The 58,415-nt window shown below is 37.7% G+C and overlaps 1 protein-coding gene across 1 annotated transcript; it reads left to right on the top strand.

Moving 5' to 3' along the window:
* The first annotated feature begins 20,768 nt into the window (after window positions 1-20,768).
* LOC134372936 (zinc finger protein 160-like) lies at window positions 20,769-53,306 on the top strand. The gene is made up of 5 exons (XM_063090278.1): window positions 20,769-20,819; window positions 22,011-22,090; window positions 41,181-41,307; window positions 41,785-41,913; window positions 50,410-53,306. Exons 2-5 carry the CDS (start codon window positions 22,076-22,078, stop codon window positions 51,507-51,509), a joined length of 1,371 nt encoding a protein of 456 aa, XP_062946348.1. The 5' UTR covers window positions 20,769-20,819; window positions 22,011-22,075; the 3' UTR covers window positions 51,510-53,306.
* Window positions 53,307-58,415: the final 5,109 nt, after the last annotated feature.

Here is a 58,415-nt window from a genome sequence, read left to right as displayed (position 1 = left end):
ACTCCCCAATACAATGATCTTTCTCTTACATCAACACAAACTTAGAACTTGGCTCCTCTATTAAGTATCCTTAAACGAAAGAACTTTCACCAAAAGCCCCAACAAGCAGTGTGGCCTTCATTAAAAAACACTAAGGTGACACACAGAGAGTTATGCAAACATATCCAATGGCAGACAATTTGATAACTTCCTCATATATTTTTTTCTTCTAAGTTCTTTCTGCATAGCGATGCCTGTGAGCGCTCTTGGCTCTTCCTTCTCCACCTATAGTGTGGTCCTCAGATCTCTCCTAGGCCCCCCCCAGTGACCCAACATTTTCTGTTTCTCCCGTATTTTCCAATTTTTTTATTGTCATAAAAAAACACATAACATAAGTTTACCATTTTGAAGTGTACAATTCACTGGCATTAAGTACATTCATATTGTTGTACAACCATCACTGCCATCCATTTCTAAAACTCTTTTTATCTTGCAAAACTGAAACTCTGTGACCGTTAAACAATAATTTCCCATTCCTAACATTTCCCAGCTCCTGGCAACCACCATTCTTCTTTCTGACTCTGATTTTGAATATTCTAAGTACCTGATATAAGTGGAATCATACAGTATTTGCCATTTTCATTGGAGAGTTTAATTTGTTTACATTTAAAGCAATTTCTGATAAGGAGGGACTTCTACCTTTTGTCATTGAGTGTTTTATCATAAAAGGGTGTCAAATTTTATCAAATGCTTTTTGGCATCAGCTGAGATAATCAAGAGTTTTTTCTTCATTCTGTTAATGTGGTGCATTACATTGACAGATTTTCATATATTGAAAATCAATTTCAATTCATTATTTAAATTGATTATTGCATTCCAGGAATAAATCTCATTTGCTCATGATGTGTTATCCTTTTAATATGTTGCTAAATTCAGTTTGCTAGTATTTTGTGCAGGGTGTTTGCATCAGTGTTCATAAGGGACATTGGTAGTTTTCTTTACTCGTGGTGTTTTTATTTGGCTTTCACATCATGGCAAGGCTGGACTCATAAAATGAGTAAGAAAGTGTTCCCTCCTTTTCAAGCTTGACAAGGATTGATGCTAGTTTTTCTTTAAAAATTTGGTAGAATTTATGAGTGAAGCCAGGATTTTTCTTTGTCAGGACATTTTTTTTTATTACTGATCCAATCTCCTTACCAAGTATGTCTTTTCAGGTTTTCTATTTCATCATCATTAAGTTTTGGTAGGTTTTGTGTTCCTAGGAATTTGTTCATTACATCTAGGTTATACCATGCGTTGATGTATAATTATGCATAGTACTCTCACATTAATTTCTCTAGCATTGGTAGTAGTGTCTCTACTTTCAATTCTGATTTAGGGATTGAAACTTTTTTATTATTTTAAAAATTTATATGTATATATATATGTGTGTGTGTGAGCGTGTATATATATGTGCGTGTGTGTATATATATTTCTTGCTGATCAGTACAGGGATCGAACCCTGGACCTTGGTGTCATCAGCACCATACTCTAACCAGCTGACCTAACTGGCCAGCTTCTTGTAGACACTTTTGATTTAAAGTCCATTTTGTCTTATATTAGTATGGCCATCTTTGTTCTCTTTTGAGAGTATCTTTTGTTCTCTTGTGGAGTATCTTTTTATACCCATTCACCTTCAACCTATTTAATTCTTTGGATGTAAAGTAAGTCTCCTGTGGACAGTATATAGTTGATCAAGTTTTTATCCATCTTCCATTCTCTTTTGATTGGAGAATTTAATCCATATACATTTATGGTAATTACTGATAAGGTGGGACTTACTTTGGCCATTTTCCTACTTGTTTTCTTGTATACCTTATATCTTTTTGGCTCTCATTTCTTGCATTGTAGTCTTCTTTTGTGTTTGGTTTTTTTGCAATGAAACACTTTAATCCCTTTCTCATTTCCTTTTGTGTATATTCTGCAGTTATTTTCTCTGTGGTTACCATGGTGATTACATTTAATATCTTATAACACTCAAATTGAATTTATACAGTAGTCCCCCCTTATCTGTGGGGGATATGTTCTGAGACCCCCAGTGGATGCCTGAAACCTCAAATAGTACCAAAACCTATATATACTATGTTTTTTTCCTACATATACATACCGATAATAACACACATACCTATAATTCAACTTATAAATTAGGTACAGTAACAGATTAAAAATAATAACTAATGATAAAATAGAACAATTATAACAACATACTGTAATTAAAGTTATTCAAATGTCATCTCTCTCTCTATCTCTATCTCTCTCTCTCACAGATTTCCATTTACTATTTTTGGATGCAGTTGACTGCAAGTAACTGAAACTATGAAAAGCAAAACTGCAGGTAAGAGGGGGGGTTACCGTACCAGCTTAACTTCAATAACATGTAAGAATTCTGCTCCCATATAGCTTTGTCCCCATCCCCTTTTAGTTATTATTGTCACAAAATTGTATCTCCATACACTATCCAAAAATATAAACTAATACTTTTTCATGCATTGCTCTCTTAAATTTTGTAGAAAACAAAATGTGGAGTTACAAACCAAAGTTACTATCATGCTAGATTTTAGATTCATCATTGTTTTTTAAAATGTGTTAGTTTCTTAAATAATGTACAAGACAAAAAGTGGAGTTACAAACCAAAGTTACAGTAATACTAAATTTTAAAGATACCTGTGTATTTACATTTCCTGAGATTTTTATTTATGCATACAGCTTGAAATTACTGTCTAGCGTCCATCCATTTCAACCTGTAAGACTCCTTTCAGCATTTCTTGCAAGGAAAGTCTAGTAGAAAAACATCCCTTCTATTTTTATTAATCTGGGAAAGCCTTAATTTCTCTCTCACCTTTGAAGGACTGTTTTGCTGGATGTAGAATTCTTGCTTGACAGTTTCTTTCTTTCTTTTTTTCAGTGCGCTGAATAAGCCAGTGTCTTCTGGCCACCAACGTGTCTGGTGAGAAATCTGTGGATCATCTTATGAAGGATACCCCTGTATGTGAAAAGTCACTTCTCTCATTCTGCTTTCAAGATTCTCTCTTTATATTTGACTTTCAACAGTTTGATTGTAATGTGTATCAATGTGGGTCTCTCTGAGTTCATATTATTTGGAGTTCATTGATGTTTTTGGATGTTTATAGTCATTTTTTTAAATCAAATTTAAGTTTTCTGTCACTATTTTTTTCAAGTAATCTCTCTGCCACTTTCTCTTTCTCTTCTTCTTTCAGGACTCCCACAGTGTGTATGTTGGTCTGCTATACCTCAAGGAGCTAGAAAAGGAAGAACAATCTAAGCCCAATGTTACCAGAAGGAGGAAAATAATAAAGCTCAGAGCAGAAATAAATAAAATAGGGAATAACAAACTAAATTATCTTTTTGAAAAGAAAAACAATATTGGCCAATCCTTGGCTAGTATAAATAAGAAAAAAAGATAGAAGACACAAATAAAAAAATCAGAAATAAAAGAAGAGGTATTACAACAGATGTCACAGAAGTGAAAAAGATCATAAGGGACAATTATAAACAATTATATACCAACAAACTCAACAACTTAGAAAAAAATGGATAAATTTCTAGAAACATACAACCTATCAAGGCTGAATTATAAAAAATTAGAAAGCCTGAACCAATGAATACCAAATAGTTAGACTAAATCAATAATCAAAACCTCTCCAAAAAAGAAAAGTCCATGACCAGATGGCTTCACATGTAAATTTTACCAAATATTTACAGAAGAATTAACACTGATTCCTAAAGACTTTCAAAAATATAACAGGGAACACTTCTTTTTTTTTTTTTTTTTTTTTTTTTTGTCTTTTTCGTGACCGGCACTCAGCCAGTGAGTGCACCGGCCATTCCCATATAGGATCTGAACCCACGGCGGGAGCGTCGCCGCGCTCCCAGCGCTGCACTCTCCCGAGTGCGCCTCAGGCTCGGCCCAACAGGGAACACTTCTAAACTCATTTTATGAGGACAGCAACACTCTAATACCAAAGCCAAGAAAAGAAAAGAAAACTACAGGTCAGTACTCCTTATGAACTTGGATGCAAACATCTTCAACAAAATATTAGCAAATTGAGTTCAACAGCACCTTAAAAGGAGCATACACCTGGATAAATGAGATTTACCCCAAGGATGCAAGGAAGGTTCAACATATGTGATGGAGTTTGGATGTGTTGTCCCCTCCAAAACTCATGTGGAAATTTGATCCCCAATGTGACTGTTGGAAACTGATTGAGTCATCAGGGTGAATCCCTCATGAATGGATTAATGCTCTCCCTGGTGGAGGGGGAATAAATGAGTGAGTTCTTGCTCTATTAGTTCCCGCAAGAGCTTGTTGTTTTAAAGACCCTGGCACCTCCTCTCTCTCTCTTTCTTCCTCTCTTGCCGTGTGATCTGTTTGTACCCGCTGGCTGCCTGCCACTTTTCACCACGAGTAGAAGCAGCCTGAGGCCCGTGCCAGATGCAACTGTCACAGAATCATAAGCCAAATAAAACTCTGTTCTTTATAAATTACCCAGTCTCAGGTATTTCTGTTATAGCAACACAAAACGGACTAAAACTATATGCAAATCAAGCAATGCAATATGCCACGTTAACGGAATGATGAACAAAAAAACATGATCATCTCAATGGACGCAGGAAAAGCATTTGACAAAACTCAACACCTTGGGACTGGCTGGTTAGCTCAGTTGGTTAGAGCATCAAGCTGATAACACCGAGGTCCAGGGTTCGATCCCTGTATCTGCCAACTTCCAAAAAATCCCAAAAACCAAAAAACAAGGAAAACAAAAAGCTCAACACCTTTTCATGATAAAAGCTGTCAACAAATTAAGTATAGAGAAAAATTAACTCAGCACAATAATGGCCATATATGAAAAGCCTACAGGTAACATGATACTCAATGGTAAAAAACTAAAAGCTTTTCCTCTAAGATCAGGAACAAGACAGGGATGCTCACTTTCATCACTCCCATTCAACATAGCACTGCAAGTTCTAGCCACAGCAATTGGGAAAGAAAAAGATATGAAAGGCATTCAAATTGGAAGAGAAATTTAAATTATCTCTGTTTATAGATGACATGATTTTATATGTAGAAAACCTTTTAAAAACATCACACAAGGAAACCGTTAGAACCAATAAATGAATTCACTAAAGTTGCAGGATACAAAATCGACATACAAAGATCAGTTTTGTTTCTAAACACCAACAACAAACTACCTGAAAAGGAAATTAAGAAAACAATCACATTTACTGTAGCACCAATGAGAATACTTAGTAATAAACCTGAAAAAGGAGATAAAATATTTGTATACTAAAAGCTATAAAACATTGATTAAAGAAATCAAAGCAGATACAAATATGTGGAAATACATCCTCTGTCTGTGGATTGAAAGGATTGATAATGTTGAAATGTCCATACTACTGAAAGAGATCTACGGATTTTATGCAATCCCTATAAAATATCCAAAAACATTTTTACAGTATAAAAAAAATCCTATAATAAATACAGAACCATAAAAGACCCTCAATAGCCAAAGAAACCTTGAGAAAGAAGGACAAAGCTGGAGGCATCAACTTCCTGATTTCTAAATACATTTCAAAGCTACAGTACTCATAACAGTTTGGTACTGGCATGAAAACAGACACATTTGGGCAAACAAAACAGAGGCCTTGAAATAAACTCACACATATATACTCAACTGATTTTCAACAGGGTGTGAATAATACACAGTGGGGAAAAAAGAATCTCTTCAGTAAATAGTGTTGGGAAATGGGTATCTGAATGCAGAGGAATGAATTTGGACCTTTTTCTCACACCATATACAAAAATCAATTCAAAAATAAATAAAGGCTTAAAAGACCTGAAATTGTAAAACTACTAATAGAAATCATACTGAAAAAGTTTCTTGACATTAAAATTGGCAATGATATTTTGGGTATAACACCAAAAGCAAAGGCAATAAAAGTGAAAACAAGCAAATAGGATGGCATTAAACTAAAAAGCTTCTGCACAACAAAGGAAACAACCAACAGTGTGAAAAGGCAACTGATAGAATGGGAGAAAATATTTGCAAACCATATATCTGACAAGGGGCTAATATATAAGCAACTCCTAAAACTCAATAGCAAAGAAAACAAAGAATCTAATTGAAAAATGGGTAAAGGACTTTAACAGACATTTCTCCAAAGAAGACATACAAATAGCCAACATGTACGTGAAAAGTTGCTCAATGTCGCTAATCATCAAGGAAGTACAAATGAAAACCACGATGAGATATCATCCTACACATGTTAGGATGGCTATTATTTTTTTAAAACCCAAAAGATGGGCCAGCCCGTGGCTCACTTGGGAGAGTGTGGTGCTGATAACACCAAGTCAAGGATTAAGATCCCCTTACTGGTCATCTTTTAAAAAAATTAAAAAATAAATAAAAATAAAAACCCAAAAGATAACAAGTGTTGGCAAAGGTGTGGAGAAAAGGGAACCTTGTACACTGTTGGTGGGAATATAAACTGGAGAAGCTGCTATAAAAAACAGTATGGAGGTTCCTCAAAATTTTAAAATATAACTACCATATGATCCACCAATCCCACTTCTGGGTATATATTCCCCAAAATTGAAATCAGAATCTCAGATAGATATCTGCACTCTCATTTGCAGCATTTTTCACATTTACCAAGACATGGAAACAACCCAAATGTCCATTGACAGAGGAATGAACAGAGAAAATGTGATGTATACATACAATGGAATATTATTCAGCATTTAAAAAAAGAAGAAATCCTGCCATTTGCAACAACATGGATGAACTTGGAAGGTATTTTGCTAAGGGAAATAAGTTAGTCACAGAAAGACAAATATTACATGATTCCTCTTGTATGAGGAATCTAAAACAGTCAAAGGTACAGAAGTAGACAATAGAATTATGGTTACCAGGGGATGAGGGAAGGTAGGTATGGGGAGTTGATGTTCAGTGAGAGTAAAGTTATAGGTATACAAGATGAGCAAGTTTCAGAGTTCTGCTGTACAACATATTGCCCGTAAACAATAAGGTATTATATACTCAATAATTTGTTAAAAGAATCGATCTCATTTTCAGTGTTCTTACCACAAAACAACAGTAGCAACAATAACAAAGAGACACGAGGAAACTTTTGGAAGTGATGGGTATGTTTATTATCTGGATTGTGTTGATAGTAATATAAGTACATACATATGTCCACAATCACCAAGTTGTACATATTAATTATGTGCACTTATCTGTATCAATTATATCTCAATAAAGCTGGGAGATAAACAGTATGATACTGGCATAAAAACAGACATAAATACCAATGGAACGAAAAAGAGAACCCAGAAATAAACCGATGCTTATATGGTCAACTAATCTTTGACAAGGGTGCCAAGAATACACAATGGGGAAATGATAGTCTCCTCCACAAATGGTGTTGGGGAAAACTGGATAACCACACGCAAAAGAATGAAATTGGACCCTTCCACAATGCACAAAAAATCAACTGAAGGTGGATTAAAGACTTAAATGTAAGGCCTGGAATTGTAAAACTTCTAGAAGAAAACATAGGGGGAAAACTTCTTGACATTGGCCTTAGCGATGGTTTCTTGGATACAACACCCAAAGCACAGGTAACAAGAGCAGAAATAGAAACATGGGATCACATCAGAAGAGTTATTTTACAGCCTTTGTCTATTGGATCCAGCATTTGGTCTTTCTCAAGGATGTTTTGTATTGGTTTCTTTTTTTCCTTTGAACTTGCCATACTTCTTTGTTTCTTTATGTACCTTGTGATTTTTTGTTGTTGTTGCTCAAAATGGGACATTTGAATACAGTAATGTGGTAACTCTATGAATATGATTCTCTGCTTTCTCCAGTTTGCTGATTTTCTGAGCCTGCACCTTTCCCTGGGTATGCATGGTGATTTTCTAAATTTTCTCATATATGTGATTATTTTTGAATGTTCTAGATTTAAAATTTTTAGCTCCCAAAAGGGGAAAAAGAAAAAAATTAAATGGAGGGAGGAGAAAACATTAAACGGTGCTGCCCTTTAAGTCCCAGATAGGAAGGGAGAGTGGTTTTCAATAGTTGGGGTAGAGGTGCAGCAATGCAGGAAGAGTCTGTCTCTGTGTCTGCTCCCCCAGATTAGGAACAGCACTCAGCAATCAGACACAGATCTCTGATATTTGGAGAAGGGAGTTTTTATTGCAAACCCTGGCTTCTGTGAGATGCTTGCAAGATGCTCCAGGAACCCGGCCAGGCTTCCTCCTACAGGTCTTGGGAGTGAAGGATAGGTAGCTGCTACAGTGTTAAGAGATAAAATTGACTGAAATTAATTGAAATGACCCAACCAAGTTTGCCTTTGAACTTGCAAGCCTTCCGTGTACATCAGTGATCCAAAATAGTTACACCAATAGAATCTATCAGTGCAATTGTTGCATAGGTAGGGAGAAGGATTCCTGGTGCTTCCTACTCTGCCAACTTCCCAGAATCCCCTCCTACTGAAGATTTTTGACACCAGTACTAATCTTGACTGTGTGGTGCAGTGGAGATGGAAAGATTGAAAAAGGCAGGAAGAAATAGAATAAACAAGAGACTAGACAGAAAAGTCAGCTCCAAGGGTGAGGTGAGGTTAACCTGGGTGAGGCAATGACAGGTAGCAGCAAATAAAAAGAAAGCCAAATGTAACATTTTCAGAATAAATTGAAATTTATTAGTATGATAAAAAGGTGTAAATCACTGCACATAATTATAACAAATTGATTTTGAATGAATTGCTTGCGTACATTTTAAAGGTAAGAAAATGATGTTTTTTAGAAGAAAGCAAAGGAAGACATCTCTGAGATCTTACAATAGAAAAAGACTTTTTTTTTCTTCTGGACTATAAGTTGGGAAGGAAAAGACTTTTTAACAGAGCAAAAAGTATTAACTATTAAGGTGAACATGACAACTGATTTTGTGTTAAAATTAAGAGCTGCTTCTGGGAGTGAAATTCATAAAAATGTTGAAAAACTGTTTGGTAGTATCTTCTAAAGCCAAGTAGATATAAACCTATGACCCAATAAGTCCACTACTACATATATATGGAACAGAAATTCATACATGTATCACCAAAACACATTGTAGAATTTTTATATCAGCGCTATCAAACTATCAGACCCCAAACTGAAAACCACTGGCAGAGCTCCCAAGAGACTCACAAGGCAAAATGCAAAGATATGCAAAGGCAGTTACCAATTTCTGGAGGGAAGTTATCCCCACCCAGGGACAGTGGTTCCCTGCGGTTCTTCAACATCTCATCTCTGTAAAAGTCCCACTGAGCAGGGTCCAGGCATTCCAACTCTTCCTGAGAGAATTCTATGGACACATCCCTGAATGCTAACAGTCCCTGAAATGAAAACACATTTCACCCAGTCGACATGAGGAGAGTTCTTATTTTCACACAAATGAGAGAAGGAGAGAATGTAAGGACTGACGTGGCAGAAGTGAATGTTCAGATTGATCCATGTAAGATAATTTTGAGCAATTTATAGATTCCTACTTTTGTTTTTTACAAAGTGAAGTGAAATTCCCATAACATAAAATTAGCCATTCTGAAGTGTACCTTCACAAAATTGGACAAATATCATCTCTATGCAGTTCAAAAACATTTTTATCATCCCCAAAGGAAACTCTGTACCCATTAAACGGTCACTCCCTGTTCCCCCTTCTTCCCAGTTCCTGGAAACTACTAATCTGCATTCTATCTCTATGGGTTTACCTATTTGAGATATTTCATACAAATGAAATCATATGAAATATTTGACCTTTTGTGTCTGGCTTCTTTCACTTAGAATAATGTTTTCAAGGTTTAGCCAAGATGTAACAAGTATCAGTACTACATTCCTTTTAGTGGCTGAATAATATTCCATTGCATGAGTCATATATTATTTCTTTATTCATCCATTGATGGACATTTGAGTTATTTCCACCTTTTAGTTATTTTAAATAGGGCTACTAGAAACATTTGTGCATAAGCATGAGCATCTGTTGGAATAACTTTTCAATTATTTGGAGTATACACATAGGAGAGGAATTAATGGGTCATATAGATAAACTTTTTGAGGATCTGCCAAACTGTTTTTCACAGTGGCTGTACCATTTCACCAGAAATTTATATCAAGATTCTGATTTCTCCATATCTATACCAATACTTGTTATTTTTTATTTTATTTTATTTTATTTTATTTTATTTTGTCTTTTTCGTGACCGGCACTCAGCCAGTGAGTGCACTGGCCAGTCCTATATATGGGATCCGAACCCGCGGCGGGAGCGTCGCTGCGCTCCCAAGCGCTGCACTCTCCTGAGTGCGCCACGGGCCCGGCCCAATACTTGTTATTTTTTAATTTTATCATAGCCATCCTAGTGGGTGTGAAGTGTTATCTCCTTATGGTTTGGTTTTGCATTTCTCTAATGACAAAATTTGTTGAACATCTTTTCATTTACTTTTTGGCCATTAGTATATCTTTTATGAAGAAATGTCTATTAAAGTCCTTTGGCCACTTTTTAATTGGGTTATTTGTATTTTGGTTGGGTTGTAGAAGTTCATATATTCTGAATAGTGGACCCTTACAAGATATGTGATTTGCGAATATTTTCTCCCATTTGGTAGATTATGTTTTCACTTATGTGATAGTTTTCTTCTGTGCACCAAAGTTTTTCATTTTGATGAAGAGCAATCTATCTATTATGTCTTTGTCTCTTTTGATTTGGGGGTTGTATCTAAAAATCCATTGCTAAATTCCGGGTTGAAGATTTACTCCTATGTTTTCACCAAAGACTGTTATAGTTTTAGCTGTTAAATTTAGGCTTCTGATCCATTTTGAATTAATTTATTTATCTGGTGGGAGGTAGAGATCTAATTTCATTCTCTTAAATACGGATATCCATTTGTTTAAGAGACTCTTCATTTCCCACTGACTGTTGTATTAGTTTGTTTCTGTAACCAATAACAAAATGCCTGGAACTGGGTGATTTATAAAGAAACAAAATTTATTGCTTCCAGTTTCAGAGGTTGGGAAGTCCAAAGTTCAGGGAACATGTCTGGTGAGGGTCTTATTGGAGGTGGCTTTATGGCAATGCAGAGGTCTCACATGGCTGAGCAGAGAGAGAGAGAGGAGAGAGAGAGAGAGAGAGACAGAGAGAGAGAGACAGAGAGAGAGAGAGAGAGAGAGAGAGAGAGAGAGAGAGAGAGAGAGAGAGAGAGAGAGAGATAAGTCCTCATGCCCTCTCCTTTTAAAGCCCTCAGAACCACACCCACAATCACCATTAAACCATTAACTTAATCACCTCTTCCAGGCCCACCTTTCAATTATCATAATAGGGTTTCCCACCCTCAACAGTTACAGCAGGGATTAAGCTTCAATCGGTTTGGGGGGAACATTCAATCCACTGCAACTAATTTTGGCACACTTGCAGAAAATGAATTGACCATATATATATGGGTTTATTTGTGGATTCTCAGTTCTATATTTCTATTCTTGTGCTATAGCCACAGTTTTGATTGCTCTAGGTTTGTAGTAAGTTTTGACATCAAGAATTGTAAGTCCTCCAATTTTGTTCTTCATTTTTTAGATTATTTTGGTTACTTGGGGTCCTCACCAATTCAATATAATTTTAGGATCAACTTTGCCATTTGTGCAAAAGCACTTTTTAAAAAAGGCTGTTAGGATTTTGATAGGGATTTTATTTAATCTTTATACTGCTTTGGGGTGTACTGCCATCTTAGCAATACGAAGTCTTCTAATCCACAAACGTAGGATGTCTTGACATTTAATTAGACTTTCTTTAATTCCTTTCAGCAATGCACTGTAGTTTTCAGTGTATAAGTCTTCCATTTCCTTGCATAAATTTATTCCTATTTTATTCTTTTCAGTGCTATTGTAAAGGGAATTGTTTACATAATTTCCCTTTTAATTTCTTGATTGCTTGTGTCCAGAAATACAACTGATTTTTGAGCGTCAATATTATATTCTGCAACTTATTGCACTTGTTTATTAGTTCTAATAATTTTTATGAGATTCTTTATGTACTTCTATACATGATTATATGTTCTGTAAACACTAGAGATAGCTATACTTCTTTTCCTATTTGGACACCTTTCATTTCTCTTTCTTGTCTAACTTTTCTGGCTAGAACTTCAGTATAATGTTGAAAAGTAGTGACAAAAGGGATCACTTTTGTCTTCTTCCTGATATTAGCATAAAGTTTGCAGTCCTTCACCAATGATTATGATGTTAGCTGAATTTTTAATAAATGCCATTTTTAGGATTGAGAAAGTTGCTTTCTATTCATAGCTCTGAGTGTGTTACCATGAATGAGTGTTGGAGTTTCTCAAATGCTTTTTCTGCATCAATTGAGAAGATAATGTGTTTTTGTTCCTTCACCGTATATATGTGGTGTATTTCAGAAATTGATTTTCCTATGTTGAACCAACTTTTCTTATCCAGGATAAATCCCACTTGGCAATGGTGTATAATCCATACAATATTTTGTAAATTTCAGTTTTCTAGTATTTTTTTTGAAGATTTTTGCAACTATATTTAAAAGACATATTGTAGTGTTCTTTACTTGTATCTTTGTCTGGCTTTATTATCAGAGTTATACTGTCCTTATAGAATGAGTTAGGGAGTATCACACCTCTTCTATTTTCTGGAATAGTTTGAGAAGAATTGGTGTTAATTCTTCATTAAATGTTTCATAGAATTTACCAGTGAAGCCATCTGGTCCTGGGCTTTTCATTGTTGGGAGTTTTAAAATTACTGACTTAATTTCTTTATTTGTTCTAAGTCTGTTCAGATTTTCCTTTTATTCTTGAGACAATTTTCGTAGTACATGTTTGAAGGAAATTGTTCGTTTCATCTGGGATATCCAATATCTCGTTTGTTGGTGTAGTCCCTTGTAATAATTTTTATTTTTGCAAGGTTACAAGTAAAATCCTAACTTTCATTTGTGATTTTAATAATTTGAGTATTCTCTGTTTTTTATTTTTTGTTAGTGTAAAGGATTTTTCTAATATGTGGATCTTTTCTAAGAACAAAGTTTTGGTTTCACAGATTTAATCTATTTTTTAAATTTTTACTTTAATTTACCACTGCTCTTATCTTTCTCATCTCCTTCCCTGCTAGCTTTTGGTTTAGTTTACTCTACTTTTTCTAGTTCCTTATTGATATAAAATCTTTTTTTTTCTGTCAGCTTTAGTGAGATGTAATCGTATATAATCAAGGTGTATCACGTTATGTTTTGATATAAGTACACACTGTGAAATGATTACAATCAAGTTAATTAATATATCCATCACGTCACATGGTTACCTTTTTTTTTTTTTTTTTTTGGTGTGCTGAGAATACTTAAGATCTACTTAGAAAATTTCAAGTATACAATATATAACTATCTACTATAGTCACCATGCCGTACATTTGGTCTCCAGAACTTAATCATCTTATTATCGCAAGTGTGTACTCTTTGACCAAAACCTCCTCATTTCCCACCCCTACCCTGGTCACCAACATCTGCTCTCTATTCCCATGAGCTCGACTTTTTTAGACTGCACGTATCAGCGAGATCGTGCAGTATTTGTCTTTCTGTGGTAAGAGAATCTTATTTCGCTTGGCATAATGTCTTCCAGGTTCCCGGATCCAACCAGTGCCCTGCATGGGTCCCCACCGAGATTCCAGTTCCCTGACTGCTGTGGAGCTTCAGCCTCACTGGCAAGACTGGAGTCCATTAGGCTTGCAAAAAGAGTTTTCAATCTACATCGTTTCAACTTAAGAAGGAAACGTCTTAGTTTCCAATAAAAGTGGACCACAGCTTTAAGCTTCCCTTAAATCTTTCTTCTTTTTTCTAAAGGAAAAAGATTTAATATGAAGAAACATTAATTTAAAATAGGTAGGGAGCAACGGAAACAGACACAAAGCTTACGAAACGCGGAAAACAAAGGCGCCCTGGGCGAGAAGCGCAGTGAGAAACCGGCCCCAGCCCCGGCCCCGCCCCGCCCCGCCCCGCCCCGCCCCGCCCCGCCCCGCCCCGCCCCGCCCCGCCCCGCCCCGCCCCGCCCCGCCCCGCCCCGCCCCGCCCCGCCCCGCCCCGCGCTCCCGAAGCCCCGCCCAGGCACCGCCCCCAGGCCTCCCAGTCTCTTCCCTCCGCGCGCGCAGTTTCGCGCAGACCCGGAAGCGGACCTGACGGAGGGAAGGTTTCACGGCTGCGCGTGAGTTCCCGTCTATCTAGATTAAACCTGTGTTTCGTGGTCCTTCACCCGAAGTAAATTCAGACTTCACCCTGTGAAGGATTGCTTCCCTTTCGCTTTAAAATTGCTCTGTGGCCTGTACCCGTGTCCCCTGTCTTTCTGCCTTAGTACCATGGACACCGCCTTTCGGGTCGTTTTTCCTGCTTAAACCCCTTTATGACTGACTGACCACTCCGCATCTTGTGAAGCCCTCACCCGCGGAGTGGATTCAGGCCATTTGGGCCCCCCACGCCTCGCCCTTATTTACCCCTGGAGGGCAATACCCGCCCTGCTCCGGGAAGATCCTTCCTCTCCCCGGTCCGGGGATTCTGCAGACCCGCACTCCGCTGAGAAACCGCACCCCAGCACCTCGTGTCCTCCTCAGGCCTCCGCTTCACCAGTCACCGCTCTCCTAACCCCGTGTTGGGGGAGGTGACCTGGGCTTGTGACATTCAGCGTCCTTCCATCCCAAATTCCACCCCACTGAAAAATGCGCTCTTCCGGGAGCCGGCCATCTTACTCCATCCCCCTCCTTCTGAATGTGTGGGGGAGAGGGATCGTGAGAGAGACAGCGACGGAGAGAAATTAAAAAATTAGGAGAAAAGAGGAATGAGGGAGAATCTCAAACAGATGGCAAAGTGGAGGATGATTTAGGGATTTACATGCAGACACCAAGATGAGAGAGGACACGCCGGGAAAGAAGCAGGGGGAGGAAAGCAAATAGAGGAATTTAGAGAAAAGGGGCGTCTCCAGGGAGATGAAGGGGAGCAAAATAGGGAGAGGGGCCCTTGATCAGCAGTAGGAGAGAGGGTAATAAAGGGCACTGGAGACAGAGTGAGCAAGAAGATAGAAGAATTGGAGCCAAGAGTTGGAGCCATGGCAGACAGAGCACCTTGGTGCTGGGACTGAAGGAGGGAGCAGTTGATGGGGGAGAATCAGCATGGAGTTAGCATAGGGATCTGAGGGTGCCAGGGAGAGGGGACAAAGGAGGTGTAACATGGAAAGAGGAAATGTAACAGGGCGAGCACCCTGGAGTAGAGGTGGGAGAAGAAAGAGGCAGAAATACGTAGAGATTTAGGACAATCAGAAAAATTGGGGAGAAAGAGCAACAAGAGGTGAAATAAGTAGCAAGAATGGGGCAGAACAAGTAGAAGAGAAGGAATAGAGAGAAGAAGGGGAGAAACAGGAGAGGAGAGGGGCACAAAGTGAGCGGAAACCGAGAAGGAAAACAGGAAAGCAAAAAAAGATAGGATAGATTTACAGAATGAGAGAGGGAAACACATAGTAGTGAAGAGAAGACCCGGATCCAGAGTGGTGAGTTGATTGGATATGAATGATAAAGTTATAATATATTGTCTTGTGGCTTTATAATCTAATTTAAAATTTGATTTTTTAGATTGTACAGATGAGGATGAGAATTACCAAACTTCTCTCTATAAGGCGGTGTATTTTGTATTTATTTGTATCAGAAGATTACTTCCATTTGTATTCCCTATGCAGTCAGAGGGCTGTGACTTGATTCAGTCAGTTGTGGGTCACCCTCTTTCCTGGGATGGGGTAGGGGTTGTGGGGAGGAGAGAAATGGAGCAAGAAATGACTGATTCTTTCACTACAAGATATGTCTTTAAAGGACCATTAAAAGTCTTCTTAACTTTTTGTAATGGATTTACTTTTTTCTTTGTAGTTCTTTTACATTTAACTCATTGTTCTTTTTGAAGCTTGAGATAAATTTTATTTTGTTCAATTTATACTTTTCTATTAAAAATTATTACCTTCTGAAGTAAGAATTAATGGCATCCTATAATCAGCTCGTGTTATTCATTTCTAAATACTAGATATTGTCATTTTGTTTAACTTTGATTTACATTTGTTTTCGATTTTTAGAAAAATCTAATCATTAGATTTTTCAAAAACTTTCCACAATGCTTTATGGTTTTTCCAGCTTTATTGGGGTATTATTGACAAATAGGAATTGTATATATTTAAGGTGTACAATCTGATGATTTAATATATATATATACATTGTGAAATGATTACCACAGTCAAGTTAATTAATGCATCACGTAGTTATAGTGTGTGTGCGGTGAGAACATTTAAGATCTACTCTCAGCAAATTTCTAGAATACAATACAGTATTATTAACCATGGTCACCAAGATGTACTTTAGATTCCACAGAACTTCATTTTATAATTGAAACTTTGTATTCTTTGACCAACTTCTCTCCATTTCCCGCCCCCACCATCCCCTGACAACCACCGTTCTACTAGGAGTTGGACATTTTTAGATTCTACACATAAATGAGATCATACAGTATTTTGTCTTTCTGTGTCTGCCTTATTGGCATAACATTCTCTAGGTTCATTTATGTTGTCACAAATAATAGGATTTTCTTCTTTTTTCTCTCTCTCTCTTTTTGGTGGCTGGCTGGTGCAGGGATCTGAACCCTTGATTCTTGTGTTATCAGCACCACACTCTCCCAAGTGAGCTAACCGGTCAGCCCTGAGATTTTTTTCTTTTTATGGTTGAATAATATCCCATTATATGTATACGTATGAATACATATATACACACGCACACTCAAGGAGTCTTCAAAAAGTACATGGAAGTATTTGCGTTATCTTTTAATTCCATTTTTCCATGAATTTTTTGAAGTACCCTTGAATACACCACATTTTAAAAATACTTTCATTCATTGACAGGCACTTAAGTTGTTTCCACATCTTGGCTATAGTGAATAATGCTGCAGTTATCATGAGGGTGCAGATATCACTTCAAGACAATGAATTCATTTCCTTTGGATATATACCCAGATATGGGATTGCTGAATTGTATGATTGTTCTATGTTTAATATTTCAAAAACTTTCCACACTGTTTTCCATAATGTCTGTGCTGATTAACACTCCCACCAAGAGTGTACTAGAGTTCACTTTTCTCTACACTCTAACACTTATCTCTTGTCTTTTTGATAATAGCCTTAAGAGGTATGAGGTGATAACTTATGGTGGTTTTGGTTTTCATTTCCCCGATGATTAACGATCTTTTCATAAACCTGTTGGCCATTTGTGTGCTTTTGGAAAATATCTATTCAGGTTCTTTGCCCAATTTCAATCATGTTATCAGATATATGAGGGTACTTCAAAAATTTCATGGAAAAATGGAACTAAAAGATAATATGAATCTTTCCATGGACTTTTTGAAGACCCTTAAGGGTTTATTTCTGGGCTCTCTATTGTGCCCTATTAGTCTATGTGTTTTTATGCCAGTACCATACTGTTATATATTATTATAGATTTAAAATATAGTTTCAGTCAGGAAATGTGATGCCTTCAGCTGTGTTCTTTCTCAAGATTGCTTTGGCTATATTGGGTCTTTAGTGGTTCTATACAAATTTCAGGATTTTTTTTTTTATTTCTGTGAAAAAATGGCATTGGAATTTTGATAGGGATTATACTGAATCTATAGATTTTGAAAGTATGGACATTTTATTTATATATATATGTTTGGGGCAGCTGGCCGATATGGGGCTTTGAACCTTTGACCTTGGTGTTATAACACTGTGCTCTAACTAGCTGAGCTAACTAGCTAGCCAGTATTGACATTTTAATAATTTTAACAACATTCTTTCAATCCATGAGCATGGATACCTTTTTATTTATTTGTGTGTTCTTCGTTTTCTTTCATGTGTATCTTTCAGTGTACAGATCTTTCACTTCATTGGTTAAATCTATTCCTAGGTGTTTTATCCCTTTCAATTTTTTTTTTTTATTGAGTCATAGTTGATTATACATATTTTTGGGATTCAGTGTTGACATATGTTGATCAAATCAATATTACTAGTATGTATATTGTTACAAATTGTACTTATTCTTTATGCCCCTTGTCCAATCTCTCCCTATCCCTCTTCCCCCCCACCTCCCACCACTGATAACACTAGATTTCTTCTCTCCCTCTGAAAGAGTAATGGTTACTGTTGATTTGTTGCCTAGATGATTTGTCCAATGCTGAAAGATATGTTCAGGTCCCCCAATATTATCATAGAACAGATGCCTCTTCTGTCACTGTGGAATGGGCTTTGTGGAGAGAGGCATCCTATTCTTTTCTTTGGTCTCTGCTGGTGACTCTCCCTGCGTCAGTGCACTCCAGTGGCTGGCGGACCATCTGTGTAGTGGTTGTGATATCTAGCCACTTTTGCGGCAGCCATGGTGGCTGTGATGGCTGTGATGGGCCACCCCCATGGAAGTGATGTTTTTGGCATGCTCCTTGGCGATGGTGGTGTGCCTGGTTGTGGGCAGGAGGTCTGGTCTCCAGCTCCACGCCTCAGGTTTCTGGGCGGCCCGAGGCGCTGGTGGTGTGTGTGGGCCAGAACTAATTTTTTGCCCTTTGCTTACTTCTAAAATGGGGGAACTTCCTGTGGGAACTGTACTTGAGCTGTGTTGTTGAGCTAAATTTCAGCGCTATTTTAAATGGGACTTTTTCTTAAATTTCTTTTTTCAGATAGTTTGTTTTTTGTGTATAGAAATATCTGGAGCCTGTCTTTCTCTATGAAGTCCTCGCTGAGCTCAATCCAGCCAACCCCCAACTGCCTTTAAACCAGACTCCATGTTGTCCCCAGTTGCTGGCAAGTTTTCCCAACAGGGCCAACTTCATGGTCTCCATGCTGAAGACCAACGGTCCTTCAGTTTGCAGTTTGTGTTCATTACTACTGTGTTGCATGTGCCCATAGGTCCCAGTAACTTTTAGCTCAGTTTGTTTATGCATGTATGGAAGAGAGGTAGGAAACTGGGGAAAAGTGGAGAGGAGCCCTTAGAGTTCTCCAGGAGGGGTGAAGAAGCAAGAGTGGGCCTCTGGATGAGCCCAGTGAATGGTATGTGCACCTGTCCCAAGTGCAGTTGTGGGATCAAGGACTGTGTGGGACTCCTAAAAGGAAAGTCTTAGGTCTGGCTGGAACACCTGGAAGTGGGTTTATGTGTGGTTGTGGACCTGCATCAATGGTTTTGGAATGCCATAGTGTCTTTGCTCAGGTTCTCTGGGACTCAGATGCTGAGACTGAGATTTACATGTAGGGATTTACTGAGAAATTCATGATCATATATGAAGAGTACTGAAGGCAGTGGAATTAGGCAGAGAGAAACATTATCCTGCAGTGTAGTTAGAACTAAGGCCTAAGTAGAAAACCAACAGGAAGCTAGGGCAGGAGGAGGATGGGCATCTTGGTCCTGAGGGGTGGATCCCAGAGGTGCACCACAGCATCTACTCTGTATGGTGGTTTCTATGTCTTTTGGGAGTGTGAGAATCACCATACAAGCCACAGAAGAATTGTGGGCAAAATTTCAGAGATAATTTTTGGTTATACCTTTGCTATTTTGATATATTTTGGGTTGTAAATCAGGAAGATTTCACATGGATTTTGGAAAATACAGATGACAGTTTGGAGTGTTTCCATGGAAGATGTTGGGGTCTCTTTGGGGCAGGTACATCACTGGAGACATCTCTTTTTTATTAGTAGATGTTGGTGGTGCCAGTGTTTGGGTGTGGGGTCATTATGAATGAACTATGGCATCTTGGGTCATTGAATCCTTGGGTATCTTTATATGTATTATTCCATAATGAATTTATGAGTTATTGGGGAGCATATGGGATTTCATAGCAGGAAGAGGGGATCATTATGGAGTATCTGGGAAGTGTGTAGGATCCCTGGGAGTTTCTAAGAGTGTCTCCGTCCAGAAGGGGAACAATGGGGCCTAAGATTCGGTTGACAGATGGTTTTCATTAGGGATGGTTTGCTGTGGGTGGGTCTATGGGAAGGTCATGATTTAGGGAAAGATTTTTCCAACAATCAGCGCAAGCAATGCCACAGTGATTTGCAGTACAAAGACTTAAATATGTACTGTCCTTGGGAAGATGCAGCTGCTGCTTCCTTGTTCCCAGATCCCTGGTGTTTACTTTCTACTTCTCTGTGTCTCCTCCAACACACACAGTCATAATGTAGCTGGGGAGCTGAGGGACACTTTTTTTCCTGGTGTCTCCTGAACCCTGCTCTGTGAATGTTTGAGTGACCCACAGTTAAGTCCTTGAAACTCTTCTTGTTTCCTTGTTTCCTTGTTTCTGTTCACACCCACTGCTTTTCCTTGACATTTGTTCTCATGGCTTTGAACACCACCTACGTGTTTCCATTTCCCCTGCAAACTTCTCTTCTAAACTCTAGAATCCTGTGTCCAGTTGTCTCCTCAACTCTCTGCTGGGACATTTAAGACACATCTTCACCTTCATATGTCCAAAAGTGACTCCGTGAGCTCCCCCAAAGGTGTTCTCCTGCAGTCCTGTACATCTCAGGTAAGGGTGACCCTCTGTTTCCTGGAGCTTAACTGAAGATCTAAGGATATACCTGCAATGCAGATAATATTACATTTTTAAAAAGTGGTTTGTTTGTTTTACAGCTGGCCAGTACGGGAATTGAACCCAGGACCTTGGTGTACTTAGAAGTATTTTAAGTATTTATAAAGAAAAGATTATATTTGCTTAAAACAGGTGAGGAAATACATCATTGTCAAAATCTATTGAAGGGTGGGAGAGAAATGTTTGGAGACCCCAGCCCTGCCTGACCTGCTTCCCCCAGTACCTCTGACCTCATCTCCTGCTTGTGTCCTCCTCTCTCACTCTGCTCCAACCTCATAAGCCTCTGTCTTTTTCCTGGGGCTAAAGTTGCTCCTGCCTCAGGATCTTCACTTGGGCTGTCCCTCTGCCTAGAATTCTCTGGCTCTTCAGCTACAGGTGGCAAACACCTTTCCTTCCTCAGGTTGTTGTTCTGATATCACCTCAGTGGAGACTTCTGTGACACACACACTCCCACACTAACATTTGAGCCACACCCTCACCTCCACTTATGGTCTATATTGCCTGCTCCGCATGTTTATTTCTGCTCGTTCACCTCCCACTGTCTGGATGCTGGTGAATATCAAGGCCCCAGGCGGACAGCAGAGCCGGAAGGTGGGAGGTGTGCTGGGCTTGCCCCTCAGTGGTTCTGGTCCCCGGCTTCACAGTAGAGTGATGAGGCTTTTTTTTTTTTTTTTTTTTTTTTTAAAGATGACTGGTGAGGGGATCTTAACCCTTGACTTGTCAGCATCATGTAAGCGAACCGGCCATCCCTATATGGGATCCAAACCCATGGCCTTGGTGTTATCAGCACCACACTCTCCCGAGTGAGCCATGGGCTGGTCCAGAGTACTGAGGCATTTTTGCAAATATTCTCTTGTGTTCCTTTACCAGAGATTCTCATTCACATGGTCAGTTTGGGTACCTGTCTTAATAATATTTAGAGTTGACCTTAATCTGTATCCAGCATTGAGCCCAAGACTCGGTGAACTTTTTTTCTGATGGCTGAGATTAGCCTGTGATACATGGAGGGATAAGTGAGTCTGTGCTTTGCATCAGGTTTGGTCAGGGCTGGGTTTGTGCCCTGAAGGGGAGCTCAGTTCAGCCCAGCTACCCTCTGCTGCAGCATGTGTGGGGGCTTCACCAGGCAGGGGACAAGATCTGCAGAAAGGGGTCAAAACTCATTTGTTGGCTTTCCTGTAGGAATTTATTGTCCCTGCATCCCCTCTGGTGCAGTGGGCAGCAGAGGACCATCTTTCTACATGGTTAAGTCTTCCCTGTGTGTGTAGTTGTGGTACAGGAAGAGGGTGTGTTTGTAAGCATTCAGCTGCTTATCTTGACATTCAGGATTTGTCGCATTACCTGAGGAAGAAGCCCGGAAGACTAAGAAGAGGAATGAAAAGGAGTCAGGAATGGCTCTTACTCAGGTAAAGTGATATTCTCAGTTGATTGTTCTGTGTGATTCCTTTCTGACATGTGGGCATTGGAGTTGCTAATCTCTGACTCTGAAGTGTCCTGCCTGACATGTTTGCTCTCACTCATCCATGTCTTCCTTTAGTCCCTCTCATCTCCACTTAAATTCCATCTCACCAAGACCCAGAAATGTGGAACTTGTAAAGAGGCTCCACTGGGCATAGTCCTGGGTAGGGCTTCACTCCGACATAAATTGGAGATGGGGTGTGGGCCCCATGGTTTCAGTGCTTTTGGGCAGCAGGGATTGTTTAGGGGCCACATCTGGATACACCATCAGCTCTCTGTAGACCAGGATTAGAGAAGGTATATGTGAAGTCATGTATTAATGTGCACAAGTACCTGATAAATTCTGGAAAAAGAGGCCTATAAGAGAAAATTTGTTCTGCCTGTTTTTATGAAACATTTGAAAGTAAATGAGTCACTGTGTTTCTGACTTCAAAATCTTAATGATTGGGACTGGAATAGAAAGCTAGATACAGACTTCTGTGATAGAGGATTTTTTATTCCATCTTCGATTTTAAAATATGAAATCTATCTGAATGTCTAACAGCAGGAGATTCAGTAAGCCATTCTCAGTACATGCATCCCACAAGCACTGTGCTGTTTTTGCAGATAGTCTTAGGCAGCAGGGATTTTAAGCAAAGATTATAATTTTTCACAGACGTGCGAGCAGAACTTCTTTGTCATCAGAGAAGATGGAGCCAAATTTTCATTCCACCAGCTATTATTAAATATTAGGTTTCTTTTATTTTAAACAGTACATAATGTATATGTGAGGATATTTCAAAAAGTTCGTGGAAAAATATAATTTAAAGATAATACAAACTTTTCCTGAACTTTTTGAAAACTCATATATGTTTTGTGGTAAGAGTCCAAACAAAGATGTTGCCCTGAAACATGAAGCATCTCCTTTCCTGTCCCATTCTCTACCTTCCCTCATGTCTCAGTGGGGAACCACTGTTGTTCTGTGACGAGTCAATGAAAATGTCAAGATGCATTTACATGTCACTTTGAGATATTATAAAAAATTCTTTAGTAAATATTCTTCTTTGATATTTTATTTTGCAAATTTTTGAAATTACACGTTTTCATGTTACAAATCAGATAGCCTGCTCTTTTACATCCTCATTGGAGCATTCTCTGAATGAAGACACATGGGTCTTTCACAATTTTTCGCTGTTTAAGAATGCCATAGTGGCTGCCTCTGAGCTTACAACCTTCACTACAGATATGTGAGGGTTCCTCCAGGTTGGGCAGTTGAAAGAGTGATTACTTCTTCAAGGATGGTGCATTTCCGATTTTGCCAGACCTGGCAAGATTCCTTCCCTAGCCCCAGTGGCAAAGTTTCCTTCTCCCAGCAATACCATATGAGATTTCTCCCTCATGTAAGAAAAACTTGCTACTTTGTTCTTTTTACATTGTGGAAATCTAGGTAAAATGACAACCTTTTGTATTTCCATTTTCTAGTTCCTTTGGAGTCTGAATAGGTTTCATTATTTTGTGGAAGCATTTATATAAAATAGATTTTCATACTTTGCTCAATTTTCTTTTAATGTATTTTAGGAGCTATTTTATATTATAGTTTATTTTTGTTTTGTTTTGTTTTGATGGTTGGCCAGTATATTACATACTTTAATTCTGTATATATACCATGGTATCTTTTTTTAGGTTATAATTGGTTTTTAGTCTGAAACAGAAATTTTCTTTCTTCATGCTCCATGTTTTTTGTTTATTTGTTTGTTTGTTTTATCTTTCTTTGGAAGGCCTGACTCATTGCATGATTGCAAGATACCATATTCCTTTTAGATATAGTGTTTTCTTGTTTAAAAATTTTTTTATGTCTCTCTTTATTTGGATTTTTGTGTATATCTTTTTGTAGGTATTACATTTGATTGACTTTAAAATTTTAGATTATATGTATCATATTGGATTCATATGTAGTTTGGCATACCACTCCATTTTATTTTCACAATTATGTTGGTTCTTACACATGACACAGTCAGATTTTATTGAAATCTTACATGTTTCTTTTGTTTGAATGGCTCTGAATTTCTAGTCACAGAAGTCTTTATATTACCACATCTTATAATAAGAATTGTTTGTCATTCTCTGATCATATCTTTTTTATGTCTTTTAGTAAGGATGGTTTGTTTATAGTTCTGTGATGTTAGGTATATTGACATTATTGTACAACAGATCTCCAGAAGTTTTTCTTCTTGCAAAACTGAAACTCTATACCCACTAAGCACTAATTCACCCTTTCACCCCTCACAGCCTTTGTAAACTCTTTCTGTGTTGTGCCTGTATGATTTCAACTCCTTTAGACACTATATGAATGGAATCATGCAGTATTTGTCCTTTTGTGACTGGCTTATTCCCCTTAGCATAATGTCCATGAGATATTTACTATGTTGTAGCATGTGACAGGATTTCCTTCTTTTTTAAGGCTGAGTCATATTTCTTTGTATGTATATACCACATTTTATTTATCCATTCATCTGTGTATGGACATTTTGGTTGGTTCCACTTCTTGGCTATTGTGAATAATGATGCAGTGAACATGGGTTTACAAATATTTCTTTGAGATTCTGCTTTCAGTTCTTTTATATACATCCCAGAAGTGGGATTGCTGGATCCTGTGATAATTCTATTTTTAATTTTTTGAGGAATCTTCATACTGTTTTCCATAATGGCTATATAATTTTGCATTCCCACTAACGGAGCATAAAGCTTGTAATTTCTTTGTTTTTGTTTTTGTTTTTAAAGATGACTGGTAAGGGGATCTTAACCCTTGACTTGGTGTTGTCAGCACCACGCTCTCCCAAGTGAGCTAACCAGCCATCCCTATATAGGGATCCGAACCCATGGCCTTGGTGTTATCAGCACCACACTCTCCCAAGTGAGCCACTGGCTGGCCCAAGATTCTAATTTCTCCACATCCTTACTAATGCTTGTTATATCTTCTATGTACAATTGCCTGTGTTTTGCCCATCATTGTATTTTTTTATTATTGAGTTGCAGAAGTTCCTTATATACTCTGTATATTAACCTCTTATCATGTACATGATTTGAAAATCTTTTTCCTATTCTATAGGTAGCCTTTTCACTGTCTTAATTATTTCTTTTGATGTTTATGACTGATGTAATCCCGTTTGTCTATTTTTCATTTATTTGTGCTTTTGGAGTCATCTCAAAAAAATCATTGACAAATCCAATGTCCTGAGGTTTTTTTCTTTTGTGGTTTGAGTCTTTGTCCCCTCCAAAACTCAGGGTTGAAATTTACTTGCCGTTGTAATAGTGTTAAGAGGTGCTTGGCTCATGTGGGATCTTCCCTCATGAATGGATTAATTCCCTTATCAAGGGATTGGGTTCTGTCCCTCTTGCTCTCTCTTGCCCTCTCTTTGCCCTTCCACTGTGTGATTTCTTCTACCGTGGTTTGAGGCAGCAGTAAGGCCCTGGTAAGGTGCTGCCACCTTGATCTTGGACTTCCAGCCTTCAGAACTGTGAGAATTAAATATCTGTTCATTATAAATTACCCAGTCTGTGGTCTTCTTTTATAGTAGCATAAAACAGACTAAGACACTTCTATTTCTAGTTTGTTGAGTGGTTTTTTTTATCATGAAAGGGTTTTGAATTTTGTCAGATAGTTTTTTTCTGCATCAATTGTGGTGATCATGTGGTTGCTATAGTTCATGATGTTAATGTGCTGTACAGTCAGCCCTTCATATCCATGGGTTCTGCACCTGTTGATTCAATCAACCACAGATCAAAAATATTTTGGGGAAAAAAACGAATGATGTGTCTGCCCTGAACATGTAGGACCATTTTTTTTTGGTCATTATTCCATAAGCAATACAGTTTAACAACTATATACACAGGATTTACATTGTATAAGTTATTATGTATAATCTAGAGATGATTTAAAGTATACAGTAGGATGTCTACAGTTTATATGCTCATACTATGCCATTTTATTTAATCAACTTGATCATCTGTGGATTTATGTATTCCTGGGAAGTCTTGAAACCAATCCCTTACAGATGGTAAGAGACATTTGTATTACATTGATTGATTTTCTGTGTTGACCCAACCTTGTATTCCAGGTGTGAATCCAACCTGGTCATGTACAAGGGTACTTTCAAAAGTTCATGGGAAGATTAATATTATTTTTTCATTCTATTTTTCTGTGAACTTTTAAAAGTATCTTTCTATAATCCTTTTAATGTGCTGTTAGATGTGTTAGTTCTATGTGATCTATAATGTTATTTAACTATTGATTTTTCTTGATCTGTCTGATTGGTCTGTCAGTTAGTAATAGTGGGCCATTGAAGTTTCCTACTGTTATTATGCTGTTGTCTTTTTCTCCCTTTAATTCTGTTAATTTTGCTTTATATATTGGGGAGCTCTAATATTAGATGCATGTATATTTATTTGTTTATTTTATTTTGGCCACTGGCTGGTACAGGGATCTGAACTCTTGATCCTGGTGTTATAACACTGTGCTTTAACCAAGTGAGCTAACTAGCTAGTAATAGATGCATATATATTTATATTTGTTACATCTCCCTGGTCAATTGACCATTTCATCATTATATATTGCTCTTTGTCTCTTTTAACAGTTTTCGTCTTAAGGTCTATTTTGTCTGATATAAGTATAGCCACTGTTGTTTTCTGTAGGATCCCATTTGCATGAATATCTCTTTCCATTCTTTCACTTTTAGCCTATGTGTGTCCTTGGATCTAAAATGAATCTCTTGTAGACACTATATAATTGGATCTTGTTTTATTTTTTTATTCATTCAGATGATAGATTTTTTGAGTCATTTGATTTATTTGCATTTAGAGTAATTACAAATAAGGAAGGACTTAGTATTGCTACAGTTGATTGTTTTCTGTGTGTCTTGTAGCTTTTCTGTCCCTCTTTTATTCCCTTGCTGCCATCGTGTGTTTCTTTGATTTTGTTTGCTGACATATTCTGATTCTCTTTTCATTTCTTTTTGTGCATTTTTTTTTTTTTTTTTTGTCCTTTTTGTTACCGGTAAGGGGATCACAACCCTTGGCTTGGTGTCGTCTGCACCGCGCTCAGCCAGTGAGCGCACCGGCCATTCCTATATAGGATCCGAACCCGCGGCGGGAGCGCCGCTGCGCTCCCAAGCGCTGCACTCTCCGAGTGCACCACAGGGCCGGCCCTTGTGCATATTCTTTATATATCTTCTTTGTAGTTACCATTGCAGTTACATAAAACATGTTAAAGTTATAGCATTCTTTTATACCAACTTAAATTCATCTATTGTAAAGTCTCTAGTCCTTTATATCTCTGTTCTCGCAATCCCATATTATGTTATTTGTGATACGGATTACCTCTTTTTATATTGCATATGTCTTAACATACATTTATAATTGCATTATATACTTTTAAAAAATTCTATACCTGATTTAAAACTTGACTCACACCTCTTTTTACAACAGTTCAGAATTCAATATTTATATAATTACCTCTATCAGAGAGTTTATATTTCAAGTTTGTTTTTTTTGTTTGTTTGTTTGTTTACTGTCCTTTCTCTTTGCTCTCTCTTTCAACTTTGAAATACTCCCTTCAGCATTTCTTGTAGGTCAGGTCTAGTGGTGATACACTCAGCTTTTGTTTATCTGGGAAAATTTATTTCTCCTTTTGTGAGGAGCCATTTTGCTGGATATGTTTTTTGCGGGGGGCGGGGGGGTTGTTTGTTTTTAAGATCCCTACTGTTAGAACAGGTGCACTATTTTTAATTGTCAGTTTTTCCTTTCAGCACTTTGAATATATTATCCCACTCCTGTGAGCCTCCAAGGTTTCTGCTGTGAAATCTGATAATTTTCATAGGAGCTTCCTCTCACATAATAAGTCACTTTTCTCTTGCTGCTGTCAAGGTTCATTCTTTGACCTTTGACAATTTTATTTAATTTTGAGAATTTTATTATGTGTCTTGGTATTGATCTCTTTATTTGAACTTCTTGAATTTGTATGTCCATTTCTCTCCTTGGATTTGGGAAGTTTTTAGCCATTATTTCTTCAAATATGTTCTCTGTACTTTTGTCTCTTTCTGTGCCCTCCAGAATGCATAAGTTGTTGGTACTTGATGGTTTTCCATGAGTCCATAGACTGTCTTCACTTTTCTCCATTCTTTTTAGTCCTATAGAGGTTGCTGATTCTTTTTTTTTTCTTCTTTTTATTAATTTTTTATTGACACATATTGATTGTACATATTTATGGGGTACAGAGTTTATTTCAATACATATATACAATGTGTGATGATCTAATCAGGGTGAATACCATATTCATTACTGCAAGACTTATTCATTTCTTTGTGATGTGAATATTTGATCTCCTCTCTTCTAGTCATTTGATAACATGAAGTAAATCATTGTTAATTATAGATTCCTGGGTTGACTGTGCACCAGTAGAACTTCTGTTTTCTATCTGGCTATAATTTTATGTCCATTAACCAGAGTTTACTAATTCTCTTTTCTGCCAGATGAAGTCTACTGTTGAACCCATCCAGTGAAATTTTCAATTTGGGTATTGTATTTTTCAGCTCCAGAATTTCTCTCTGACTCTTTTTTGTAGTTTCTATCTTTTAGTTGATATTCCCCGTTTGTTCACACTTGGTTTTGGTAATTTCATGAAGTTGTGTAGGTGTGCTATCTTTTAAATTCATTGAACATCCTTATGTCTGTTATTGGTGATTCTTTCTGGTGATTCAAATATCTGTTTCTTCAAGGTAAATTTGTACAGATTTTATTTGTTCCTTTGTATGGGCCATATTTTCATGTCTTTTGGTATATCTTGTTATCTTTTGTTAGGAATGCACCATTTGAAAAATCAGCTACCTCTGTCAGTTTTGGGCCACTGGCTTTGTTCAGGGAGGAGACTCTCCAGTCAGCTTGACTAGAGATTCTGGAGACCTTTAAAGCCTTTCCTGGGGATGTGTCCTCACTAGGCTTTTGCTTGTAACCTCCTAATTGAAAAGGTGTGCTGGTTTTTCCTTAGGAGCTCCCCAGTCGTCTGTGTGATAATGCAGACTCTGTCCTACAGAAAGCTGTGGTGCTAGATGGCCGTCTTGTTTCTGTTACTGCAGACACTGGTTTATACTGATCATTTCTTTTTTCTCAGAGGCCCTTAAACTTTCATTCTGTTCCATCAGTGCTTATCTGAAGGCAACACATAAACCAGTCCTTTGGGCAGGCCTCTGAAAAGTTAGAATGTTGGACAGACATTCTGCTCTTTTCCCTCCCCCAGGAGATATTGGGAGTTGTGTGTTTCCTTCCTGTTATGCCACCACTTACCAGGGGCAGGGTCTTTGTCAAGTGGATGCTTCAAGTTTTCCTATGTAGCGTCCATGCAGTTCATTGCATGCTTGCCTGAGGTTCAGGAACCTTGTTTCTGGATTCCTCACAAAGGCAGTTGGTATATGAATCATTATTAAGTCCACTTTCCTGTGATGAATAGAGAGTTTGGGGCTTCCTATTCCTTTATCTTTTAGTTATTACACCTTCAGTACAAATTTTTAGTTTTTTCATATAGGTATGTTTTATAATTTAGCGACAAGGTATATTTGTGAAAGGAAAAAAACAAGCTGTTTTCCCTCTGCTGTCACACCACAGCAATCAACATAGAAGACTTTTTTGTCCAAAAGTGTGAGTGTTTTCTTCCACGCATGAAATAAACAATCAGTTCTGCAGTGGACACCAGCTGTGTGTCCTCCAATTCAATCCTGACAATATCTACCTAGCATCAGATCTCATGGGTTGAGGGCTTAGTCCCCAAGAATGCTTCCCCTCTCCACTTCTGATGCCAGTTGTAAGCTATAGGTTGTTTTACCTGTGCTTCTGACCAACCAGCTATAAGTTGGGGTTCTCATGACCCCCACCTTGAAGTTTATTAATTTGCCAAAGTGGCTCACAGAACTCCAGGAAACACTTACTTCCATTTACCAGTTTATTATAAAGGATATTGCAAAGGATACAGATGAAGAAATGCACAGGGTGAGATATGGGGTAAAGGGCGCAGAGCTTTCATACCCTCTGTAGGAATGCCATCCTCCAGGACTGTCCACGTGTTCAGCTATCTGGAAGCTTTCCAAACCCAGTCCTCTTGGGTTTTTATGGAGGTTTCATTACATAGGCATATAGACTAAATCATTGGTCATTGGTGATCAACTTAACCTTAGCCCCTCTGTCCTCCCCAGAGGTTGTGGGGTGGGGCTGAAAGTCCCAATACTCTAATCCCACCTTGGTTTTCCAATGACCAGCCCCCATACTTGTAGCCACCTAGGGGCTGCCAGCCATCATCAATCATTAGCATACAAAAAGACATCACTTTGGAGATTCTAAGGATTTTAGGAGTTTTATTTCAAAAAATGGGGATGAAGACCAAACATATATTTCACAATAAAACGATTCGTTAATGAAAATTTAGGATATTTTGTGTATGTGAGCGTTATTGTTTAATTAGTGCTACTAAACAAAGAAGATTGTTTTCAATATAGTTGACCCTTGAATACCAGAGGATTAGGGGTGCATATAACTTTTGACTCCCCAAATACTTAGCTACTCACAGCCTACTGTTGACTGGAAGCCTTACCAATAGCATAAACAGTCAACAAATATTTTGTATGTTATATGGTTTATATACTGTATTCTTACAATGAAGTAAGATAGAGAAAAGAAAATGTTATTAAGAAAGTCATAAGAAAGAGAAAACACATTTACAGTACTGTACAGTATGTATTGAAAAAAAATCTGCGTGTAAGTGGACCTGCACACCTCAAACCCATATTTTTCAAGGGTCATCTGTATATTCTTATTCATTTCTGTTCTTAACCCCCTTTTCTCCAACAGTGTTTCCTGATGATTTTTGTGAAATATTCTTGCTTAATAACAGGTTGTAGTTTTTTTGTGCTTGTTTTTCTGTTTGTTTTTTACAAATCTCCTTTGACATGATTTTCAAACTCTCCCATAATTTCTTAAAGCACACACTGCTGCAGTATGTATTTTTTCCTATCTTAATCTGTTAAATTAATGTATAGCATTAATTAATTGCCTAAACTTGAATCATTGTTTTATTGGTGGAATAAGCTAACGAACTCCATTTGGCTTTTGTTAAGGCCTAAATATCTAAATTTAAATGGGTAAAATTATATTTATGTTTTAAAATATAGGTATTTAATAGAGACTAGTTAAAATTTCTGTATGATTTTTCATGTATCAATTTTTACTAGATTAATACAGAATAATATTGACAAAATAAGTACAATTTATATATTTTAATTTTTCAAACATGCTGAAATGCATGACTGAAATAATGATTTTAAAAATCATATAAAAATATATCATTGAATGACAATTTCTCTTATTTCAGTTAATTTAAGTGTGTGTATATGTGTATGCATGAGTGCCTAGATGCACAACCTTATGGTTTTATTAAAAGGCACAGTATTATTTAATAAATTTTATATTTTTAAAAAGTTTAAATTGTACCTTAGGTATTCAACATGGTTTTAAAGTTTTTTACACTATCACTGAATGAATTCAATAGCTCTATGAACAATAACATATTGTGTGCAGGCATGTGTGTGTGCATATAATGACCTTTTACACTGTTCCACGTTGTTATCTTTGAATATGTTTCAAGTTTTCTCAGACAATCCTCTTTCAATGTACTTTTGTTACTGTACTATGATGTGAATGATGGTACCCTCTCCCAAATTTAGATAGAGATTTAATCCACAATGCAACAGTATAAGTGCTGTGGCCTCTGGGAGGTGATTAAGTCATGAGGGCTTCCCCCTCGTGAGCAACTTTATCAAAGGCCACAAGTTTGAAGGGAGCCCTGTTTTACCTTTCCTCCTTCTGTAATATGACACAGCATGTCTTCACCTCCAGAAAATGTAACAATAAGTTGCCATTTTAGAAGTAGAAAATGGAGTCTTCACTACACAGTGAATGTGCTGGCACCTTGATCTTGGACTTCAGAGCCTCTCAAACTGTAAGAAATAAATTTCTGCTGTATATAGTTTACCCAGTCTAAGGTATTTTCTTATAGCAGCACAAATGGACTAAGATAGATACTGGTACGAGAAGTGAGATGATGCTATAACAAAGACCTAAAAATGTGGAAATGGCTTTGGAAGTGGGTGATGGGTAGATGGTGGAACACTTTTGACGTGAATGCTGGAAAAAGCCTGTATTGCCATCAGTGCAGTCTTTAGTATGATTCCTGTGAGGGCTCAGAAGAGAAGAGGTATAGAGAAAGCCTCAGTCTTAAAGATGATCTAAGTGGTCATGATCAGAATGTTGGTAGAAATTGATCTCAGTTGATCCTCAATTCTGATGAGGTCCAAGATGGAAGTAAGGAATATTTTATTGGAAACTGAAGGAAAGGCCATAATTGTTACAAAGTATCAAAGGATTTGGCTAAATTATGTCCACGTACTAGTACTTTGTGAAAGGTAGAGTTTTAGAGCAACAAAATAGGATATTTGGCAAAAGAAATTTCTCAGCAAGGTGTTCAGCTTGCTGCATGGCTTCTCTTAACTGCTTATACTCCTCTCTTTATACTAATGAGAGGAGACAGAAATGAGTTAAAGATGTAATTTATAATCGAAGGGGAAGCAGAATAAAAAGATTTGGAAAATTCTCATCATGGCCATGTAAAGAATAAACAAGCGAATTGTGGGAAGATGGCAGACTAAAGGGCACATTCTTCTGGCAAAAGACCAGGCCCACCTTCACCACCATCACAGTCGACAGTGCCATTATCCGGTCCTAGGACCATTGCCCACCTTCCCACAAAGAGGTTTGTTCCACTCCCTGCTGCTGCTGTGGTTGCCCAAACCTTGTGAGCCCCACTACGCTACTGCAGCTCCAGCTACCCTGGGCGCACATGGGGCCCCTTACGCCACTGCAGCAGAAGCCACCCCAGCCATGGTGGGCCCTTCCCCGGCCACTGCCAATTCAACTACATTGACACGAGGGTCATGAGTGGAGCTACCAAAAAGAAACTAGTGAGCATAGACCCATGTCTCAGACCTAAAACAGGTGAATTATGCTGCCCAAGTGGATGTGTACTTGGGAGTGGGAGCTACATGTGCAGCCTACATGACTTCCTTGACCCAGGGAGAGACAGGCAGAGCCCCCAGGGAGTGCAGAAACCCAAGAGAGCCTAATAGAGTACAGAAGAAAACCTCCAGCCATCAACAATCCATCCCCCCAGTAGGGGAAGCAAGGACCCAGGAGGAGCCTCTGTCTGTAGAAGTGAGAAAAGAAAAACCCCATTCAGGGCCATCCATTCAGTCTGAGGAGTCCAGTACACCCCAGTGCACCTATCAGGGTCATGGGACTCTTGCTGAAGTGCCAACCAGCCTGCCCAGGGTCATGGACCCTAGCCAAAGACCAACAGGGCACCCAGGCACTTCTCCCAGGAACTCAAAAGCTTGCCCGTGCCCTCAAAGACCCAACACAGTGTCACTAACCTCAGCAAGGAACTACTAAGCACTCCAGTGCTGAGGCCACGGAGGCACACACACACACAACTCCAACACTGAATACAGCCAAAATAACCACACAGAGGGTACACTATTTCTTTTACCCAGAACTAATACTACAATACCCTACTCAATGGTCAATATAAAACACACCTACAGGAGGGAGTCTCTCTCCTCAAAAGTCACTTCAAAGTAAGAGAAGAAGCAATTGATTTACCAGATGACCAGACATCAATGTAGAAATACTAGAAATATGAAAAATACAAGAAAATGTGACACCAACAAAGGAATACAACAATTCTCATGTACCACACCCTATACAGCAGTATACCCTTGAAACAATTGGGAAGGAATTCCAAACAACAATCTTAAGTTAACTCAATGAGATAGAAGAAGACACAAACACCACAACAAAATGAGAAAAACTATACAGGATATGAAGGAGGAAATCTACAAAGAGATAGATATCATTAAAAAAATTCAGCAAAGTCTTGGAAATTAAGGATTCACTCAACAAAATTAAGTGCTTAAGCAGCAGATTAGAGTGAGCAGAAGAATTTCTGATCTCAAAGACAGTCTTTCTGAAGTAATCCAGGTAGTCAAAAAAAAGAAAAAAGAATTTTAAAAAATTAAGGAAATGTATGAGAGCCATCAGACAACCTTAAGTGCACATACATCCAAATCATGGGTGTTCCACAAGAGGGGGAGAAAATAGAAGGCATTAAAAACTTGTTCAATGGAATAATAGTGGGAAACTTCCCAGGTATTGGGATAGATACAGACTTTTAGATTCACGAGGCTCAAAGATCCTCAAAGATGTTCAATCCAAAAGTTGTCTTTGAGACACTTTATGGTCAAACTGGCAAAACTCAAAGACAAAGAGAAAAGCAATAAGTCACCTACAAGGGAGTCCCCATCAGACTAACAGCAGATTTCTCAGCAGAAACTCTACAGGCCAGAAAAGAACAGGTGATATATTCAAATTACTAAAAGAAAAAGGTTACCACACAAGAATACTATACACAGCAAGGCTGTCCTTCAGAAATGAAGGAGAAATAGTGTATGTGCCAGACAAACATAAACTACAGGACTTCATTGCCTCACAACCACCCTTACAAGAAATCCACAAGGGAGTCCTACATCTGGAATCCAAAAAATGATATTCACCACCATGAATACACGAGAAAGAATAAAACCAACTGGTAGAACAGATATACACATGAGAAAGAAACAATATCTTACCACCTCAAAAACCAAGAAACACTGAAGAAAAACAATAAAAAGGAAAGAAAGGAACAAAAAATATTTAAAACAAGTGATCAAAATTCAATTAGGGGCTGGCCCCATGGCTCACTCAGGAGAGTGCAGTGCTGATAAAACCAAGGCCATGGGTTTGGATCCCTATATAGGGATGGCTGGTTTGCTTACTTGGAGAGCATGGTGCTGACAACATCAAGTCAAGGGTTAAGATCCCCTTACCAGTCATCTTAAAAAAAAAATTAGATGTCAGGAGTAAGACAATACTTTTCAATAACAACCCTAAATATAAATGGATCAAATTCCCCAATTAAAAGATATGCACTGGCTTATTGGATTCAAAATGTAGGCTCAACTATATACTGCCTACAAGAAACTTACCTCATCTGTGGAGTGAGGAAACCAGAAATGAGCAGCAGTTGCTATTCTTATATCAGATAAAATAGACATTAAACCAAAAACCATGAAGAGACAAAGAAGGCCATTATACAATGAAAACAGGAACTATTCAGCAAGAAGAAATAATAGCTGTAAATATATACACACCCGACACTGGAACACCTGGATATATAAAGCAAATACTGCTAGACCTAAATAGACAGACTGCAATACAATAGCAGTGGGGGAACCCAACACCCCTTTCTCAGCATTGGACAGATCTCCTAGGCAAAAAATCAACAGAAACACAGGACACAGCACATTAGACCAATTGGCTTTGGCGGACATCTACAGAACATTTCATCCGACAACTACAGATTATACTTTCTTCTCTTCACCACATGGAACATTCTCTAGGATAGACCACATGTTATGTCACAAATGAAGTCTCAATAAAATTTTTTAAATGGAAATCATTTCAAGTATCTTTTCAGACCACATCAGATTAAAGCTAGAAGTCAGTAACAAGCAAAACTCTCTAAACTATGCAAAGACATGGAAATTAAACAACATGTTCCTGAACAACCTAGGGATCTGTAGTGGATTGAATAATGTCCCCCCAAAACTCATTGAAGCTTGAATTGTGTTCTCCAAGTTTTATGTATTAGAAACTTAGCCCCTACTGTGACTGTTAAGAGGGTGGGAAATCCTATTTTGGTAATTGAAAGGCAGAGCCCTGAAGAGGTGATTGGATTGTAGGACCATGCAGTAGTGAATGGATTAAAAATGGTGGTCAGGGGTGTGGCCCTGAGAGCTTTAAAAGGAGAGGAGAGTCTGTCTTTCTTTCTGCTCTCTCTGCTTCCACCATCTTGCAATGTGAGACCCCTGGGTCACCACCAAGACCTTCACCAGATAGACTGTGGTTTTCTCAGCCTCAGAAACTGTAAGCAGTAAATTTTGTTTTTCTTTGTAAGTCACCTAGTTTCAGGTGTCTTGTTATAAGCAACAGAAATGGACTAATACAGAGTCTGAGAAGAAATTAAGCAGAAAGTCAAAAAATTTCTTGAAACTAATCAAAATAAAGATACATCATACCAAAATCTTTGGTATGCTGCAAAAGCAGTACTAACAGGGAAGTTCACTGTAATAAAAGCTTACATCAAAAGAATAGAAAGACTTCAAATAAACAACCTAACATTACACCTCAGAACTAGAAAAAAATCAAGAATGATCCAATACTAACAATAAAGACCAGAGCAGAACTAAATGAAATAGAGGTGCAAAAAATGATATGAATGGTCAATGAGGCAAAAGTTGGTTATTGAGAAGATAAACCATTAGCTAGGCTATCCAAAAAAAGAAGAGAAGACCCAAATAACAAAAATCAGTAATGAAAGGGGAGCCATAACAACCAATACCACAGAAATACAAAGAATCATTAGAGACTATTATAAACAACTATGTACCAACAAATTTGAAAACCTAGAGGGAATGGATAAATTTCTGGACACATACCAACTACCAAGACTGAGCCAGGAAGACAAACTGTCCACATGACATGATCCTATACATAGAAAAACCTAAAGAATCTATCAAAAAACTCTTAGAGGTGCAATAATCATTAGCATTTTTGTATTCCATTTATTTTTTTGATGGCTCTTGTAAACAGGCTTCTTGATTTCTTTTTCTGTTGGTTTGTTGTTGGTGTATCCAGAAAAAGAAATCAAGAAAGTAAGCCCATTTACAAGAGCAATCAAAGAAAATACCTAGGAATAAGTTAACCAAGGAGGTGAAAGATCTCTACAATGAAAACTACAAATCACTGCTGAAAGAAATTAAAGAGGACAAAAAAAGGTAGAAAGACATTCCAGGCTTATGGATTTGAAGAATTAACTATTTATTTACTTATTTGCAAGAATATGCACATTAATTCATTCAAATAACAAATACATAAACTGAATAACAGCTGAATGACAACATACTCTGTAGAAAGTAGGGCTTCAAATTTTCACAAAAACTAGAGAAGTAAAACATTAAAGTTTACATATTTCATTTTATAATCTCTACAATTATTTGAAATAGCTCTCTAAGGTGAAAAAAACTAACATTTGAAAATGTCCATACTACCGAAAACAATCTACAGATTCAATTGCAATTCCCATTAAAATACCAATGACATTCTTCACAGAAATATAAAAAAAAAATCCTAACATTCATTCACATGGAGCAACAAAAGACCCCAAGTAGCCAAAGCAATCCTGACCAAAAAAATAAAGCTAGAGGCATTACACCACCTGACTTCAAATCATACTACAAAGCTATAGTAACCAAAACAGTATGGTACTGGCATAAAAACAGACACACAGACCAATGGAATAGAATAGAGAACCCAGAAATCGACACACATACTTATGGCCAACTGATCTTTGACAAAGGCACCAAGAACATACATTGGGAAAACGACAGCCTCTTTAATAAATGGTGCTGGGAAAACTGGACATCCACATGTAGAGGAATGAAAGTAGATCTGTACTCCTCACCATATACCAAAGTCAACTCAAAAGGAATTAAAGACTTAAATTTAAGACCTGAAGCTATAAAACTACTAAGATAAAACAGGGGAAACACTTCAGGAGGCAGGACTGGGCAAAGGCACTATGAATAAGACCCCAAAAGCACAGGCAACAAAAGAAAAAATAAAGAAATGGGATTTTATCAAACTTGAAATCTTTTGCACAACAAAGGAAACAACCAAAAGCAAAAAAACCTACAGGATGAGAGAAAATATTTGCAAAGTACACATCTGATAGGGGATTAATATCCAGAGTATACAAGAAACTCAACAGTGAAAAAACAAGTAATCCAGTTAAAAAATGGGCAAAAGAGCTGAATGGACATTTCTCAAAGGAAAATGTACGAATGGTCAACAGAAACATGAAAAAATGCTCAATATCACGAAGAATCAGACAAATGCAAATTAAAACCAAAATGGGATATCATCTTATCCCAGTTAGGCTGACTACATGCAAAAGAGAATAACAAATGCTAGCAAGGATGTGGAGAAAGGGGAACCTTACTACACTGTTGGTGGGACTGTAAATTATTGTAACCATTATGGAAAATGGTATGGAGGTTCCTCAAACAACTACAGATGGAACTGCCATTTGATTGATCAGTTTCACTGCTGAGTATATACCAAAAGGAATGGAAATCTTCATGTCGATGGGATACCTACACTCCAATGTTTATCGCAGCTCTATTTACAATGGCCAAGAGATGGAACCAACATAAATGTCCATCCATGGACAACTGGATAAGGGAATAGTAGAATATGTACACAATGGAATACTCATCAGTCATTAAGGTGAATCAAACTGTCATTTGAAACAATGTGAATGACCTTGTAGAAAATCACATTAAGTGAAATAAGCCAGGCATGCATATCCTCAGTCATAAGTTGGAGTTAAAAAATAAACAAATAAAAAAGAAAGAAAAGATGCTACAATCACAGTAATATGTTGAACTTTCAAAAGGAGAGAATAGAACTGTGGTTACAGGTGGGAAAGGGGATAGGGAGAGGGGTTAGCGAGAAATTGGTACATGGTCACAAAGAATGATTACATTTTGTAATGATGAATGTAATTATCCTGATTTGATCATCACATATTGTTCATAGTTATTGATATTCAACTATGTACTCCACAAATATGTATAATCAATTATGTTTCATTAAAAATAAGGGGCCAGGGGCCGGCCCGTGGCTCAATCGGGAGAGTGCAGTGCTGATAACACCAAGGCCCCGGGTTCGGATCCCATATACGGATGGCCGGTTCGCTCACTGGCTGAGTGTGGTGCTGACAACACCAAGTCAGGGGTTAAGATCCCCTTACCGGTCATCTTTTAAAAAAATAAATAAATAAATAAGGGGCCAGCCCGTAGCTCACTTGGGAGAGTGTGGTGCTGATAACACCAAGCCAAGGCCATGGGTTTGGATCCTATGTAGGGATGGCCGGTTCACTCACTGGCTGAGCGTGGTGCTGACAACACCAAGCCAAGGGTTAAGATCCCCTTACCGGTCATCTTTAAAAAAATAAATAAATAAAAATAAAAATAAAAAATAAATTAAAAAGCATGTTTAGGAGAGAAAAACAAGGGTGTAGCCAAGCAACTCTTTGATGAGTATGTATAAATGGAAGCCACATGCCATAAATCAAAACAATAGGAAAATGACGCTAAAGGCATTTTGGAGGTCTTTGAGGCTGCTATGTCTATCACAGGCCCAGAGCGCCAGGGCGTTGAAGACAGAGTGGTTTCAAGGGAGGAGCTGGGGCACCCTTTGGACCTCAAGACTCACTGCCTGTGGCCTCTTCCAGTCTGCCCTCCATATTCCAGAGCAGTGCTCATCTGCCAACCCAGCTGAAGCTTAACTGGGCTCAGATGTGGCTCTTACTACTGCTCCAGAGGCCACAAGCCATAAACACTGGCGGCATTCACAAGGTGTTAACTCTGCAGGCACATAGTGTACACACGTGGTGGGGGCATGTCTATCTCCACCTAGATGTCAAAGGATACTTCAGAGAGCCTCAGGACTCAGGCAGAGAAATGCCACACTGGTGGGGTTGCTGCAGATAATCCATACTAAGGCATTGCCCACAGAGACAACTTATTAGGGCAATATGTAGTGGAGCTGTGGAAATGAAGCCACCACAGAGAGTCCCCAGTAGGGCAGTGTCTAGTGGATCCTTGGGAGCAGGGCCACCAATAAGACCCTACAGTTACACAGCCACTGGCATATGATCCCAGACTGGGAGAGTTTCAGGGACAGAGGTGGAATGCTATGATTTGAATGTTATTGTTTCCTGTAAAGTTCTTGTTGATATTTAATCCCCAGTGCAACAGTATTAGGAGGTGTGGCCTTTAGGAGCTCACTGGATCATGAGGACTCCATTAGATGCCCTTATAAAAGTCTTGACAGAGGGAATTCACCCCTTTTTGCCCCTTCCTCCAAGCGAGGAGGTGGTGTTCCCTCTAGAGGATGCAGCAACAAGGTGTCATCTTGGAAGCAGAGAGCAGTCTTCACTAGGCACCAATCCTGCTCACACCTTGATCTTTCTTGGACTTCCCAGACATCAAAACCATGAGAAATAAACATCTTTTGTTCAAAAATTATCTAGTCTGTGGTATTTTATTATAGCAGCACAAACAGAATAAGACGTACTGTATCCATTATTTAACTGTTTGTTTCTTTAGGTTTAGTGTTAAAGCCCAAACACCTGGGTTCAGGTACTTTCTCTGCCATTTTTAGGTGTTTGACCTGAGGCAAGTTTCTTAGAGTGTCTATGACACAGTTAACTCTTCAATAGTATGGGAACAGGTCTTTCTCTGATGGGCTATTGTGTTGTTATATGAAATTAGTACATGTAAAGCATTTGGAGTGATGCCTTGCGCATGGGAAGTGTTCAAAAACTTCAGTCATTGCTATTGTGATGATGGTTGTCAGGTTTTAGACTCTGACCTTTGTTTAAAGCCACTGTGGACTTTGTCATCCTGAAGATACCACTCTTGCTGTACCTCATGTAGATACTGAATATCACTTGGTGTGTTGAACATAATACCTTACACTTCTGTAGAGTTAATCCTGTGTTCATTTTTCTATTTCTTGCATTATTTACAATAAGGAGAAATCCAAACTTATTTATAGGATATCATAACCTTCCATATAATTTATAACATTCCAAAATAAGGGACACATAACTTTCTCATAAACAATTTACACAAATTATGTGAAAAAAACACATCTTGAATCAGTTCTCTATTCTCTTCTCATATTGCGTGAACATAAGAACTCTCCCCATGGCCCCTTGGTGAAATGTGTTTTTTATTTCAGAGTTTTTTGACATTCAGGGATGTGGCCATAGAATTCTCTCAGGAAGAGTGGAAATACCTGGACTCTGCTCAGAGGATTTTATACAGGGATGTGATGTTGGAGAACTACAGGAACCTAGTCTCCCTGGGTGAGGATAACTTCCCTCCAAGTGTCTGGAATCTGCCCTTCTGTATCTTTGCATTTTCCCTTGTGTGCCTTTTAAGAACTCCTGCATGGCATGACTAAGGTTGAAGCTGTATTGACTCAGAACTGAATAACTCCATAACGTGGCATCTGGATTTTAACTGTTTTCTTCAGATGTTCTACCACCTTCATTATACAGCAGTGGTGGTTTCAGAGTTTACATGTGCATGAAACCTTATGGCAGAGTTTAAAATATCCAATTCACTGTTTTCAACTTCTCTGCTTGTGATTCAGTAGTTCTTGGAAGTTAGCTAGATGTCTGCATATTATAGTGTTCCCTAAGCATTCAGAAGGAGGCAATCAGTAGATAAATAAGTAAAATATTTTCCTAAATCCATCTGTAATATATTCTCTATTCAGCTGAACAAAGGATTGAGATTCTGGAAAAGTCACAGCACATCATGTTTCTTTTTATAAGCAGGAATCTCTCCTTTTGACCTCAGTGTTATCTCCATGTTGGAACAAGGGAAAGAGCCCTGGTGTATGGACAGCCAAGTGACATTAGCAAGAAACCCAAATGGGTGGGAATGTATCAAAGGTGTGAACACAGGTAAGAGCTGGGACGGGCACAGTGGAAGACACACCATTAAATAGTGTTTGGGAAACTGTCCACAAGTGGGAGAGTCCTGTGGGAAAACAAAAGTTCATTTCCTGTAAGCTCTCAAAGGAAATTTTTCTTTTTCCTCACATCACTATTCTTCAGAGGTGTACCTGTTTATCTTTTCATCCTCCAGTGATGCTGCAGCTCAAAAAGAGACAAAGGCAAAAGTCAGTATCACAGTGGACAACACTTTGTCATCTGGCTTCTGTAACTCTTTGATCCCTTCACTCTGGCCAGCAGGGGAAGGGCCATTTCAAAGGGGTCTCTTTCCACCTTGGTCTCTTCTTCTGTACTTTATTCCATCTGATGTTTGATTCTTAGTTTATGTAGATCAGAGCCGAGGCATCTGTAGTCCTGACATCTGGACCTATCCTTATTCTATCCCTATTTTATGCGTTTGGAAGACCTGTTCAGGAGATGGGAAACATTGGCTGTTCCTCCTTTGCATCTGGGGCCCCAGAAACTGCACAGAGCTATCTCAAGCTCTCTCTGCCTGTTGAGGTCCCTTAGCCATTTCTTCTTTTCTTGCCAGTCTTCTCAGCTGTGTATAACAGGGAAGTGAGTTGGATTTTCTGAGATTGTTAGCAGAATTGTAAAGACAGTCGACACAGAGGTCCTCTCTGATTCACAGAGCTACAAGAGGAGCATATCTCAGGCTTTCAGGCCCTTAGTGTGGAGTCTGTGAGCAGAGCACAGAGTCCTATCTCAAGATCCCACAAAATCTGACCCTCCTAGGTTATATTTTTCTGTTTTTCTTCCAGTGTTCTACCTAGTATGGGAATACAGAAAAACCTTGGCTTTTCCTGATTTTGCATTCTTAGTTTTGTCTAACTTTGCTTTTGAAATCTGGTTTTGATAAACACATTCCTGGGGCTGGCCCGTGGCTCACTCGGGAGAGTGCGGTGCTGATAACACCAAGGCCCCGGGTTCGGATTCCATATACGGATGGCCGGTTCGCTCACTGGCTGAGCATGGTGCTGACAACACCAAGTCAAGGGTTAAGATCCCCTTACCGGTCATCTTTAAAAAAATAAAATAAAAAAAATAAATAAATAAATAAACACATTCCTAGGTTCTAACATGTCATTCTTTTTTTCCCTGCTCTAATAACCCACTGGTTGAGTACAACTTCCTGTGGACTTTCTCATGGGGTAGTTTTACTGGGTAACAGAAAATTCTTGAAGGAGAACACTTTGACAAGTGTGTTTCAATTTCATCCTGCTACATACAGAGATGGTCTTTGAAGCCACTGAGTGGTTTGCATGTCCCATGACATTCAGATAGAAAGTATCACACAAAGCTGACTGATGAGTAGAGAGTTTCTAGTTGACTTTTTGGTTTTTAAGAAGTGTCACAAAAGATTCTCTCTAGGGACTGTGACAATGTTGATCTTCCTTTTTGAGCAGCAATAAATGGTATAGGAATTTCTCCTAGGGAAGACATTGTTCAAGTACACAATTTGTCTTTTTGAGGCTGTGTACAAAACCATTCTTTCTGCCAGATTTTTCCTGCCCAGTATGTATCATCAATCATTCTCCTACAATGAATTTGAGTTAGATGCCCTTTGTTGAGGGAGCTGATGGATCTGAACTAGGCCTACATTTTTTAAGTCTACCATAATTTGTTTTGTTTAATCCACTGCTACTTTCATCTTGTACATTTTCATGTTGTATAAATGAACTTGATTTTTATTTCATTATTAGTTTCATATTTTTAAGGATACTCGGTGTTCTTTCTTTGATGTCTGCTATGTGTGGTACTGTTGTATGAGGGAATGCATATTGTTTTATATATTTTACAGGAAGATTTCCTTGTTTAGTGCAGTGTATGGCTCAGCAGCAGTTTCCCTAAAACCTACACACACTCCAGAATATTTTGATAAGGTAGTTTTAGTTTCTCCTTTCACTTCTGTTTTTGCTGACTTATTTCCTACTATGAAAGGTCATTTGTCAATTAAATCTATTACAGTTTTTAAATTGGAAATATTTGATCTTGAGAATGTGTTTTGTTTTGTCTTTTATGCAGTTATTGTCTTTTTTTGTTTGTTTTTGGAGGCTGGTCGGTAAGGGGATCTGAACCCTTGACATTGGTCTTATAACACTGCACTCTAACCAACTAAGCTAAATGGCCAGTCCATATTTTTTAAGAAGTTACTGTCTTTTTTTTTTTTTTCTTTTAAAAGATGACCAGTAAGGGGATCTTAACCCTTGACTTGGTGTTGTCAGTTAACTGACCATCCCTATATGGGATCCGAACCTGTGGCCTTGGTGTTATCAGCACCACACTCTCCCGAGTGAGCCACAGGCTGACCCAAGAAGTTACTGTCTTAATGTGAGATATACCATCAAATGGATTGGCCATACTTTGTTATATAAGATACATTGCTTTTTCTATAGTGTTTTCAACTGTCTAAAAATAAATTGTTGGGTTTTTTTGGGGGGGGGAAGAAGATATAACAACCACAATTACTTGAAGTTGATACGACAAGCAAACAGAAAGGACATTGTTGGGGGGGGGAGGGAGGAGGGAGGGAGGTTTTGGTGATGGGGAGAAATAATCAGCCACAATGTATATCGACAAAATAAAATTTAAAAAAATAAAAAATAAAAAATAAAAAAATTAAGAAAATTAAAAAAAAATTTAAAAATTGTTGGGTTTTTTAATATTTCACTAGTGTTTCTTTTCTGGATCAAGTACTACATTCTAATAATTATTCTCCCTGTCTAGCTTCATCATGGTCATCTTGGTATACTAAATTAATATAAAGATCTCTATTTTATAAGAAACTTAACCCATTTATTGCATGTCAATAACTTCCACTGTTGTTTATAAAGCCTATATTTTTTGCTTTTTATGTATAGCCTTTTTAATGTTAAGTTAGTTTCATTCTATTCCTAGTTTGTAGAGTGTTTTCATAATGAAAGGGTGTTGATGTTTTTCAAATTACTTTTCTGCATTAACTAAGATGATCAAGTGGTCTTTTCCTTCCTTCTGTTAATGTGGAATATTACATTCATCATATCAGGTTGCAGCATCCTTGCATTCCAGAAATAATGCTTTTAATGTATTGTTGTATTTGGTTAGCTGTTATTTTGTTCAGGATTTTTGCATCAGCATTCATCAGGGATATTGCTATATGGATTTCTTTTCTTTGTCTGGCTTTGGTATCAGGGTAATGCCAGCCTCATAGAATGAATTTGAAAGTGTTCCCTCTGGTTTTTGAAAGACTTCGAGGATTGTTTAACTGTTTCATTGAATTCTCTACTGAAGCTCTGTGGTCTTGGGCTTTTCTTTATTGGTAGGCTTTTCATTACTGATTCAACCTTCTGATAAGTTATAGGTCTGTTCAGGTACTCTGTTTCTTCATATTTCCATGTTCATGGGTTATGTTTTTCTTGAAATTTATCTATTTCTTCTTGATTATTGAATGAAGGAAAAAGTACACAATATAAGTGTTTTCTATACTCAGGAACAATCAACACAGAAGGCAGACTTCTGTGATCCAATGTGTGGGGGTTTCTGTCCACTGGCAAGGAAATAATCAATTCTGTGGTGGACACCAACTGGGTGTCCTCTAATTCAATTCTTTTGTTTGTTTGTTTGGTTTCTGGTTTCTTGCTTTCTTTTTTTTTTTTGGCATCTGGCTAGTACGGGGATCTGAACCCATGACCTTGGTATTATTAGGCTACGCTCTAACCAACTGAACTAGCCAGCCAGCCCCTCTAATTCAATTCTGACACTATGTACCTGGAGACAGTGTAACATCCCAGAAGTTTAGGGCTTAGCCTGCAAGACTGCCCCCACTTCAGATGCCAGTCACAAACCCAGACTTCTGGAACTTCTCACCATCCAGCTGTAAATTGGAATTTTCACAGCCCCATCCTTGGGTTCAGTTGATTTGCTGCGTGGCTCAGGAAACACTTACTTAGGGTTACCCATTTATTATAAAGGATATTACAAAGGATACAGATGAAGAGATGCGTAGGGCAAGGTATGGGGCACCATACTCCAGAAACCTCCATGTGTTCAGCTATCTGGAAACTACTTGAACCCTGTGCTCTTGGGTTTTTATGAAATAGTCATTATGTAGACATTATTAAAGCATGAATAACTATGTAGAAATATGATTAGACAAAAAAGGTATGATTAACACTTATAGACTGGGTGGGGAAACCCTACAAAACCTGTTTGTTCATATTCTTCTTTGCCTCTCTGTGTAGCATTCCTTCCTCCCAGGTATGGTGCGGGACCCCTTCTCAAAGGGGATCTTATGACTTATAATCAAATAAGGTAGGCCAGAGAATTTCTTTATGGCCAGCTCCAAGACAGAAAGGCAGAGGAAGGTTAGAAAAGCCAGGAACATGGACAAAAACCAAAATATACATATAATATCACAAATATACATGCAATATCAATTATCCTATTTGTTAGCATACTTGTCCATAGTATTCTCTTAAAAGCCTTTTTACTTGTATAAAGTCAGTTGTAATGTTTCCTCTGCCATTTCTAATTTTACTTATTTGGGTCATGTCTTTTTTTTTTTTTTTTGGTTAGTCATTTCTCTTTTTTCGGGATTATCCATTTTATTGATCTTTTCAAAAAATATAGTCTTATTTTCATGCTTTTCTGTTCTCTTATCTCTCTAATCTTTGTTATTTTCTTCCTTCCGCTATCTTTGGGTTTAATTTTTTTTTTCTAGTTTATTCAGTTGTAAAGTTAGTTTTTTGAATACAGATCTTCTATTTTACAAACTATAGAAATGATCCCTGAAAGTATAGTCTTCAGATCTTCTATTTTAATGTAAGCATTTATTCCTGTAAGTTTCCTATGTTAGGTCAGTTTTTGCTGCATCCCGTAAATTTTCGTGTGTTGTGTGTGTTTTTTTTTTTTTCCTTTGTTACAACATATTTTCTAATTTTGCTTTTATTTCTAATTTGACACATTAGTTGTTTAAGAGTATGTTAATTTCCATATATTTGTGCTTTTTCCAGTTTTCTTCTGCTGTTCTCTAGTTTTTATTCCATTATGATGGGAAAAGAAACTATGATTTTGGTCATTTAAAATTTTTTAAGAGTTGGTTTTTCTTCTTAAATGTGGTCTATTCTGGAGTATGTTCCATATGCAAATAAAAAAATTTGTATTCTGCTATTTTGTGATGATGTGTTCTGTATATGTCTAGTAGGTCAACTTGATATGTAGTATTGTTTAAGTCCTCTATTTCCTTATTTTTCTTCTGTCTGGTGGTTTTTTCTGTGAGTAAAAGTGAGCCTTGAAGTTTCCTAACATTACAGTGGAGCTGTCTAGTTTTCCTTTCAGTTCTTTTAATTTTTTTTGTATATTGAGGAGCTCTAATATTAGTTGCATACATATTTATAATTGCTATATTTTCTTGGTGAAGCGATCCTTTTATTATTACATAGTGTTCTTTTTCTCTCCCAACAGTTTTTCATGTAACATCTATTTTTACTGATATTAGCATAGCCCGCCACCTGTGGCTTCTTTCTGTTACCATTCACAGGGAATATCTTTCTTTATTCTTTTAATTCAGCGTAGGTGTGTGTCCTTAGAATTAAAGTGAGTCTCTTGTGGATAGCACGTACGTGTACCCTGTTTTTTAATCCATTCAGCCAATCTTTGTCTTTTGATTGTGGAGTTTAAACCGTTTACAAGTAGTTACTGATTGGGAAGGACTTACAACTGCCATCTTGTTAAATGTTTCTGTTTATTTTGTAGATTTTTTTGTCCCTCATTTCTCCCACTGCCTTCTTTTTGGTTTCATTGAGTTTTTTTACTGATGTGCTTTGATTCCCATCTTATTTCCTTTTGTGCATATCTTATAGATATTTTCTTTGTGGTTACATTGCAATTACATAAAACATCTTAAAATTATAACATTCTATATTAAACTGATAACAACCTAACTCAATTACATACAAAAACTATTCTTTTACAAGCCAGTTTGCCTTTTATGTTGTTGATAGTGCAACAAATTACTTCCATATAAATTGTATTCCCATTAACGTATATTTATGCCTTGGCAGTAGTCTCTTGTGAGCTTTGTTTCTCCTAACAGATTTCTGCCCAGTGTGCCAGGGGTTCTCTCTCATTCCTCACCAAAGTCTTCTTGCGTTGCTATACTGCCGATAAATTTTCATTGTATCTGTATATGTGTTTACAGAATGAACGAAATCCTTCTTCTCTCCATGGCTATTTTTAGGTTTTTGTTTCAGGGTTGTACTATAAGAACAGTTTTGCACGTATTTCCTGTAATATACATATAGGATGTCTTGAGTATGGGCAAGGAAATAGAACTCATGGGACATTTAATTTGATCAGCTTGATAGCAGATATTGTAAGAGACATAAACCTACTTTCTGCCCACGACATCTCACATTCTCCCTTTTAAGTCTCTTCCATTAGTGCCCCACACCCATAATATAATTTCTGTGTTTAAGTATGGGTCAGTATAGCAGTATTTGCTGAATTAGTTCCTCTTATCTTCCAAGGTCAGAATTTTTACTATTTTTGTACAATTATATTCCCACAGCTATGCAAGTGTAAATGCTGCTCTTCCACGCTCATTATTCCCTGCCCTCCTCTCTTGCTCTTCCTCCATCCTCATCTTTCTTCCCATAGTACCTTGAACTGGATAGGCTATACTGTTTTTTACCAGCATATTAATTTTGTGTTCCTGAAGCCCCAATTTTTGCAGCTTCCTGTTCTTGTTTGTTAAATAGTAATAATTTACCTCAAGGCTTTTAAAACAAGTTAATGCTGTTAATTACTTAGAATATCACTTATTTTATAGAAAACATGCAAAAGGTTTTTGTTTAATAAGGTATATTGGATGTTTGTCATACTTATGATGAGATGGTCCACTGCCTGTCTTAGTCACCTAGGCCTGCCATAAGAAATGCCATAGATTGGGTAACTTAAAGAACAGAAATTTACTTTTCACAGATCTGGAGGCTGAAAGTCCAACATCTAGGTGCCAGCTAATTTGGTTCCTGATAAGGGGCCTCTTCCTGGTTTACCTTGGCTCTCTTCCTATGTGCTAACATGGTGGAAAGATCGGGAGGAAGCAAGCTGCTTTTTGTCTCTTTTTTTTTTTTAAAAGATGACCGGCAAGGGGATCCTAACCCCCGACTTGGCGCCGCCAGCACCACACCCAGCCAGCGAGTGAACCGACCATCCGTATATGGGATCCGAACCCGGGGCCTTGGTGCCATCAGCACCACACTCCACCGAGTGAGCCACGGGCCGGCCCCTTTTTGTCTCTTTTAATCCCGTTCTTGAGATCCATCCCACACTCATGTCCTAATTGCCTCCCAAAAGCCTAACCTCCAAATACAGTCATGTGCTGGGTAATGATGGGGATACATTTTGTGAACTGCATCTTTAGGCAGTTTATTCATTGTGAGAACATCTTAGAGTGTACTTAAACAGACCTAGATGATATGGCTAAGATATGTTAGGGGACCACCATTTGATATGGGGTCCATCGTGGGCTGAAATGTCGTTCTGTGGCTCAGGACTGTTCATTCACATTGAGGATTAGGTCCTCACCATATGAATTGTGGTGGACACAAATATTCACATGATAACAGCTTGCACTATATGTTTCTGTTTTTATTTTCCAGTATGTTCCAAACAATGTTGTCTCTGATCTTAGTTCATAAATTTTCTAGTGCAATAAAGTTGTATAACTGTGGTTACTTATTACCTGCCATCTAGTCATGGGTTGTTAGAATGTTTTATTTATTAATTTTTTTAATGGTTTATAGATGATGATTTTTCAATGTGCGTTATGCAATATAGCTGACATGTACCACTTGTTAATGTTGCAAATGTCTGTTCTGCATGAGTCTGGATAGTTTTATAATAAGTATTTAAAAAATCTTTATAACATCATTTTCTTAATTTTTTTTTTCATTTTTTCAGTACAGTTTTTGGTTTACCCTTCTAAATTGCCATTTATTTAGATTATTCATCAGATGAGTTTATTGTGGATTATTTACCATTACAGTATATTGTGCTTTGCTTTAGCATTGACTTTTGCACAGCAAATATGAAGTGGATATATATATATGTAATATAACTTTTTCTCTTTAAATATGATGGAATCATATGTTTAACACTAATTGGTGTGTGCTTTGAGGTCACTGTGGAAATGTCGCCTTTCTTTTATTGCTTGTATATGTTTGCACAACATTACTGTTTCTGTCATAGGATGTTCGAAACTAGGCTTCCCTAAAATTAATTTGAATTGCATGTAATCACTTTTTTTTTTTACTAAAGAGCTCTATTCCTTCTGTGTTTCTAAAAATTGAATATCATGTTTGGAAAGTTTTATAACTCTATTTAGTATATATACATTTTCCATATGAAATATTTATATACTAATCTTTAATTAATAGGAAACCCATGTTTTATTATATCTTGCAGATACAACTCCTAAATGTGGGATCAAGGAATTACCACCAATAAATAATAGTAATGCAGGAGAAATATTCCAAACAGTTATGTTGGAAAGACATGGAAAGCATGACACAGATTTTTACTTTAGGGGGATAAAGAAAAATATACATGACTTTGAGTTTCAATGGAGAGAGGCTGGAAAAGATTATAAAGGAGTCCCTATGACCCATAAAAAAAATCTCACTGATAGAAGAGACCTACATGGAGAAGTGGATGCAGGAAACAGGCCTATTAAAAATAAGCTTGGCTTTCAGTCACTTCTAGCTGAACTGCAGAAATTTCAAATTGAAGGGAAAATTTATGAATGTAATCAAATTCAGAAGACAAACAGTGTTTCCTCAGTTTTACCACTTCAAAGACTCCTTCCTAGTGTGCACACCTACATCTCTAATAAGTATGGCAACGATTTCATGCACCCTTTATTACTTGCACAAGACCGGGAAACACACATCAGGGGAAAACCCTACAAATGTAATGAGTGTGGGAAAGTCTTTAATCAGGACTCACTCCTCCATAGGCATCAGATAAACCATAAAGGAGAAAAACCATATCAATGTGATGTATGTGGCAAGGTCTTCAATTTCAGGTCAAATCTTGCAGTTCATCTGATAATTCATACAGGAGAGAAACCATATCAATGTGATATATGTGGCAAGGTCTTTAGTCGAAAGTCATATCTTGCAAGTCACCGGAGAATTCATACTGGAGAGAAACCATACAAATGTAATGAATGTGGCAAAGCCTTTACTCGAAGTTCTACCCTTGTAATTCACCAGAAAACTCATACTGGCGAAAAACCTTACAAATGTAATGAGTGTGGCAAAGCCTTTAAGCGGGGCTCATTCCTCACTGCACATCAGATAATTCATACTGGGGAGAAACCATACCAATGTGATGTGTGTGGCAAGGTCTTCAATTACAGTACAAACCTTTCCATTCATCAGAGAATTCATACTGGAGAGAAACCATACAAATGTAATGAATGTGGCAAGGTCTTCAGTTATCACTCATCCTTAGCACGTCATCGGAACATTCATACTGGAGAGAAACCTTTCAAATGTAATTAATGTGGCATGGTCTTTGGTAACTACTCATACCTAGCACGTCATCGGAGCATTCATACTGGAGAGAAACCTTATAAATGCAATGAGTGTGGCAAAGCCTTTAGGGTGCGTTCAACCCTAGTTAGGCATCAGATCAGCCATACTGGAGAAAAGCCATAGAAGTGTATTGAATGTGGCAAGACCTTTGGACAGTGGTCCTCCCTCAAGAGACACCAAAGAATTCATCCTGGAGAGAAACCTTACAAATGTAATGAATGTGGCAAATCCTATTTTCATTGCTCAGGCATCACTAAACATCAGAAAAAACAAACTGGAGAGAACCTTACAGATACACTGAATGTGACAAGGCCTTTAGACATTGTCTTAACATCTAAGTTCACTAAATAATTCATGCTTGTATATGCAGCGAATATAGTAAAGTTTTAAACTAGTGCTCACTACTCACTAGGCATAAGAATATACATCCTGGACAGAAACAACAAAAACAATATGTGTGGCAAGAATTTTACCTAAAGGACAAAACTTGTGGATCTACAGAGAATTCAAAATGAAGGGACATTTTACAAATAAATGTATGTGGCAGAGCCTTTATCAGAGTTTAATCATTACTCAACAAAAGAGAGTTCACTACAAGGAGAACTCATGTAAATGTATGTGGCAGAAGCTTTACCCTGGCATCACAACTCACTAGACATCAGAACATACATCTGTGATGAAAGCACACAATGTAATGGGCATGCTATGGCTTTTACTCAGAGATCAAAAGTGAAACATCATAGTATTCATATACTGGAGAGCAATCTTGCAAACGTAATGAATTTGGTAAGGCTTTTTATCAAATATTCACACCTTTGGGGTCACAAGAGAATTTATACAAGAGAGAAACCATGCAAACATGCTGACCTTAGAAAGGCTTTAAGCAACAGTGTATCCTCAGGCTTCACCAAATTATTCATACTGGAGAGAAACCTTATATATGTAATGAATAGGTAATTTTTTTAACCAATTCTCACAATGGAGAAATCATAGTAGGGATAACTAAGTCTGCTCTTCCAAGATTGATCTGAAATACGTAGCACATAATAACTACAAGTCAAAATATGTTAAAACTCATGACTTCATGTATATCAAAAGAGGAAGAGCATGTGTAGGAATGGCCAATTCAGCTTATGAAATATCGTATTCAATTATCTGCAGTTTCTTGAAAAGGCTACATTACTAATTGTGACTTTCAGCCTGAAGTTTGAAGTATATTGATATACTTTTCTTACAGGCTTTTCATTGTCTCCGGGAGGGAATCAGTAAGATGAGAAGGCCTGCTTCATTAGGTATGGTTCCTTCATGTCCACTTGCCCTAGAAAATCAAGGACACTGAATTTTAAAATTCAATATTGTGTGAATTTAAGAGCATGGGGGAGGGGCAGGAATTACTTAAATGTATGATGTAAGTCATGCTTAATGTATTTAGGGTACCCTTTCCAGGCAGAGGGCACTTTGGAAACAACTGACCATGAAACAGCAGGCTAGGCTAGGGGTTTTCGTGGAGGAGAGTGACAGGTTACTAGAGACTAATTATGTGGTAGAAATGGTGCAGGGGAAATGGTGGTCACCTTCTCCATTGAATATCAGTAGCTGTTTATATCACTCATTAATGAAAGATTAGTCTTATTTTGGGAAATTGAAGAGAAGCAGTTATCAGAAGGAGAGTTTAATTGAAAGAACCAGAATAGCATATTCATGAGTGGGATTCACATGGAACCACTGGCATTCCATTTTACTACTGTTTTATTCATAATGTATCATAGGTCTCACAGTTTAATAAAATTTAATCATTTTTTTTAATGTCAATGAATCACATTTCTTCTACCAATACAGTTTCATCCCACTGACATCCAGCATAGTAAATAAAAATATAATGATACATACAAGACAAAGTCCCCAATATTCCAACTGTAGTTTGTGGCAAGGAGGTAATCTCCATTGTCACATGCCAGGAGGCCATTGCACCACCTCCTGCTTGCTGGTATTCATATAGAGAGCCAGAAGATCTTGCAGGGAAACATGGAGTTTGCTACATTTACCATGGCAACTGATACCCAATATCCTCCACTGAGAATTCGTTCCCATCCAAAATTATTTATTAAGTATCTTTCCATTTAATAAGTGATTTCTTAAGTTTGCATATATACTCATATTATCCTTTATATCACATGTAGACTAAGAATCACTATTATAAATGCTTTCTGTATAATAACTGATTGAATCTTTGACTCTTTGAAATAAGTACTCATGTTATCTTGATTTCACAAATGAGGAATCCTAAGACAAAAACAGGTTAAAATACTCATCCAATCATATTCCAGTAAGTAGCTGAAACAGGATTTGAATCTTTGCTGTCTGGCTGCAGAGTTAAATCTCTTAACTATGATGTTATACTAACAAAGCTAATTACTTTTTTCCTTCAGCTACTCAACAGGTGTACTTGTGGTTTTTGTTTTGTTTTGTTTTTTAGGATCATTTATTTAATATCATGTCATTTTTAAATGGTTTACCTTCATGTGTAATTGTAATTGTGGTGTTTCTATTCTGTCTATACTTTTATTTCATAGGTCAATATTACTTATGAATAAACACTTAAGTAAGCTGTAGATATACTAGTTATCACATCATCCTACAAGAATGATTATCCATCATGAAGTTGCGTTGATCGAAGCAAGAGTAGTTCACTACCATGATGGTGACAAGACACATTTCCCTAAGCCAGGAACAAGAGTAAAATGATAGGAACCACTGAAATAATTGTACAATATTATGGTGAGCTAAGTTATAGAACCTGAAGCCATGAGTAAGAGATAAAACATTTTAGGGTACAGAATAAATTTTTATTAATTACAGATTATATTATTTAGGGAGTCTAGGGATGACAATTTAAAAAACAGATTTGTTGATATATAGTTTACATACCATTAAGTTGTTTCATTTTGAGTATACAATTAAATCATTTTTAGGATATTTAAAATTATAAAAGCATCTCCACAATCTACTCTTAGAACATTTCTTTTAGCACTCAAAAAAACATTTTTTTTAACTAAAAAAAAAATTTACAGAATACATATGAATGTGGAAACTGCCAAAGTATCTATTTTCCTGCTTCCCTGCCCTTGGTACAAAACCCACGTTGATGATATTAATTTTCCCTAAATTGCTCCTCTACAATCAAGAAGGAGATTATTCTCACCATAGTCAGCAGTTCATAGATGTTTTCTGTCTAGACACAGTTACTGTCTCCATTAAGCACATTAAAAAACACCATTAGAGAAAAGGCACATTCTAGCCATTTTCACTCAGACACATAATTTCTATACATAATTAGATCACCGTGTAAGTTCTGTTTTTCATTATGTGCATGGAAGTTTTATAGCAGTACTCTATTCTCGAAATAGTGTCAGGGACTCTTGTATGTCAGGTGAATCAGTTAAAACCATAGATAAATTTAATATCAGATTAAATGCTACATAGATAAAACATCAAAAATCACCATTAGTGAGGATTACAGTAAGTTATATTAGCAGCAATCAGGAATTCATGTGATGTTTAAGACCTCTGTCTCCACAAACTTAGTTCATATCTCAGAAATTTTTCCTCCTAACTCCACGTCTTTGCCACTAGAATAGTTGCTACCCCAGAGGAGTCATTTTTTTAGGTGTGATTACTTACCCCATCTTCAGATAGCCCTCTCCCTGCAGACTGCCTCCCAGACAAATAGAATATATTCATGTGATTCTCTCCTGCTGCCAGGACTGAGGGCTTAGTGTGATGTACCAGTGTGTTGGGGGCACGGGGCCAGCTGGTTCTTGAAACAGAAGTTTGTGATTTTGAGATATCTCACAGAACTGCAGTTTATTAATTCACCAGTAGTGACAATGACAGTGCATGTCAGTGAGCTCAGACTATTCCTGAAAAACTTTGTTCCCATTGCCAATTCCTGGAAATAATTGTAGGTTTCTAATGACCATCACTAAAGAGACATTTTGGACTGTTTGGTAGAGGCAGCTGCTTTTCCATGATCCCTGGAGGCAGACAAGGGCTCGCATGGAGTAAGCAGAAAATGCTAAGGTCTGACACTTGATGGACAGTGATGATGGAAATCTGATTTGCCTCTCTTCTGTCTGTGTATCTGCTTCAGTGAAAAGTTTCCTCATGTTTTTGCTCATTTTCTAATTTGATTTTTTTAAAAATAAACTTTTTTTTTTAAGAGTAGTTTTAGGTTCACAGCAGAATTTGGTGGATGGTACGAGATTTCCCAAATAGCTCCTATCCTCACACGTGCATAGCCTCCCGTATTATGAACATCCCCCACCAGAGTGGTGGATTTGTTTCAATGATGAACCTACAGTGACACCTCATTATTACCCAAAGTCCATAGTTCACTCTTGTGTTGTACATTGTATGGGTTTGGACAAATGTATAATAACATCTATCCACCATTAGAGTAACGTACAGAGTACATTCGCTACCCTAAAAATCCTTTGTACTCCATCTAGATTTGTATATTTCTCTTTCAATTCTCTCTTGTTGCTTCACATGTATTGCAGGTATTTTTTGTGCAGATACACTGAAGATTGCTAAGTCATCTTGGTAAACTGATGTTTTTATTACATGTAGCTTCCCCTCTTTTTCCATGGTAATTTCATTTTCTTTGAGGTCTGCTTTATCTGATATTAATACAGACACTTCTGTTTTCATTTGTTTGATGTTTTCAGGGGATATATCTTTTCCACTGTATTGACATTGTGGATCAGATCATTATTTGTAGTATGAAGCTGTTCTATGCACTGAAGGCTGTCTAGCAGCACCCCTGGCCTCAGCTCACTAGATACCAGTACCACCAGCCCATCGTGACCATTAAGAATGTCCCCAGACCTTTACAGATGTTTCCTGGAGAGGGAAGATCATCCCTGGAAATCATATCTACCAGTGTAGAGGTCAGGAAAGCAAGAGGTACTAATGTGACATGTTGCTTTCGACCGCATTTGACACATTATTATAATAAAGACTTGACTTCAGAAATGAATAAGCTGATTTGCAAGCAACATTTAAGGGTATAACTGTCTCATTTCCAACTGGGAAAACTTACATTTGAGAAATGCTTTGAGGGTCAAGGGCAAGTTAAAATACAAAATTATGGCAAAGTCTAGACGAAGACCATGGCCCTAATGTCTTTTGAAGTAACTTGCCAATTGATTAAAGTGGCTCTTGTAAAATTCCGCCTTTTAAACAAAATGGCAGCTTTAGTAAATAGAAACTAGAGTGTGGCTCTTCTAGAGGGGCCCCAAAATTTCAAAGACCCTGCAATAAAATTTCAAAACCAGGCACATCTTGCTAAAAAGTTTGCGTGTAGCTAATGGAAAACGTAGATGTTTGGCATCATATAAAGTGCTATGATTTTTTAAATTTTATCTTGTGGGTGTGGTACTGTTGAGAGTTCTACCAGTCTATACTATTTCTACAAAAACCTGTAGCTTCATAGACTACAATAATAATCTTTGGCGCTGTAAATTTTTGTTAGAAAGACATAGCTAGGGAAAGCTGCTTACTTCACAAAGAAGACATAGTTTCTGATGCTCTACAAGAGATGTAAGTAGGTGAAATGAAGAACAATGAGGTGTGACCAGTTAGCTCAGTTGGTTACAGCATGGTGCTGATAACACCAGGGTTCAGGGTTTGATCTCTATACCAGCCAGCTGCCCAAAACAACGACAACAAAAACAATGAAGGCTGGCCGGTCAGCTCAGTTGGTTACAGCACAGCCATTAACACCAAGGACAAGTGTTCGGTTACCCTTGCTGGCCAGCTGCAACAAAACACAACAAAACAAAAACAACAATAAGACACAAAGGACTGGATACCTATTCTCAGGAGAAGAACTGGAGCTATGAAGAGGATCGTTCCTCATTTCTGCCTACATGGAATCTGGTCCTGACTACATCTGCCCAGCAAAATTGCACATTTGCTGTGGACCAGATGCTACTGGGTACCTCTTCTCTTTTTCTTTTCTGTATGAGACAGTTTTACTTCTCTGTTCCACCGTAGTGTGTTAAGAGTGAGGACAACTCCCTTGGGCTCTGAATCAAGAGTACTCTCATTCGGGTTTCCATACTGGCCAGCCACCAAAACAACAACAACAACGAACAGGGGGGTCTTGAGACTATCATGAAATCCCTGTTTGTAACTGAAGTGATGTTTGGGTTGGACTTTTCCCTTTTTCTCTATTATGTGTTCTCTGTATGTGTTTTTCTCTATTGTGTGTTCTCCCATACTGTGTGTGTAATAGGATATTTTTAAAACTTCCTATACTTATTATAAATGTTGTTTTTGACAGTAGGAGGAATGTTTCAGATGGTGAGACTGAGAAACCACTGTTGATGATTTCAACATGATTACATTCGTGAGCTTTCTTCTGTTTGGAATCTCAGTTTAAATCAGTGCAGCCAGATGCCTACAAGCTTAATTCAGTCCTTTCTTTCAAAACACTTCATATATTTGTTTTCAGCATAGCTTATACTATTTTTTAGTTTTAACGAATTTCTTATAAGTGGCTTATCATGTAATGAAATACTGGTGCCCTAGGCTGTGTCACATATAGTGTGACAGTGTCACCACTCCTGGATAACAGCATATAAGACATCATGTCCTGCATATGTTGATGTACACCTCAAATATGTTAATTTTTGAGCACCTGAGCATCTCATTTTCCACAGGCTCTGCCCCTCCCCACACTGTGTATGAAACTGTGTGCAGTGTGGGGAGGGGAGGGACCTGTGGAAAATGAGATGCCCAGATTCTCAAAATTAATACACTAGGAGGTACCAGCATACTGCATCTAGATCAATGTTAATGACATATTTG

This window comes from Cynocephalus volans, chromosome 3 (assembly GCF_027409185.1).
Source record: "Cynocephalus volans isolate mCynVol1 chromosome 3, mCynVol1.pri, whole genome shotgun sequence".
Taxonomy (NCBI): domain Eukaryota; kingdom Metazoa; phylum Chordata; class Mammalia; order Dermoptera; family Cynocephalidae; genus Cynocephalus; species Cynocephalus volans.
Note: the sequence above shows the minus strand (reverse complement) of the source record. Positions and strands in the feature narration are given on the sequence as shown.

Excerpts from the sequence above, each read along its gene's own strand:
- LOC134372936 (XM_063090278.1), top strand. Across the intron at positions 41,308-41,784 it reads CAGGAACCTAGTCTCCCTGG|GAATCTCTCCTTTTGACCTC; the intron begins GTGAGGATAACT and ends TTTTATAAGCAG. Across the intron at positions 41,914-50,409 it reads TATCAAAGGTGTGAACACAG|ATACAACTCCTAAATGTGGG; the intron begins GTAAGAGCTGGG and ends TATATCTTGCAG.